The sequence below is a fragment of the Emys orbicularis genome, chromosome 7, assembly GCF_028017835.1.
Source record: "Emys orbicularis isolate rEmyOrb1 chromosome 7, rEmyOrb1.hap1, whole genome shotgun sequence".
NCBI lineage: Eukaryota > Metazoa > Chordata > Testudines > Emydidae > Emys > Emys orbicularis.
This window is the reverse complement of record NC_088689.1, coordinates 17,724,235-17,796,323: the sequence shown is the minus strand read 5'-3', so window position 1 is coordinate 17,796,323 and position 72,089 is coordinate 17,724,235.

Sequence of the window (72,089 nt, the reverse complement as noted above, 5' to 3'; positions counted from 1 at the left end):
GTATTATCTAGATCATTCTTTGTCTAACCTGCTCTGAAAAATCTCCAATGATAGAGACTCCACAATGTCCCTAGGCAATTTATTCCAGTGCTTTACCAGTTAGGAAGTTTTTCCTAATGTCCAACCTCCCTTACTGCAATTTAAGTCCATTGCTTCTTGTCCTGTCCTCAGAGATTAAGAAAAGACGGTTACTTACCTTCTGTAACTGTTGTTCTTCGAGATGTGTTGTTCACGTCCATTCCACATTAGGTGTACGCGCGCCGCGTGCACGAACGTCGGAAACTTTTTCCCTCAGCGGCTCCCGTCGGGCCCGCAGGGTCTCCCTTCCCGCCAGAGCGGCGCCCCGCCCCAGCGTATATATACCCCTGCTGGCCCGACCCTCCCTCAGTTCCTTCTTGCCGGTGACTCCGACAGAGGGGAAGGAGGGTGGGAAGTGGAATGGACGTGAACAACACATCTCGAAGAACAACAGTTACAGAAGGTAAGTAACCGTCTTTTCTTCTTCGAGTGCTTGTTCACGTCCATTCCACATTAGGTGACTCACAAGCTTACCATTGGAGGAGGGTAGGAGTCAAGGAATAACTGATTGAAGCACCGCCCTGCCGACCATCGCGTCATCTCTGGTCTGATGGTGGATCGCGTAGTGGGCTGTGAAGGTATGAACCGACGACCAGGTGGCTGCCTTGCAGATCTCCTGAAGCGGGACCTGCGCCAAGAAGGCCGTCGAGGACGCTTGGGCTCTAGTAGAGTGAGCCCGGATCGGAGGTGCAGGCACGTTGGCGAGCTCGTAGCACGTGCGTATGCAAAGCACGATCCACGCCGACAGGTGTTGCGTTGAAATAGGCTGGCCCTTCACCCGTTCCGCAATGGCCACGAATAGCTGAGTCGATTTGCGGAAAGGCCTGGTACGGTCCAGATAGAAAGCCAACGCCCGCCGCACATCGAGGGTATGCAGGCTACGATGGCGAGGGTCCGTATGGGGCTTGGGGAAGAACACCGGCAAACAGATGTCCTGCCCCATGTGAAAACTTGTGACCACCTTAGGGAGGAACTTAGGGTGAGGCCTAAGTTGCACCTTATCCTTATAAAAAACAGTATAAGGAGGTTCTGAGGTGAGGGCCCTCAGCTCCGACACCCTCCTAGCCGAGGTGACAGCCACGAGGAACGCGACCTTCCATGAAAGGTGCATGAGGGAGCAAGAGGCCAGGGGTTCAAAGGGGGGCCCCATGAGTTTAGTGAGGACCAGGTTGAGGTCCCACGGGGGTATAGGTGGGCGAGTGTAGGGGAACATCCTACCCAGCCCCTTGAGGAATCGGACCACTGTGGGGTTGGAAAACACGGACAGCCCCAATTCCCCCGGGTGAAACGCCGATATGGCGGCTAGATGCACTTTAATAGAAGCGGGGGCCAGGCCCTGGCGCCTAAGGCTCAGCACGTAATCCAGGATCATCGGTATCGAGGCCCGCAAGGGCTGGACGCGCCGAGACTCACACCAGAGGGAGAAGCGCTTCCACTTGGCCAAGTAGGTTGCCCTTGTGGAGGGTTTCCTACTACCCAGGAGGATTTGCTGGACCTCCTGGGAGCATCTGTGCTCCGCCTCATTTAGCCAGAGAGCAGCCATGCCGTGAGATGCAGCGATGGCAGGGCCGGGTGGAGTAGGCGACCTCGATCTTGTGTTATGAGGTCGTGATGGAGGGGGAGGGTTATCGGAGAGGCCACGGACAGCTCTAAGAGAGTTGTGAACCAGTGTTGACGTGGCCATGCCGGGGCGATGAGAATGACCTTCGCCCTGTCCCTGCGGGTCTTTAGAAGGACCCTGTGGATGAGTGGGAACGGGGGGAAGGCATACCGCAGGCTCCCGCCCCACGGGATTGCAAAGGCGTCCGCCAGAGAGCCCGGACTGCGGTTCTGGAAGGAGCAAAACTGTGGGCCTGGCTGTTGTCCATGGTGGCAAACAGATCCACCTGGGGAAACCCCCACCTCAGGAAGATTGAACGGAGGATGTCCCGCCTCAGCCTCCACTCGTGTGTGAGGTAGGACCGGCTGAGACGGTCCGCCAATCCGTTCTGGACCCCGGGGAGATATGCAGCCTGGAGGTGTACTGAATGGGCTATGCAGAAGTCCCAGAGGAGGAGCGCCTCGCGACAGAGGGAAGAGGACCGGGACCCGCCCTGCTTGTTTATGTAAAACATAGCGGTAGTGTTGTCCGTCAGAACTGACATGCCGTGCCCTCTTATGGTGGCGTGAAAGGTCTGGCAGGCGAGGCGAACCGCCCTCAGCTCCTTCAGGTTGATGTGAAGCGACTGTTCCTCCCTGGACCACAAGCCCTGAGTGCGTAGGTCCCCTAGGTGCGCCCCCCAACCCAGGTCCGACGCGTCTGTCACCAACGTCAGAACTGGTTGTGGGGCGGCGAACGGGACCCCCGCACAGACCTGCTGTTGGTCGAGCCACCAACAGAGGGCGTTCGATACCGGAGCCGGGATCGTGACAACCATGTCTAATGGGTCGCTGTTGGGGCGATATACTTGGGCCAACCACAGCTGCAGAGGCCGGAGCCGGAGGCGGGCATGTCCAACCACGTGGGTGCATGCCGCCATGTGCCCCAAGAGCTGTAAGCAACGTCTGGCCGTGGTCGTGGGGAATCTCTGGATGGAGGTCACGGCCTCCTGGATTGCCCGGAAACGCGACACGGGAAGGCTCGCCCTCGCCGCCACCGAGTCCAGGACTGCCCCTATGAACTCCAGTCTCTGTGTGGGGACTAGTGAGGACTTGGGCACATTGACCAACAGGCCGAGATCGCGGAACACTTGTAGCGCCAAAGTCACGTGGGCGTGAACCTCTGCCTCTGACCGGCCCGCTAGGAGCCAGTCGTCTAGGTATGGGTAGACGCGCATCCGTCGCTTCCGAAGGAAGGCCGCCACCACGGACATGCATTTCGTGAAGACACGTGGGGCCGTTGCCAGGCCGAAGGGCAAGACCGCAAACTGAAAATGGCGCTGCTGGATAGTGAAGCGCAGGAACCGCCGGTGGGCCGGGCGGATAGCGATGTGAAAGTACGCGTCTTTCATATCGAGGGCAGCGTACCAATCCCCCGGATCCAGGGAAGGAATGATGGTACCGAGGGAGACCATACGGAAACGTGGTTTTTGCAAGTACTTGTTCAGCTTGCGAAGGTCCAGGATAGGACGGAGGCCCCCTTTTGCCTTGGGAATGAGGAAGTATCTGGAATAGAACCCTTTTCCTCTGAGGTCTGGAGGAACCTCTTCCACCGCCCCTACAGCGAGGAGGGTCCGTACCTCCTGCATAAGGAGTTGCTCGTGAGAGGGGTCCCTGAAGAGGGACGGGGGGGGTGGGTGGGAGGGGGGGGGCGAGGAAAACTGGAGGGCATATCCTGACTCTACCGTGCGGCGCACCCAATGATCTGATGTTATATGGGACCAGGCACGGAAAAAACGGGATAGGCGGTCCCTGAAACACAGGGGAGGATCCGGGGAAGAGATCGGTACGCTGTCCTCGATCGCGTCTTCAAAATCCTTGTTTATTGCCCGGCTGCGGCTTGCCGTTGTTATTGCCCTGGCCTTGACCCTGGTTAGGCGTATTGTTGCGCCTATGCCTATTGTCTCTGCCCCGCCTACGGTAAGGCTCGTGCCGAGGGCGAGGCTGGTAATGCCTCTGTGGAGGCTGTGGCTTAAAGGGTTTCCTCTGCGTCACGGGGGTATGCATCCCCAAGGACTTGAGGGTAGCCCGCGAATCTTTGAGGCCATGGAGCCTGGCATCAGTCTGCTCCGAAAACAACCCCGTCCCTTCAAACGGAAGGTCCTGGAGGGTGTTTTGCACCTCTGGAGGAAGACCAGACGCTTGCAACTACGCTGAACGTCTCATCACCACTCCGGACGCGATAGTCCTGGCGGCCGCATCGGCCGAGTCGAGCGAGGCCTGTAATGAAGTCTTGGCCACCGCCTTTCCCTCGTCCACAATGGCCGCAAACTCGGGCTGGGACCCCTGAGGCAGGGCCTCCTTGAACTTGGACACCGACGCCCAGGAGTTAAAGTTATGTCTGTTGAGGATCGCCTGCTGGTTCGCGATCCGCAACTGGAGGCCTCCCGACGAGTAGACCTTCCTGCCGAAGAGGTCTAATCGTTTCGCCTCCTTGGCCTTGGGGGCCGGGGCCTGCTGGCCATGCCGCTCCTTTTCGTTGACAGCCGAAACTACCAGCGAACATGGGGCCGGATGGGAGAAGAGGAAGTCAAACCCCCTGGATGGGGCAAAGTACTTCCTCTCGACGCCCCATGCGGTCGGCGCAGAGGAGGCTGGCGTCTGCCACACAGTCTTATAGTTTGACTGTACGGTCTTTATCAATGGAAGAGCAATCCTGGAGGGACCCTCCGGGCTGAGAATGTCTACCATGGAGTCCTCCTGCTCGACCGTCTCCTCCGCCTGCAACCCCAAGTTGAGGGCCACCCGGCGGAGCAGGTCCTGGTGTGCCCGGTGGTCAATCGGGGGAGGGCCGGACACTGTTGTGCCCGCCACGGCTTCATCTGGTGAGGAGGAGGAGGTCATGGCTTTTTGAGCGTCCTCATCCTCCTGTAAGTCCTCCTCAGCGGGCTGACCCTCCGGGGTGCGTCCCCTGCCCTGGGCCACGGACGGTGCCTGGCTCGGTGCCGAGTCCGCCCTCTCGGCCTCAGGCGGTCTGGAGACCGTAGCCTCCGCACGGGAGGTGGGACGGTACCATGGGGAGCGGGACCGGTCCCCCGAAGGGCCCGACCTCGAAGTTCTGGATGGCGGGCCTTGCTGGTGATAGGCCCACGGGGTCCAGAACGGCCACTGTCCCGGATGGCTCCAGTGCGGTTGCCAAGAGGTCTCGTGCCGTGTAGCGGAATGCCCTCTGCGATCGTACCTCGACCGCCCCGAGCTCACTTCCGATGCCAGCGACGGCAACCTGGAGGGCCACGGCGGTGCCGTGGAGCGGTGCCGATCCGGTGTCGGGGAGCGGTGCCGTCGGGACCGGGACCGTGAGTAGTGCCGTACCGATCTGGATCTGGAACGATACCGTTGACCGCGGGACCGGGAACGGCTGCGGGAGGACGGTCTTGGGGTCCTCGCCGTCGAAGCGCCCCGGTGCCTGCTCGGGCCGGGTTGCTGGGACGGTGCCTCGCTCGCGCCGGGGCCCTTCTGCGTGGAGGCCCATTGCGCGGCGGGAAGCCGGGAGTCCACCGAGGCGGAGCTCGACCGGGACCGGCGCCGGGAGCGGTGCCGAGATGGCGACCGCGATGGGCGCATCATCGCCGGCTTGCCCTTGGAAGGCAGTCTCGGCGGAATGTCTTTGGCGCGGAGTGTGCTGACGGAGGACAATTCAATGAGGTCCTTCGCCGCCTCAAATGTGTCCGGGGTGGAGGGCTGTTCCAACAGTTCCTCCAGCCCCTCCTCTTCACTCGACGCGCTTGTCCCGGGGCTCGACGGGCCTTTCGGCGCCGGAGCCACTGGTACCGGGACCTGTGCCGGGGCCGGCACGGCCTTGGGCGCGCTAGCGGTCTTCGTAGGTGCCGCCTTCTTGTGCGGGGAGCGACCCCGGGCCTTGGGCTGGCTCTTGGGCTTGGCCAGCGAAGCAGACCGGTTCCGGGCGTGATCGCGCCGAGGCGGCACCGCAGGTTTAGTCTGCACCGCTTGCGTTGGGTCGCGGACCAATGCCGGGGCACTTCGCACCGACGCCGACGGTGCCGTGGTAGGGGAGGGCTGTAACGCCATCTCCATGAGGAGCTGTTTCAGGCGAAAGTCTCTCTCTTTTTGAGTCCTGGGCTTGAAAGCCTTACAAATCTTACAGCGCTCCTTCTGGTGAGCTTCTCCCAGGCAACGGAGACACGACTCGTGCGGGTCGCTCACTGGCATGGGCCTGCGGCACGTGGCACAAGCCTTGAAGCCTTGGGCGTGCGGCATGCCCCGCCGCCCAGGGCCGGTGCCGGGGTTGACCAAACCCCTATCACCAAGAGTTTGGTTGGTCTTTGTAACAACTAAAAAACTACTTAACTCTAACACTTACTATAACAAAGAACTGATAACTACTGCTAATGACTATGCTAAGGGACACTCTCGAGTTGAGAGAAGAGCTGTTCCAACGTCGCCCCGGGCGGTAAGAAGGAACTGAGGGAGGGTCGGGCCAGCAGGGGTATATATACGCTGGGGCGGGGCGCCGCTCTGGCGGGAAGGGAGACCCTGTGGGCCCGACGGGAGCCGCTGAGGGAAAACGTTTCCGACGTTCGTGCACGCGGCGCGCGTACACCTAATGTGGAATGGACGTGAACAAGCACTCGAAGAAGAACAAAAATTTTTCTCCCTACTCCTTGTAACAACCTTTCATGTACTTGAAAGATGTTATCTGTTGTATAATGTTGTATCCCACGATCCTATATGTTGCAATAACTCATGAACTAGTGGTCATTCAACTATGCTGTTTTAGGACATTGCATATGCTAATTGCTAATGCATTGCAGTGACAATGGTTGCTGCATACAATCACTCTAAGGCAGAAGGTACTCTAGTGATGTGTGAAAATTGCATAGGCTCACAATGAATCCTGATAATTCTTTCAATTTGCTAATTTAAATTAAAAAAACTTTATTTAAACATTAAAGAATTGTTCTTGGTTTCTGAATGCATTTGGGGGACAAACTTCCCCCATGACACAGTTGTTATAACTTTATTCTTGGCACTTGATGAAGGTTAAGGCACAGGACTGTGAATCAAAAGATCTAGGTTCTATCCCCAGCAATTCTACTAACTTTCTGTGTGACCCCAGGCAAGTTATTTAGCCTTAGAGGGAGCTGAACGTATCACAGGAGGCACTGAGCAGTTGCTCAGAGGTGGGTCTTCTATGGATGACTAAGTTTCCTCAGCTGTAAAATGGAAATAATGGTACCTCCCTACCTCACAGGTACTAACATTTGTGAGCTGATTTGAGATCTTTGGATAGAAGCAGCTATATGATTGCAAATTATTAATAATAGTGATGATGAAAATGCATATTATGGGATAAATTTAACACTATATGTGGAAATGCAAAATATTTCCCATTTACAATGTAAGCAAGTTAGAACTGTAACTGACTCTTAGGCCTGGTCTACACTAGGAGTTTATATCGAATTTAGCGCCGTTACATCGAATTAACCCTGCACCCGTCCACAGCACGAAGCTATTTAGTTCGACATAGAGCTCTTTTAAATTCGACTTCTGTACTCCTCCCCAACGAGAGGAGTAGGGCTAAATTCAAAATGGCAATATCGAATTAGGCTAGGTGTGGATGGAAATCGACGGTAATAGCTCCGGGAGCTATCCCACAGTGCACCACTCTGTTGACGCTCTGGACAGCAGTCCGAGCTCGGATGCTCTGACCAGCCACACAGGAAAAGCCCCGGGAAAATTTGAATTCCTTTTCCTGTCTGGGCAGTTTGAATCTCATTTTCTGTTTGGACAGCGTGGAGAGCTCAGCAGCACTGGCAACGATGCAGAGCTCTCCAGCAGAGATGGCCGTGCAATCTAATAGAAAGAGGGCCCCAGCATGGACTGATCGGGAAGTCTTGGATCTCATCGCTGTGTGGGGCGATGAGTCCGTACTTTCAGAGCTGCGCTCCAAAAGAAGGAATGCAAAGATCTACGAGAAGATCTCTAAAGCCATGGCAGAGAGAGGATACAGCCGGGATGCAACGCAGTGCCGCGTGAAAATCAAGGAGCTGAGACAAGGCTACCAAAAAACCAAAGAGGCAAACCGACGCTCCGGATCCCAGCCCCACACATCACGTTTCTACGAGGCACTGCATTCCATCCTAGGTGCGGCCGCCACCACTACCCCACCAGTGACCGTGGACTCCGAGGATGGGATATTGTCCACGGCCGGTTCCTCGTCGGAAATGTTAGGTGACGGGGAAGATGAGGAAGGAGATGAGGAGGACGAGGCAGTCGACAGCGCTTGCACCGTTGATTTCCCCGACAGCCAGGAGCTCTTCATCACCCTTACCGAGATCCCCTACCAACCGTCCACAGCCCTTACCCCGGACACCGAATCAGGGGAAGGATCAAGCAGTGAGTGCTTTAAACATCTAAACATTTCATTTTAACATAACTGGAATATTTATATTGTTAAGAATGGGCTTTTCAGTCACTCATTTAAACATAGAAACTTTTATTTATAACAAAACAGGAATATTAACTATATTAGCAATTTGTTGTTCATGATTTAGTTGGCGTAGTCAACTATTTACTCCTAACTATGTATAGAAAATCAAATAATGTCCGGATATTCATGATTAGGCCACCACAGGACGCTCCACTCTGTAGTCCCTTATGCTGCACTTAAATGAAAAGACGGTCAATGTGCCCGGGAATGGACAGACAGTCCTCCTGGGATAGCTCGGCATAGCTCTCCTGGAGGTACCGCTCAAGCATGCGCATGAGGTTCCGCGGCAGGGCGATCTTGTTCGGTCCCCCGTGGTAACACACGTTCCCACGCCATGAGTCCATTAGTTAGTCCGGGATCATTGCACGGCACAGCATGGCGGCATACGGCCCTGGCCTCTGCATGGTCTCCCGAAGCATCCTTCCCCTCTCGGTCTCCGAGATCCTCATCAGTGTAATATCACACATGACGCCCTGCTTTAAATTAGGGAGGGGAATGTTAGTTTTGGGACTGCTTTACAGCCACGCGGTGGAGGCGGCAGAGGGGCAGCATACAGGGATCTTTCCCGGGGACAGCCGCGAGGTGGTGGGACAGGGGCAGAGCTCATGCTTCCCTGATTGCTGCCAGCAGAGAGTGGCCTTGCATTCAGTGCGAAAGGAGCCCAGTGCTACTATTACATTTTTAAGCTGCCACAAGTCTACGGCTTACCATGTTTTCCTGCAACAGAAGTAGAGGTGTCCTGCCACGCTTCTCTGATCGCAACTGCAGGACCCCAGGCACTGAAGGCGAGGGCCGAAAATTCGACCTTGTCCTGAGTGCGCATGTGAAAGATCCATTGCATGGTGTTGTTCACAGAGAAAGACTATGTTCTTTGTTAGCAACTTCATTTATCTGTCTCAGGAATTTACTCCCTTTTTCCCATTCCCACAGACACATCTGCGAGTGTCTCCCAACCCAGTCTGGCATCACACTCCCAGAGGCTAGCGCAGATTAGGAGAAGGAAGAGGAAGACGCGTGAAGACATGTTTTATGAACTTATGGACTGCTCACGAGAGCAGGCAGCCCAGACGACACAGTGGAGGGAGAACTTGTCACAAATGCACAGAGCAGTCATGGAACGGGAGGAGAGGTGGCGCCAGGAGGACCAGCAGGCTACTCAAACCCTGCTTGGACTAATGAGGGAGCAAACAGAGACACTCCGGCGTCTAGTGGATGTTCTGCAAGACCGGAGGCAGGAGGACAGAGCCCTGCTGCTGTCTATCTCTAACCGCTCTCCCCCGCCACCAAGTCCCCCCCCCCTCACCAAAAGTCCAAAGAAGGAGGGGCGGCAAGGGCCGTTAAAACTTTCAGTCGGCCCCTGCACACTGCTGCAGCAATGGAAGGCTCTCGTTCCAAAGTTTGAAAAGTCCTTTCCTACCCATCTCACACTAGCCCACGTCCAAGTTTCCTCCCCCCCCTTTTCATGTGCGGTTCATAATAAAACATCTGTTTCTGTTAAGTACTGTTTCCGAGAGTGTCTTTTAGAGGGAATTCTGTCTGAAGGGGGGGAAGGGGTTTGTTACTTGGACAGGACAGTCACCTCTAGCAGGCTACAGAGGCGGGGGCAGGTCCAGCATCAGGACACATACACAGTACAGTCACCAGGTACCCTGGTCAGTCTGGGAGGCGGTTTTCATGTTCTGGGGTGCGAGGGGGTTGATCTGTGACTTTGTGGCGGGGGAGGGCAGTTAGAGATCTTATGCCGCGGTCCTTATCCTGGATCACAGAGCCACGCAGCAGGGGGTCTGTTACCCTCCGCCCCTTGCCAGAAAGTCACTTGGCCGACACATACACGCAGTCCCGCCCAGGACTGCTGGCAGGCTGCGTTGAAACAACCAATCCAGCACTGCGGAGCCTGTCATTCCCAGAGTTTAGAAGCATCATTTGCATCAAAACACTAAACCCGCCCCCCGCCACAGTCTGCGTCCCCGGTTTAAAACATTCCCGCGAAAACAGTAAGAAAGAGAACCTTGTTCATTAACAAAACGGAACAGATTTTATTTGTTGGGAAGGTGGGGAAGGGGGTATGTAACTTGGAAGGATAGTCAACAGTAACTGGGTAAAGAAACGGGGGCAGGTTCAGCATCTGTGTCCACAAAGTAAACAGTCACTGGAGACCCTGCTCAGTCAGGAACCTGGCTTTCAAAGCCTCCCTGATGCACAGCGCGTCCCGCTGGGATCTTCTAATCGCCCGGCTGTCTGGCTGGACGTAATCAGAAGCCAGGCTATTTGCCTCAACCTCCCACCCCGACATAAAGGTCTCCCCCTTGCTCTCACACAAATTGTGGAGCACACAGCAAGCAGCTATCACAATGGGGATATTGGTCTCGCTGAGATCACAGCGAGTGAGTAGGCTTCTCCATCTCCCCTTGAGACGGCCAAAAGCACACTCCACCACCATTCTGCACTTGCTGAGCCGGTAGTTGAATAGTTCTTTCCCTGAGTCCAGTGCGCCAGTGTAGGGCTTCATGAGCCAGGGCATTAGCGGGTATGCAGGGTCCCCGAGGATGACTGTAGGCATCTCCACATCCCCAACAGTTACTTTGTGGTCCGGGAAGTAAAGACCTTCCTGCAGCCGTCTAAACAGACCAGAGTTCCTGAAAACCCGAGCGTCATGAACCTTGCCAGGCCATCCAACGTTGATATTAGTAAACCGTCCCCGATGGTCCACCAGTGCTTGCAGCACCATGGAAAAGTATCCCTTTCAGTTGATGTACTGGCTGGCCTGGTGGTCCGGTCCCAGGATAGGGATGTGAGTACCATCTATAGCCCCACCGCAGTTTGGGAATCCCAGCTCGGCAAAGCCATCTATGATGAGCTCCACGTTTCCCAGGGTCACTACCTTAGATAGCAGTAGCTTGACGATTGCCTTGGCTACTTGCATGACAGCAACCCCCACGGTAGACTTGCCCACACCAAAGTGGTTAGCGACGGACCGGTAGCTGTCTGGCGTTGCGAGCTTCCAGAGGGCTATGGCCACTCGCTTCTGGACAGTCAGGGCTGCCCGCATCCGGGTGTCCTTTCGCTTCAGGGCAGGGGACAGCAACTCACACAGTTCGAGGAAAGTCCCCTTCCGCATGCGAAAGTTGCGCAGCCACTGGGATTCCTCCCAGACCTGCAGCACTATGCGGTCCCACCAGTCCGTGCTTGTTTCACGGGCCCAGAATCGCCATTCAACAGTATCCACAAGACCCAGTGACAGCGAGATGTCCTGGGCGCTGGGTCTCATGTTCTCTGAGAGGTCGGAGCTAGCGTCCGACTTCATGCCGTCACGGTGGTGCCGTAGCCTCCTCTCATGATTGATCTGCAGTTGCCTCTGGTACAGGTGGAGGAGAAGCTGCGAGGCATTGAGAACTGCCACAACTGCAGCGATGGTCGCAGCGGGATCCATGCTCGCACTGCTGTGGCGTCCGCGCTGTCAGTAATCAGAAAAGCGCGCGAACTGATTTCCCGCCGGCGCTTTCAGGGAGGGAGGGAGGGAGGGCGGGAGTGACGGACGGATGACGACAGGCGCCCAAAAGCACCCTCGACACATTTTTTTACCCAGAAGGCATTTGGGGCTCGACCCAGAATTCCAATGGGCAGCGGGGACTGCGGGAACTGTGGGATAGCTGCCCACAGTGCACCGCTTCCAATGTCGACGCTTGCCCCGTTAGTGTGGACTCACAAAGTCGAATTACTGTCCTTAGTGTGGACACACATGTTCGACTTTGTAATATCGATTCCACATAGTCGAATTAACTAAAATCGAAGTACTCTCGTAGTGTAGACATACCCTTAGGTGCTCACAATTATCACTGCAACATAAATCAACACACATTTTTAAAATTTAAACTCCCTGCCTTTCTGTCACTGTCTCCCCGTGGGTCACAACTGGGAATACCAAATTCAGGACAAACTCCTGAGAAATAGGGCAGAGACACCCCAAAACTGGTGGTTATTCTTCCATAAGATGTACCAAACCTGCAACAAAAGTAAACTTCTGTTTCACCACACTGGCTAACAAGAAGTCAGAAAAGCAGCCTCCTTAGGCATTCCAGTCCTTGTATCACCACCAAAAACACTAAACTTAGAGATGAGTGGTTCTTTAAAACCAATTTCATCAAACAAAAGGGTTCTTCTGACCCCAAAGGACTAGTCACATACCCAGGTCAATATATAACTCAAATCTTATCCAATAAAAACACTGTTGCCAATCCTTTAGTATCTAAAGTCTAAAGGTTATTTATAAAAAGAAAGGAAGAAAGAAAAAGGTGAGAGTTAAAATTGGCTAAAGGAATCAAATACATCCAAGAACTTTGCATTTATTGTATCAGGTTTGTAGCAGTGATAGAATAAACTGCTGGCTTGTTAAGTCTCTGGTTGCTTCCAAATCATTGGAAGGTCCTCAGTCCCTTGGTTAGAATGCTCTCATTAGTACAAGTTTATAGTCCAGAGGTTTGAGCAGGAAAGGGGTAAAATGGAGATGTTTCCAGCGCCTTTTATAGATGTTTTCTGGAAAATCTGCCAGTTTTCAGCAGAAATTTTTTCATTTTTTTGATGAAAAGTCAAAATTTCCCAGAGGTAAAACAATATTCTGATTAAAAAACAACTCTGATTAAATTTAAGATACTAATGCCTCCGTGCATTCCCATATTCTTTGCCTCTGTCTTCAGGACCTACTGTAATTCCTTCCTCATTTCCCACCCCTTGACATATATGCAGATAATGTGGAAAATACTCCCACTGCTGCTAATACAGTGTGTTACCTAGCAGTTAGTGAAAGGAACTTTCAGTTAAAGACTCGGCTTCTCCCTCATTTTTCAAGGTCCCCTCTCTTTGTTACTCCTTCCCTTTGGCAGGCAAAGCCAATTCACTCCAGATTCAAATGCATAGCAAAGATTAGCCACAGCTGCATTCACTGCAAAGAATACATTTAAAATCAAGGGGCAGTTTTAAAGATGAGTAGTATCAACTGAAAACAATAATTCCTCCGTTTTCCAAAGCCCCATGCAGAGATGAAGTTGCACAAACTCCATTTAACATCAGCAGGAGTTGCACAACTGAAGCCTTTTGGATTGCTTTGAAAATGAGAGGGAAAGTGGCAGCTTGGTGAGAGGCTGCAATTATCATCTATGCCTGTAGAACTTCCCTGATTCAGACTTTCAGAAAGGCAGAGAAGCTCAGTAAAATCCATAAAGTTCACTTGACATTTTGGGCGCTGGGGGGAATTTCAAAGATTAGGAACTGTACTTCCAGCTGTAAAAAGGGAAGGCAAGTGGCACTGTGAACAGAAGGAAATCCCATCCGAACAAAAGATTGCTATGGCAACGCGTTCATTCTTTTAGCTTGGCTGTTCCAAGAGACAATTCCTTCATGTTGATCCCTTGGGAGAAAAATGTTGAAAACAAGACTATATTCTACACTTTACTAGTGTATATTACAGTAGTTTTCAGACAAAAATTGTAATTTAAGAGAAAGTATTTCCTTGTATGCTGGGATTTATCCAACCCAGCTTTCCAAGCTTTCATAAGAAAAGATTAAATCCATCACCATACGGGATTGTCCCTCACAGGTGGCGGAGGGCTGCTGACTATACATTTCAGACATTTTTTTCTAAGGGGGAACTTCACTTCACCCCTCCACAAAAATCACGCACAGCACCTGAGCGAGTTACGTGGGGCAGAATTGACCGTCCAAGAGGGCAGCATTTCTGTCCCTCCACAGCCTCTCTCCCAGAAACTGGGCTAATATCCATTGTTCATTCACACTGCTCTTCCTTGCATCCCTTTCCCCCTTCCTGTATTTGCATGTTGTCTATGAAGGCCCTGATCCTACAAAAGGATGCCACAACTAAACCCTTATTCCCTCACAGAGTCTACACATGAGTAGGGGAGTGCTTGCGTGCGCAGATCTTTTCACAGCATCAGTATCTTAGATCATAAACTCTTTGGGTCAGGAAACTTGTATTAAGTGTCTGTAGAGTATTTAGCATGCTGTTGGTGCTATCCAGATAAACAACAATAAATAATCCTTCCTAATTTAAATTCCTGCCTGCTTGCTTTGTCTTCCTGCCTGCCTGCCTTGCCTGTCTTGGCTGCGTGCTTGCTTGCTGTAGGTATATCATCTTCTATCATGCAGCCCACATACTATAACCATATTCATTCAAATACTGACTGCACATTAATATTCACATTTTTCTGTACGTTTAATTTTCTTGGTTTAAAAACATGCTGTCATATAAGGAGAGAATTTTCAGGGTCTTGTAAGTATTTGAGAATGAACGAGTTAAGTTTAAATGTGTCACCGCAGTATTAATGCTGACTCCAAGATATATTATTTCAAATGTGTATGGTCTCCCAATCACAAGGTCACATCCTTAAAGAGCTACAGTTCTGACTAACAGAGCACCGAGTCAGATAATACTGACTGGAAATGTACAGATCCCTTCAAATTGCTAATATCAAGGGACAGGACCTTCTTCCGGCTTTCAAGTCTCGTTAAGTATTCAGTTCAGTAAAAATGTTATGCACAATCAATTTGCATAGTGATCTCACACCGGTGTGAAGTTTAGTCCTGAAAACAGTTTAACTAAAAGAAAACAAACTCTAAATCTTGGTGCTTGGGATTCAGTTATAAAAGATAAAGGATCCTCCATCTTGTCTTTGCAATCTTTCAACTTTCAATGGCTGACACAGGAGTTATAGGTCCAGAGAAATCATTGTCTTATTAAAGTACAGTGAGCCAACTTCTGGCTAGCTGTTGTTTCCATGTGCATTCCATAAAAACTGTGGGCCACGGGGGCTGCCATGCTGCAATTTTTCATTCTGTCCCAGTTGTGACTTAGAAAAACTATTATGCAGGCCCTCTACAATGAGGTGAATTTAGGGTCTGGAGGTATAGTCTGTAACTTTTGGTGCATGCACCCTCTTACCCAGTGAGGTGCCATGCATCCCTGCTTCCAATGCTCCTGGCAGATGTAGTCTGCATACAGGAGCTGTATGTGGGGTTGTGGCTTTTCAGAACACAGATTTAAACTAGTTTTGCAGTATCACTATGTGGGGGCGATTTGATGTAATGAATTTGGTGGAGTGACAACATGAGGCCCCCGTGTTTAAATGTTTAGAGATTTTAAAGAGCAAAACTCTCCTCTCTGATCTGCACTTCAGTCTCTGATTTCTATCAGAACACAGCTCTGAGAGGAGGATGTTGTCCTTATTCACAAGGAAAACCCACGAAAATAGAGCAGGAAGTGGACAGTACATTCAAATATGCTATTTACAAGCTCACTTCTGCTCCACTGAAGTCTTGAGTTTTACTACTGTGTTAGTATATTGGGCCTTCAGTGTTTAATTGAATTGTAAAGATAAAACAGCTGAGAGAATTCAATGTTCTGATGAGCCTTTTTGCTGATAATTTCTTAAGAATGTGCTTGTACTGATAAGCAAATTGCACTGGAAAATTGAAAAGGGTGAGAAAGGCCTAGGGAAAGAGAGAACTCGCAAAGATTAATTAGAGATCCCATAGTTCAATGGGTATCTATATCTTTTAGAACTGGTAGATAAATTAACAGTGGAAAATGGCAAATGTGGCTGACCAGGGCTAGACAGAGACTGATCAAGGAGAAGCAAAGGATGTCAAAGACACATAAAATGCTGTCAGCTGAAAAGGGTTGTGAACTTGCATTCATTATGGGAATTTTTGCAGCACAGGTTCTGACAAATATCCATTGAGTTCAATAGAAACTTAACTGCTAAATTCTACAAGCTGCTTTACTGTGGATCCAGCACTCTATAGCTGTAATTCAGCAGGGCTGGTGCTCCAGGAGAGAAGACACAACATGATGTAAGCCTACGGTAAAGCAAGATATATGCAACTGAGCACAGAGGACAAGACTGAAAATGAACCAAGGACTACATGGTACAGGTCCCAATCCCAAACAACAGAATACATATATAGGGCCAGATTCCACCACTCTCTTTCCCTTTGGAGCAGTACATTATTCCATGAGTAGACCCATGTTGTTAGAGACTGATCAGGGGGAAATTGTGCAGGCTTCACATGTGTGGAGTAGAAAATGGAAAATTACTTAAAAAGTGGGTAACAGCAGAACAGGCAAAACGATGTTAGATCATTTACAAACACACAGACCCAGAACAGCCGGCAGATGAAATGAAATACCCAGTAAGAGGGACTGTTATCTCCTCCTTTTCAAAAGGGAAAGTCCCTGTAATTTAAAGGGAGGCAATTGTGACACGCTTTTAAAAGAAATCAAGGAAGGAAAAAGGAATCTCTAAGAGATATAAGTGAAAGCTCATGGTTCACATACCCTTGATCAAATTATGACAAAGGGAGAAAAGCTGGAATCAAAGGCTGCCATGGGAAGAGGTGCTCCAGTGTCACAAGGCTAAGCAATGGAATGCTGAGCCCTAACATGATAGGACAGGCAGTCAGGTTCCAGTGATATCAGGGGATAGGGGTAAGAAGAGGGTGGAATGGATATAACCCACTGTTTCTCTTCCACACTGATTTTAGAACATGTGGATTTGACCCACCTGCCCAGCCCTAAACATGCCCACAATCCTCTCTTATATGGAGACCCTCCAATCATCACTGATGTCTTATACATGGTGAAGCAGGGCATGAAATCTGTCTCTGCAATTGCCACTATTTTGAACACCAACTGGGGAAATGCTTTGGTTTACTATTTTGGTTTACTACTTTGTACTTTCTACTGTTTTACTACTAATGTAGCTGCATGTGCAGCCTTCAGATTTACCGCTCTAAAAACTTGCTAGAATGTTCAGGCTCTACAAAGCTAAGAGTCTTAGCTTTGTAGAGCCTGAATGTTCTAGCAAGTTTTATAACTTTGTTATTTATCCTTTACTTTGTCCCAGTAGAACTGCTACAGTTGAGGGTCTGTTACCATTTTTATAATAAACCCTTTTGCAGATATTAAAAACTAGGATTCTTTCTGAAACCCCTTAGATCTGTGCCCAGGAGTACATTTTAAAACGGTTTTTCCATTTAAAAAAAATCTTTCTGACTGTGTTAAACTTACAGGAGTGTAAACAAAGAAGAAAAACTACATTATGAGTGCTTGCTTTCTGTATTCCTGGGACTCAGAAAGAGATTGTGTTTCCACAGGCAATTGTGTAGTCATTTTCACCATAATGCTCTTCACCTTTGTTATATTTGGAAATAAATAAATCAATAAATGAAGCGACCAACTTTAAAATGTTTCAAAAATTGCTATTGTACTTGACGTAACTGTTTTTAATTTTAAACTAGTGGAGAAAATTTCCCTAAACTCCATGCTTTGATATTCCTCATGGAAAAGTCAGATAGAATTTAATAGAAAACAATATCCTTTCTGATAGAATCCTATAGGATGAGTTTTAAAAAAAACTCCTCCCCCACCACCTACTAAAGGAAGGAAGTCATTCTCTTTCATATTTTTATAGGTCCATAGAATAAATTTTATATAGTTTTATTTCATTTCTATAGAACTCACCTCTATAGCAAATTAGCCTGAATTTTGTGTCTGGATTCTGCAGCACTATATTGTGGCAGATTGCAAATTCCACCGCAGCTTCATTTAAGATCATCAATTTAACATAACAATTGAGTGTATTATTGATTTTCATCAGAATTTATCAGCATATAGAGGTCTCAAATGACATCAGCGCCCCATTGTGCCAGACACACAAACATTGTAAAACAGTCCCAACCTTCTGAGATTATACTGTAAATAGACAAAACGGGAGAAAGGGAGTGTTATTATACAGATACTGAAGCACAGAGAAATTAAGTGACTTGCCCACTGTCACCCGGGCATTTGTGACGGAGCTAGGAATTGAATCCACTTCTCCAGAGACCCAGTTTCAGCACTTTAAATACACAGCTAACCTTCCTCTCAATCAGCATATATCTTCTATGCCATATTTATTTTTGTATTAAATAGGGTGTATTTTATACTCTTCCCCATATTATCCCTTTTCAATATGTCAAACATTTTTATATTGACAACATCTCATTGCATCACTGCAGTTGCTTGGGGAAGCTGGAGGTTTTGGCATCTGGGCAGGGGACAGTTCAGGCTTTTGACACATGGGGTATGTCTACACTACAGGATTAATTCGAATTTATATAATTCGAATTTAGGAAACCGATTTTATAAATTCGAATGTATTCGGCCACACTAGGCACCATTAATTCGGTGGTTTGCGTCCAAGCTACCATAGTAGCATCGATTTCCAGAGCGTTGCATTGTGGGTAGCTTTTACATAGCTATCCCATAGTTCCCGCAGTCTCCACCCCCCTTGGAATTCTGGGTTGAGACCCCAGTGCATGATGGGGCAAAAAACATTGTCGCAGGTAGTTCTGGGTACAGCCTCCCCCTCCCTCCCTGAAAGCAACGGCAGACAACCATTTCGCGCCTTTTTTCCTGAGTGAACTCTGCAGACTCCATTCTGCATCAAGCATGGATCCCGTTGTGCTCCAGAACGCAGTCTTGAACATTATAAACACCTCGCGCTTTCTCGTGGAGTTTATGCTTACACAGGACCAGAAAAAAGAGGCGAGGAGGAGGAGGCGGCGATTGCAGCGCAGCGACCAGCGTGATGAGGACATGGACACGGACACAGAATTCTCTGAGACCGCGGGCCCCGGTGCTTTGGAGATTATGATGTTAATGGGCCAGGTTATAGGCTTGGAACGCCGATTCTGGGCCCGGGAAACAAGCACAGACTGGTGGGACCGCATAGTGTTGCAGGTGTGGGACGATTCCCAGTGGCTGAGAAACTTTCGCATGCGTAAGGGCACTTTCATGGAACTTTGTGACTTGCTTTCCCCTGCCCTGAAGCACCAGAATACCAAGATGAGAGCAGCCCTCACAGTTGAGAAGCGAGTGGCGATAGCGCTGTGGAAGCTTGCAACGCCAGACAGCTACCGGTCAGTCGGGAATCAATTTGGAGTGGGCAAATCTACTGTGGGGGCTGCTGTGATGCAAGTAGCCAAAGCAATCACGGAGGTGCTGCTACGAAAGGTAGTGACTCTGGGAAATGTGCAGGTCATAGTGGATGGCTTTGCTGCAATGGGATTCCCTAACTGTGGTGGGGCAATAGATGGAACCCATATTCCTATCTTGGCACCGGAGCACCAGGGTACCCAGTACATAAACCGCAAGGGGTACTTCTCAATGGTGCTGCAAGCACTTGTGGATCACAAGGGATGTTTCACCAACATCCATGTGGGCTGGCCGGGAAGGGTTCATGACGCTCGCGTCTTCAGGAACACCAATCTGTTTAAACGGCTGCAGCAAGGGACTTACTTTCCGGACCAGAAAATAACCGTGGGGGATGTTGAAATGCCAATTGTTATTCTTGGGGACCCAGCCTACCCCTTAATGCCATGGCTCATGAAGCCATACACAGGCAGCCTGGACAGGAGTCAGGAGTTGTTCAACTACAGGCTGAGCAAGTGCAGAATGGTGGTAGAATGTGCATTTGGCCGTTTAAAAGGTCGCTGGCGATCCTTATTGACTCGCTCAGACCTCAGCCAAACCAATATCCCCATTGTTATTACTGCTTGCTGTGTGCTTCACAATCTCTGTGAGAGCAAGGGGGAGACCTTTATGGCAGGGTGGGAGGCTGAGGCAAATCGCCTGGCTGCTGATTACTCGCAGCCAGACACCAGGGCGATTAGAAGAGCACACGATGAAGCGCTGCGCATTAGGGAAGCTTTGAAAACCAGTTTCATGACTGGCCAGGCTACAGTGTGAAATTTATGTTTGTTTATCCTTCCTGAAAACCCGCCCCCTTTATTGACTCATTCTCTGTAAGGAACCCACCCTCCCCCTTCCCCCAGCTTGCTTTCAAAGGAAATAAAGTCACCATTGTTTAAAAATCATTTATTCTTTATTAATTGATTATAAAAAGAGGGAGAGAACCTGAGTGGGGTTTGGGAGGAGGATCAGCGGTAAGGAAAAGCCCAGTAAAAAAAGGTTAAGAAAATGGCAGCCTTTTGCTTGGGCTGTCCACTGGGGTGGAATGGGAGGGTGTACGGAGCCTCCCCCCCCCGTGTTCTTACACGTCTGGGTGTGGAGGCTATGGAACATGGTGAGGAGGTAGGGGGGTTATACAGGGGCTGTAGCGGCACAGAACCTGAGTGGGGTTTGGGAGGAGGATCTGCGGGAAGGAAAAGCCCAGTAAAAAAAGGTTAAAAAAATGGCAGCCTTTTGCTTGGGCTGTCCACTGGGGTGGAATGGGAGGGTGTACGGAGCCTCCCCCCCCCGTGTTCTTACACGTCTGGGTGTGGAGGCTATGGAACATGGTGAGGAGGTAGGGGGGTTATACAGGGGCTGTAGCGGCACTCTGTTCTCCAGCAGCCGTTCCTGAAGCTCCACCAGACGCCGGAGCATGTCTGTTTGCTCACGCAGCAGCCCCAGCGTTGCTTCCCGACTCCTCTGATCTTCCTGCCGCCACCTCTCATCTCGAGCGTCTCTCCTCTCCTCACGTTGGTCCCTTCTGTCCTCACGGTCACTGGCTTCTTTCCTATACTTGCAAACCGTCTCCTTCCACTCATTCAGATGAGCTCTTTCATTCCTGGTGGATTGCATGATTTCGGAAAACATCTCTTCTCTCGTCTTTTTTTTACGACGCCTTATCTGGGATAGCCTTCGGGAAGGAGGAGGGAGGCTTGAAACATTTGCACCTGCTGGAGGGAGTGAAAAAAGGAGAGAATTTTTTTAAAAGATACATTTTTCAGAACAATGCTTATACTCTTTCACGGTGTATACTATTCACATTACATAGCACATGTGATTTCTGTGCAAGGTCGCATTTTGCCTCTTAATATTGAGTGCCTGTGGCTTTGCTGCTAGAGATCACAGACGCAGGTCGGGGCAACAGAATTCACCTTGCATGCTGCCATGGTAAGCCACTGTCTTTAGGCTTCTGCGCCCTGCTTTCCCACATACCAAGCAAAGCCCGTTGTGCTGCAGTTTTCCTGTTAGCTTGTTTTCTGCTGCTGAAGGTTAACACCCCCCCCCATCCAATTCTCTGGGATGAGTGCTTTCTCCCTCCCCCCACCGCGTGGCTGGTATCAGGGAAGATCCCTGCAGGAACCAAACTAACACCCCCCCCCCACCCGCCATGAATTCTCTGGGATGAGTGCTTTCTCCCTCCCCCCACCGCGTGGCTGGTATCAGGGAAGATCCCTGCAGGAACCAAACTAACACCCCCCCCCCTCCCACCCGCCATGAATTCTCTGGGATGAGTGCTTTCTCCCTCCCCCCACCGCGTGGCTGGTATCAGGGAAGATCCCTGCAGGAACCAAACTAACACCACCACCACCCCCCACCCGCCATGAATTCTCTGGGATGAGTGCTTTCTCCCTCCCCCCACCGCCTGGCTGGTATCAGGGAAGATCCCTGCTAGCAAAACGCGAAAAGCTCTGGGCCAATCCTCCCCCCCCCCTTTGCACTTGGCTAAATGCAGGGAAGGATTTCTTTTCAGCCACAGGCAAACAGCCCAGTAGGAACGGCCACCTCAGTCCCCTTAATTAAATTCCCTTATTTCAACCAGGTTACCCTAAGCGATATCACTCTCCTGAGGATTACACAGCAAGATAAAGAACGGATGTTGCTTGAATGCCAGCAAACACCGGGACCATACGCTGCCAGGCTCTGTCAGGCAATGATACCAGATTACTTGCTACTAGCATGGCGTGGTCAAGTGTCCTACCATGGAGGACGGAATAAGGCTGCACTGCCCAGAAACCTTGTGGCAAGGCTTTTGGAGTACCTCCAGGAGAGCTTCATGGAGATGTCCCTGGAGGATTTCCGCTCCATCCCCAGACATGTTAACAGACTTTTCCAGTAGCTGTACTGGCTGCGAATGCATCCCAAGTGCTCAGGGCAAATTAATCATTAAAAATGCTTGCTTTTAAACCATGTTTTATATTTTAAAAGGTAAACTCACCTGAGGTCCCTTCCATGGGGTCATGGTCTTGGGTGCTGGCTTGGGAGGCTTGGGAGGGTACTTCAGTCAGGGTGAGAAACAGTTCCTGGCTGTTGGGGAGAACGGAGAGCTGGGTGCTCTCTGCCAGCTCGTCCTCCTCCTCCTCCTCTTCCCCTTCCACGGAATCATCAGGTGTACCTGATGAGATTATCCCCAGCTCGGAATCCACAGTCAGAGGTGGGGTAGTGGTGGCGGCCCCCCCTAGAAATGCATTTAGCTCAGCGTAGAAGCGGCATGTCCGCGGCTCTGACCCGGAGCGACCGTTTGCCTCCTTTGCTTTTTGATAGGCTTGTCTGAGCTCCTTGACTTTCACGCGGCACTGATCTGTGTCCCTATTGTGGCCTCTCTCCATCATGCCCTTGGAAATTTTTTCATAAGTTTTGGCATTTCGTCTTTTCGAACGCAGTTCAGCTAGCACTGAATCCTCTCCCCATATAGAGATCAAATCCAGTACCTCCTGTACGGTCCATGCTGGTGCTCTTTTTCGATTATCAGCCTGCATGGTTACCTGTGCTGATGAGCTCTCTGTGGTCACCTGTGCTCTCCACGCTGTGCAAACAGGAAATGAAATTCAAATGTTCCCGGGGCTTTTCCTGTCCACCTGGCCAGTGCATGCGAGTTCAGATTGCTGGCCAGAGCGGTCACAATGGTGCACTGTGGGATAGCTCCTGGAGGCCAATAACATCGAATTGCGGCCACACTAACGCTAATTCGAATTGACAAATTCGATTTTGGCGCTACTCCGCTCGTCGGGGTGGAGTACAGAAATCGAATTAAAGGGCCCTTTAATTCGAATTAAATGGCTTCGTTGTGTGGACGGGTCAAGCGTTAATTCGAATTAAGGCAGCTAAATCCGAATTAAAGTCGTAGTGTAGACCAGGCCATGGGGATGGGTGGGAGTCAGTGAGGGACTGTATGATACGCACATGAGCTGGATTTTTCTGCTACAATGATCAGCAGTGGAATAGTTAACAATGTTGACATTGAAATTGTCATCTTTCATTTTCAGACTTCACCCAGTGAAATCAATGGGTTTCTTCCAACCCTGCAGGGAAAATGTACAATGAACTCAAACCCTGACTCCAAACACTCACAAACTTTGGGGACAGGCAGTGTCTAAATTTTTTCTATGGTTCCTAACTCAGTAATTGGCAAAACTAGAACACAAAATCCAAATGCCACTGAAAGTTATGAAACCTGGATCCAATTTTTGCAGCTCTGGCTAGTCCCTGGTTTGGATGCTTCTCCAAACCAAAGTGACTGAAGTTTATCAGAATTAACCATTTTGATGCAGAAATCTTGTAAGAACCGACTTTCATAAGACTTCTGTATTTCCTGTCACCATACAGATCAGAAATATGTGAAGAGCAGCTTTTATCATGGTATGCCTGCTTCTGCCCAAATCTGGGTATGGAGATGTGCATGGACACAAAAATGCAGACAAACATAAGCTAACTAGAAATCTTTGCACCTCAAATAAGGTCTGATGTTGGTTTGAATTTTGGGTAAAAGTTCAAGTCACTTTTTATTTTGTCAGGGCCAGGTCAGCTATGCCTACTATCAGCTTACTTAACAGTGTTTATGAGCAGTTAGTAAAGCTTAAAAACAAGTCTTCATTTTAGCATATATATTTAATAAATTTGGGTGGGATTCATTAAATGAAATGTATTTTATATATATTATTATGTATATTATTCTGTCCATCTTCTTGTTCTTTTAATGTTCATGAAGTAAGACTTTCTCAGACTCACAAAACTGAAGGAAAACAAACCATTCAAAGCATAATATAATGAAATGCTGACTCCCCTTCAGCATTACAGCAGGGCATTAGAAGCTCCTGTGCCTTCTGCAGTGGGTGCTGTGTGTGATGTGACAGTGTGGCCTAGCAGATAGAGCACAAGAGACTTGGTTCTAATCCTAGCTCAGCCACTTGTCTGCTGTGTGACCTTGAGCATGTCGCCTCTCTGTTCTTCAGTTTCCCCATTTGTAACAATGGAGATAATGACACTGATCTCCTTTGTAAAGTGCTCTGAGCTCTACTGACGAAAAGCACCATATTCGAGCTGCATGGTATTATTATTATTATTTATTATTTGGAAGAGGTATTGCAGGCTAACTTACTCTTAGAGGATGATACAGTCAAGCCTAGTGCACAGACTTCTGCTGTTGAGCAGCTTGCCACCGCGTTGCTTTATCCATAATGCATGACAGATGTCAGTGTTTACTATCTAACGGGCACATAAGTCAGATAACTGATTAAGGGAAGATACAGTGAACTTGGTGAAGAGTAGAGATACTGCTAAGTAACTTAAACAAGTCATCTGGTCATCTGTTTCTAAAAGTTGATTTTAAAATAATCATAAAACTTCCTTACACAGTTATATTAGACCGGATTAAAAAAAGAAGACAACATGAAAACCTATGCTTCACAATATAAGCCAATCACCAACTGCTGGGGCCTAGGAAGAAATTTTCCCTATGGGATTCTTAGCCCATAATAGTCTGCTATAGGGTTTCTTGCACCTTTGTGAAAAGCATCTGCTTTTGGCAATGTCAAAGACAGGGTACTGGACTAGATGGACTATTGGTCTGGCTTTGATGTTTAAGACTGCATTGTACTGCATTTGATAAGGGAAGCGATAGTATGGCTCTATATGGACTCTCTTATCGGTTTTATAAATTGCTTTAAATAGTTGCTAAGCAACTGGTATTGTAGGTTTGCTCTGTTCTGGTGAGCTATTATTTTCTCTCTCTTCACGGTGGGTCCAATTCTGAGAGTTGCTGAGCATGCTCAAGCCCCACTGAATTCAATAGCAATGGAAAGCTCTCAGGGGGAAATCTCTTTTTCACAGGTAACTTGTATCCATTGCAATACTCCCGCAGAAGCACAAAATTTAATACAAGTCAACCACAAACACATTCTGTTGTGTCTGCTGGGACTTTCAAGCAACGTGGTGAACTGCTTTCAAAAGTATCACAGATTATTGGCTATTTTCATTTCAAGCGGGGCTTGGAGGTATTTGCAAGATTCTGCTCCACACCAAGAGAACTTTATTCCTATCCAAAGTTGTTCTGGTCATTCAGGAATGATTAAGCTATTCTCATGCAGCATCACCCAGTGCTGAGCCTTGTCTTCTCATTGGATAATTTTAGCAGTCATGGGTCCAGGCCAAAAAGTCAGACCTGATTTTTTCCAAAGTTTAGTCATTTTCTAATTCAGGGTTTTCATTTGGTCCAATCTGAAGAAAGGTTCCAGCTGCAAAGTTTGGATCCAGACTTTCACAGAGTTTGTAAGAGCTTTGGTACAGTCCCATCTCCATACATCAGGCCTCTTTAGAGAGTAATTGTACAATCACCACACCTTGCCCTTCACATGGAATTCATGTCTAGTTTAAATATTCTAATCTTCAATATGTCCTAAATTTATATTTTCTCTCTAAGAGAGTGGGGGAAATGTGTTTTAGTAGTCTCCTTGCCGCACAGCAATCCAGGAACTTCAGAATGAATTCTGATAGCAACTCTCCTCTGTAGTTCATTGTCTGGGTATACCGAAAGAAGGACAGGAGACACTTGATATGGATTTTAATCAGGCTGCAACTTTATTATATAAATGCCTGGGACTACCTGGCAGATAAATTGTACAGTGCCTGCAAATCCATGTTTATTCAAATCAGTACCTGGGGCTTCCACCAGCCCCCCCCCCTTCATTTTCCATCCTGCTGTGTGGGAAAAGGGGCTTTCCACACCCAGGGCTTGCATCTTTATAGCCTTCAGAGAGACCTCACATTCCTGGGGGGTGAGTCTGCGCCGCAAAGCTCACCACCGTTCACCTTTTGCAGCAGTTTCTGACCTCATTTCCCCCCACCTCCTCCCCGGCCATAAAGGACAGCTGCCTTCACTCTGCAAGCCCAGATAATGTTCCCCCCATTTTAGGTGCGGTGCAGTGCGGTCAATAGTGGGTTATAGTCTTGGGTAGCTCACCTTTTGTGTGTCCACCTTCAGGTACCTGTGGCCTGATTTTCAAAGGCGCTGAACACCTGTATTTCCCACTGACTTCCATGGGGGCAGGGGTCGCTGAGGATCTCTGGAAATCAGGCCCTAGATATCTAAAAGCAGAGGCCATATCTCAATTTTTGAACCTTAAAGATAAATTATAGAGTAATGATACTTCTCTGCTTCCAAAGGGTGCTGGAAGGATTCAATATTTAATGACTTCCAAGTGTTTTGTAAGTAAAGAACCCAATATAAAAGTTGAGTATTATTAAGAGAAAACACTTAGCATCCAATTTACACCCTAGCACAGTATGCCTTGGGAGAGACCTCTAGTATTTTCCACTCATCATGATGCTTGATGGAACCCTTGATCTCAGCTAGTTTGTCTTCAGATAGAATTTAGAATTTCAAGACCACAGAGCTTCTGTTCTGTTCAATTGTATATCCTAACATTTGGCTTTGCAGGAGCAAAAGAAATTAATCCTCTGTGTCAAATGATTGCTGAAAATGATTATATCCGTTAGAAGGGAATACAGCTTCAGGTCCTGATGTTTGTTTCCCAAATGATGCTACGAGGCGCTAGAGATAAACTGGACAGATTTAAGTACTTCCCACTAAGGGTCTCCAGCTGTTAATTTCATCCATGTCTTCAGCTACACGCTGATGAGTGTTCATCTTGCCATGTGAGTAGGCTGGAGATGGATCGAATTGGACTGCTTATAAAAGGCTGTGCCATGGGCATGCATATTAGGGGCTTAAGTAGAGGTGGCCATTTGTAATCTTGCCACCTGATACAGGCACACTTGTATGCAGCTAGAGTGATAGCCATAAAACTGCACAAAATGCAGCTAGAGTGATAGCCATAAAAAACTTATCATTTGCCAAGTTACCACACACTGTCAGACATAATTCAGTGATTTCCTAGTCTAATATAGGAGGAAAACTGTGGCACTATATCTTAGCCATCACTGTAAGACAATGGTGGCAAACGCTGATTTTAATTATGACCACTGTGCACTTAAAACATTTGAGGTAGCATTGAGGTTCATTGGCAGAGCTGCATGGGGAAGATGGCGCCGTGCCTGCTTCCATTATCCTTGGCTCAAAGTAGTCTATTACTACCTATTCTAATTTGATGAGGAATACATTGACTCAATTTTTTTTTAAAAAGAATTCAATAAACTAAACAAATCTAAAAATATTTGAAAAAATTAACAGCTGCTGTAAATCACCATAGCTCCATTGACTCGAATGGAACTAAACCCCTTTACACCAGTCTGTGCATCACATGGTATTAAATTAAATTATGCAATACTTGATGACTTCCAAGTGTTTTGTAAGTAAAGAACTCAATATAAAAGTTGAGTATTATTAAGAGAATGTTATATGACAGAATTAGAAATAACGTATCATAATACAGATGTGACTTGAAGGGAACTGGATGACTCAGAAAACTTGTTACGGAGCCTTTCACCTGTAGGTTATAAGTTTAATTTCTTCCAGGTTGGTAGGAACTAGATCTGGTAGGAAACTGGAATTTTCTTCCCAAATTGGAATGAAAAGCCAAAATGTCAAAATTTCCCATGGAATGAAAATTCCAAACAAATTCAATTCAGACCCATTGAAACATTTTGTTTCAGTAACATTGATTTGTTTTGTTTAAACTTTTACATTAAAATATAATATACACAAATATACTAATTAATATCTTTTAACATTAAAAGTCTAAACAAAATGACCTGAAACAATAGCATCAAAACATTTTTACCTTATTGAAATAAAACACTTATTTATGAGGCACGACAATAATACAAATAATAACATAATTGTTGGTGTTATATTGTGATGGATGAATAAAAGGCTGCCCCCTGGGAGGCTGTGCATTTTACCAATAACAAGAGGAAACTACATGGTAGCACATGGGAAAGGTTAACTCAGCCATTCATGCACACTCAATCTCTGGGCCCGAATGAGATGTCAATGTGCAATAATAAGAGGTCAGAAGAGCTCCTATTGCAATAATGAAATCTAAAGGCGCTGCAGCTGTGCTATATGTAACAGCAGCAGCAACAGTTCCCAAGTAAGTGCACCCTCCTGAGCCTTGTAAATTGAAAACTGAAAGAAAACTAAAAACCAGTCAAATTGCTGTTCCCCCAACTGAAAGACCACAGGCAAATAAGCCCCCCAAATGTTTCCATATCTATGTATCGCTACAGTATATTAACTTCAATAGAAAGATATCCAACGGGTTGCTCCTTAAGACATTGAACAGTACCAAATGTAGGGATATATTTTCCTTTCAATACATGTGATTAAGCTGTAGTGAGAGTGCTGCTCATAGTCTGACAGATATAAACGTTAAGATTCAAACATTTTTCATATCTAATGTATGTGAGGTTAGTTTTGCCTTGTGTCTCTTTTAAAATCATAATAATGTCATACATTTATAGGTACACTTCATCCAAAGCACTTTCCAAACTAAATATATAGACTATCCCTAAAATGCAGCCATCTCTGGAGTGGAGGGTGGAAGTCAGGAAATAACCAGCCACTGGGGATATCAGGAGAAACTCTGGCCAAAGACATGAGGGCAAAACTTTCTTTGTATTTTTAAAGATGTCATATGCTCACTAATGTTCCTATAGATGACAAATGGGCCATGTGTTTTTAAGGTCTTATCAGAAAAGATTTATGGAAAGCAAAGTATCTGACAGTCAGTTTATCTACTTTGTCCTTTTTTGGATTCCAATATGGGAGTCTAGGTATTTCAAACCTGATGCTAAGATGCCTGGATGACATTCTGAATAATTTGTTAGCATCAAATGGGATATATTTTGAAGTCCATATAGAAGTACTTACAATTATTTTTTTCACATCATTCAAAACTTTTTTCTCTGCTTGGGTCTGATGGGCTTCTTGTTTGGATGGTCTCTCTGGCAGTCTGAAGAGTGACATCCCACATTTGGCTGAGCTGCCAGGATGGGACCTATAGCTGGAACTCTGAATCTTGTATTCACTCTGTTTTTTAAAATGTCAGCTAATCATTTTACATATGATTCCCAAATGTTTAAAACAGGAAAAGGAAACCATTTTGGTGACTGAGTGCCTGTATGAAGATTGTTTTCTGGTTTCAATACACTTTCACTAGCAATTCAAGAATTAATGCAATGAATGTACATATAAGCCTCCTGTTGTGTTTGCTTGAATTTATTCTCTCATTATTGCCAATCTAGGCATTCAAAAATCATGTCTGAGCCCCCACCCCATGCCCCAAATCATTGGATTGGCTTAAAATCATATGATGGGTTTTGAGCCTTTTAGGTTCATATTTACAAGCTTTTCTCTGCAGCCAGGAGGTCTAGAAACTTACTTTTTTCAAATGAAAGCTGAGATTCTCGTATGCCCCTGGAACTGGAGCTTTAGGAAATAACCAATATCAAGAGACTTGCAATAACATGATCAGAGCTGGCAACACTGTCTCTTTTTGTGAAAAGAGGTGACTGGATTACACAGTCTCCAATTAAGCAGACCCCTAGAGTACCAACTTCCGAAGTGCTAAAATGGCAGGGTTTATAAGGCAGATTTTGCAGTATTTATGAAGAGGGTAGAGGAAGGCTGTAATGGAAAAAGAATACAAAAAAATCTAGGGCTGTCGATTAATCGCAGTTAACTCACGCGATTAACAAAAAAAATTAATCATAAAAAATCGCAGATTTAATTGCACTGTTAAACAATCAAATACCAATTGAAATTTAATAAATGTTTTGGATGTTTTTCTACATTTTCATATATATTGATTTCAATTACAACACAGAATACAAAGTGTACAGTACTCACTTTATATTATTTTTATTACAAATATTTGCACTGTAAAAATGATAAAAGAAATAGTATTTTTCAATTCACCTCATACAAGTGCCATAGGGCAATCTCTTTAACATGAAAGTGCAACTTACAAATGTAGATTTTTTTTGGTTACATAACTCAAAAACAAAACAATGTAAAACTTTAGAGCCTACAAGTCCACTCAGTCCTACTTCTTGTTCAGCCAATCGCTAAGAGAAACAAGTTTGTTTACATTTACGGGAGATAATGCTGCCCACTTCTTATTCAAAATGTCACCTGAAAGTGAGAACAAACGTTCGCATGGCACTTTTGTAGCTGGCATTGCATGGTATTTACATGCCAGATGCGCTAAGCATTCATATGCCCCGTCATGCTTTGGCCACTATTCCAGAGGACATACTTCCATGCTGATGGTGCTCGTTAAAAAAATAATGCATTAATTAAACTTGTAACTGAACTTCTTGGGGGAGAATTGTATGTCTCCTGCTGTGTTTTACCTGCATTCTGCCAAATATTTCATGTTATAACAGTCTCAGATGATGACCCAGCACATGTTGTTCATTTTAAGAACACTTTCACTGCAGATTTGACAAAACGCAAAGAAGGTACCAATGTGAAATTTATCCTATAATGTAAACAAACTTGTTTGTCTGAGCAGTTGGCTGAACAAGTAGTAGGACTGAGTGGACTTGTAGGCTCTAAAGTTTTACATTGTTTTATTTTTGAATGCACTTATTTTTTGTACATAATTCTAAATTTGTAAGTTCAACTTTCATGACAAGGAGATTGCACTACAGTACTTGTATTAGGTGAAGTGAAAAATACTATTTATTTTATTTTTACAGTGCAAATATAAAAAAATAAATATAAAGTGAGCACTGTACACTTTGTATTCTGTGTTGTAATTGAAATCAATATATTTGAAAATGTGGAAAACATCCAATAATATTTATATAAATAGTATTCTATTATTGTTTAACAGCACGATTAATTGCAATTAATTTTTTTAATCACTTGACAGCCCTAAAAAAATCCCATCTGGTCCCATTTAGGACAACACCAAAGCTCCCACTGACTTCAATAGGAACAGAATTGGGCACAAAGTGTGCATGTAAACGTAGCTACCTATGGACCAAATTGTGCCATTTATGGAGGGGGAGATATGGATCTGTAACAGTAACCGCAGCACTGAGAGATAGTGAACTCAGAGAGACAAAGTAGGTGAGATAATATAGTTTTTGGACCAAGTTCTGTTGGTGGAAGGTACAAGCTTTTGAGCTTCACAGGTCTGGGGAAGGAAATCAGAGCATCTGAGCTAAATACAAATTGGGATGGATTGTTAAGCATCAGGGGTAATGCATGTTGTAGGCGGCCACTTTAAAAGAAATGGGGAGTTGAGGGGTAGATTGAAGAAGAGCTTTGTGTAGATCGAAAGCTTGTACCTGCCACCAACAGAAGTTCATCCAGCAAAAGATACTGCCTCACCTACCTTGTCTCCCTCGTATCCTGGGATCACCATGGTTACCACAATATGGCAAAACACTGAACTCTGTCATGCAACAGGGGTATTGCACTATGTTTCTTGGCTCCAGTCACATATCATAGGTCAGGGTTACAAAAGTTAATGAGATAACGATAGGGGTCACTATCCACTGACTGCCATGGTTACTGTTACAGAATTATGACAGAGTCTGCACAGGGACAGATTAGTCCTGTGCTCTCCCAGGAGGAGCTCATAGAGAGATTATGCCTCTGGTGGCAGGGCGGATTAGGTGGGAGGCTGTACCAACCTTCAGCATCCGAAAACCTAGCATGAGTTTTGCATGTTAATTTCTGAACCTCAATGCTAGTTTCTGCACTTAATGAACAGATGGAAAATACCCCTGTAAAACATGTGTTTACTGACATTGCAAAATATAGGTTGGTTTATAAGTGCAGCAAGAATTTATTAGAGTGTAAACAGCTTATTTAATATAATACTTTGCAGAAAAACAATTGCAGTCCCACCATAACTCACAGTACTTTCTTAGCGCTGATAAATCACGACCATCATTGTGTACAAAATTATACTACTACTACTACTGAAATTACATGCAAGTATATTTAAAGGTTGAGTCCAGAATGGTTTCTCGCTCAAGGCTCTGGGCTCTCGCAGATCCTGGTCTACCCTTCAACATAGAGGTAGCTCAGCTCTCAACATCACAACATCTACAGCCCACAGCACATGGCTTTCTGTGCTGTTCATCCCTCTCTCTCTAGGGAGTGAGACAATGTCAGAGAACATAGGAAACCTACAAGAAAGAACATGGGCCATTAAGATGAGCATTAATATACACATAATGAATAATATATCTTGAGACTAGTCTCATTACTTTCCAAACTTTTTTTTTCACTTGACTCATTGCTCCTTGCCTGTGAAATTGTACTTATATCACCTACATTGTATCTACTAAATACTATTTTGGCAAGCCAAATGTTAACTCATTTTTGATACTACATTTCTGCTTGATAGAATTTGCTGTAGTAAAAGCCATTTAAATCTGCAGTTTCTCCAGAGCTGTTAGATTTTTTTGATGATCCTGAGCTTAATTTTGAACATCCCCAAAGTTTTAGATGCGACATTCAATGAGTTTAAAGGTGGGGGGGGGAAGGGAGATGAAGTGGTAGTTGAAGAGGTGTGTGGAGTCCAGGGGAGTGGGCATAAGTGACAGGGGAGGCTTGTCAGGTTCAGCACTGCTTTCAGCGTCTAGGACACTTGGATTGCATAGTCCCACATCACAAGTAAGGAGGCTAGCCTGGGTGTTTGTACCTGGAAGTGTGCGTTAGAGACTGAGAGCTAGAAACAGTGACTGGACTCTGCCCAAGTGGCATCCAAAGGCTGGGTCCAATTACAAGTGACTGGTGACTGCCCCCTAAGGCAACTCAGCTAGGTCTGTAGCACTTAGTGTGACCCATGAGTTGTCCCAATGACGCCACTACTTGTGTGCTTAAAGTTAAGCACCTGCTTCAGGGCTTTGCTGGGTGGAGAATTTAAACATCAATTCAAAGGCACAGAAATTGGAAGGAAAGATTGGATGGTAGCCTTTCTGGCTTGTATTCTGAGTGCAACTTTTACCCTAAGTGAATTGAATTTAGTCTTTGCTTAGACCTCAGCTTCCTAAATATTATATTGTTCTTTATAATAAAAGGCCTTGCAGTGTTATGCATAGTGCTATGCAATTTAATATGCATAGACTTGTTCAACCAAGTAAATAAAATTTCAACAGTTTTAGAAAGAAGACTCAGTTACTATGCCTCTGACTGAAGAGACAGTAAGTTACTGGAATGGGGGAGTTACTCCCTGTAAGTTACGCCAAGCTTAGGCTAACCCTAAATAAAGAGTGCAGCTGCATTTTCCAGCTCTGGGAGTACTTGGTTTTACTCACTTAAGAAAACCTCATGAAAATGGGCAAAATTTTAAAGGAAGCCCTTGACACTTTTGTTTATGTTGCCACTGTGATTGTTTGTTTGTTATTGTTGGCATGTCAGATTCAATCTATGCAGGGAGAAAGTAATTTGTTAAAGTATACTCAGTGAATAGAAATCCTAGAAACAGAATCCTAGCTATGGATACAAACATAAGTTGAATATATTGGTACACTGACGTTGCCATTTTATCTTCCATCCCCTGGAGAATATTTTTTAAAAATAAATTTTCCTTATTATTTAGCTAATGTACCTACAAAATATTTCCTTCCTGCTTTTATTTGCACTAAACTGACTTCAAGTTTCTGCCCTCTAAATACTATTTTCTCTTCCTAAATAATAAAATGACCAAATGTATTTTCTTTCCTGCTTTGTCCCTATAAAAATAGAATCACTTTTGTTAGAGACTAAAATTAGCACCTCTTTAAAGTTAAGGGGGAAAAAATTGTTAAAGCACTTATCTCTAAGCAAGATATGATTATTGAGGATTACATAGAAACAATATAAACTAAACCTTTTGTGCATTATCATGCCAAGACATCTAAGGGGCTTTATGATAATATTAAAATTAAAAGTTAATCCACCCAACAACATTAATTAGTTATAATTAAAAGCCAATGAAAATAAATGTTGTTTTTTCATATTTGACTTAAACAGGGCAGAAGGTATGGATATTATTGACACAGAGCAATAATGACAGGGCCCTTGCATGGTATGTAAGGGCTGAATGCTACAGACATAAGATGCTTAGCTTTAAGCACATGAATAGTCTCATTAATTTCAGTCCTTAGGCTCCTGCAAACACTTACGCTCCTGTTAACTTTAAGCACATCTAATGTCTGAATCCTGCTCCCTTTGATGCCAAGGGGAGCTCTGCACTTGAAGTCAATGGAAGCAGGATCAATCTCTAGAAGTCACCACACTAAAGTGATACAGTGAAGATTCTAGGAGACTGTATTAGTGGTTCTCATATGGTAACCAATAGAGCAAGATGCCTCTCTTCAGGTAGGTATCTGGAGTCCAGTCCGTGAATGGCATTTTGTTATCAGACAGCATCAGTACATAATTGTGATAAATAGTCACTTAGATTCTTGGCTGCTTTGCCACAAATACACCTGGGCCAAAACTAGGGTCACATGACTGAATTAACTAATTAGCACCAGTCAGAATTGTGTTGTATTTATCTCATGTATAAATGCATTTAAATGGCAATAGGTGTTTAGAATGACATTTTATGGTTAATGACAATACAAATATACTTATAAAGTTTGTGGAGGATACCAAGCTGGGAGGGGTTGCAAGTGCTTTGGAGGATCGGATTAAAATTCAAAATGATCTGGACAAACTGGAGAAATGGTCTGAAGTAAATAAGATGAAATTCAATAAGGATAAATGCAAAGTACTCACTTAGGAAGGAGCAATCAGTTGCACACATACAAAATGGGAAATGACTGCCTAGGAAGGAGTACTGCAGAAAAGGAGTCATATTGTATCACAAGCTAAATATGAGTCAACAGTCTAACACTGTTGCAAAAAAACCAAACATCATTCTGGGATGTATTAGCAGGAGTGTTGGAAGCAAGACATGAGAAGTAATCCTTCCGCTCTACTCCACACCAATTAGGCCTCAACTGGAGTATTGTGTCCAGTTTTGGGTGCCACATTTCAGGAAAGATATGGACAAATTGGAGAAAGTCCAGAGAAGAGCAACAAAAATGATTAAAGGTCTAGAAAACATGACCTATGAGGGAAGATATTAAAAACTGGGTTTGTTTAGTCTGGAGAAGAGAAGACTGAGAGGGGACATGATAACAGTTTTCAAGTAGATAAAAGGTTGTCACAAGGAAGAGGGAGAAAAAATGTTCTTCTTAACCTCTGAGGTGAGGACAAGAAGCAATGGGCTTAAATTGCAGCAAGGGTGGTTTAGGTTGGACATTAAGAAAAAACTTCTTAACTGTAAGGGTAGTTAAGCCCTGGAATAAATTGCCTAGTGAGGTTGTAGAATCTCCATCATTAGAGATTTTTAAGAACAGGTTAGACAAACACCTGTCAGGAATGGTCTAAATAATACTTAGTCCTGCCATGAGTGCAGGAGACTGAACTAGATGACCTCTTGAGGTCCCTTCCAGTCCTATGATTCTATGAAAGGTGCACATTCAGTTGATAACACTATCAATATATACTGACCATCATCTTGGTCATTATTAGGGATTGAATCTGAGATCTCCACAGCTGGAAGCATGAGCCCATACAGTTGGAGCTAAAGGATGAAGTCCCCTTGCTGTTTTTTCTAGCATGGTCATATCCTTTGTGGATCAGGCACAGAGAGGAACATGTAATATGCATTGAGCCATGGGTTACAAATTGACATTTGGGGTAGATTATGCTACCCTTAATCACATGGAGACCACTTGCTTGAGTACTTGTATAAATAAATTGTCACCAACATGAGTAAGGGTTATAGGACTAGGAATACACTTGGGCTTAATTATTGTTTGTAATATGCATTGAAATACTTAAACTGCACTGTTTACAGTAGTCACCCTAGAAAAAGACCATATGCATGTAAGTGAGGACAGAGTTAGGCCCATGGGTGGTTGTCATGTATATATTTACCAATTCTTTATATTGTCCTGCCAATTGTGCTTAATAATTCCCTAAGCTCTTTAGTCCGTCCTTTCTAGCATCCTTCCCCAGATAAATTCCATTCCTGCTCTGTGCTAATGCTGATTTGCTAGTAAAATTTAAAAGTCAGATTCTCATAGCAGAGATAAATTATTCAGAATAGGCCATCTTTGTTGATTCCTTGCTTACTCATCCTTAACTTCTCATTCCTATCTGAGCTTCCATTAATCTGGAGACCTCTCTCGATGTGTCCTCCTGACAGTTCTTGTTCTTCCGCCTTTCAGAAAGCTTTCATTGATGCAGTCTTTGCCTTGCTCCAATAACACTCTAGACATCATTTTTTTATTCATTTGTTTATTCTGATTACTTCTGTTGACCTAATTTCTTGCAAGCAATTTTGTGGACATTTCTGGAGGATCTCATTGGACAAAATAAGATAGACCTGAACTTTCAGGTTTAAGATTGCTGCTAGTCTTCAAAATGTTTCCCCCTTTATCCATTCCTGTGTTGTCAGATTGGCCCTTGGCTTTGCAGTTTACTAGAAATCTCTTTATTTTTCAGTGCACCTTGACATGTTGCAGTAAACTCTACAGCAGTTTCTGTCTTCATTTCTGTCTTTGGAGCTGATTTGTCTGTGCAGCCACAAAGGGTCTAAGCATGTGTACAGAATGAATGCATTTTGTAAATGTAATATTCATAAAGACAGAGGAACACACATTTCCCTGAGCGGTCTCTCAATATGTACAATGTAGCATGCCTTTCACATATTTGTGTTTTAGATTTTCCATCAACAAGGAATTAATGACCTCAAACAATGTCCTTCAACCACCCATCCATTCTAATCAGTCTTAATTCAAAATCCTGACCAGATAACCCTAAAAATGATAATAATGTAGTTACTCTCACACACTTCGCCAGTGTGAAAATCAGACTGAATACTACAATAGATGTCAATCTTCATCCTACGGCATGTTGTAGGGATAACAAGATGAAACAGAGCAATAGCTTGTAAATTTGATAGGTGTTCTTTGTGGGTCTGGTTTGAATTAAAACCGAAGCCAATGCAGAAACCTGTGATAGAAGCCCCTTCATATAACTGATTTTGATTCTGCATGGAACTGAATGCCCCATGGGAGAGCTTAGGGGAGCTGTGATGACTGGGGTGCTATGGAGGGGTAAAGTGCTGTGTACCCTCAATTTGCACCTCCCGAAAGCTCAGTCTCTGAGTGAAGCATGTAGGCTCATGGTGCCTTACTGAGAAGTCACAGCTCTAGTGGAAAGACAGGGTAAGGCTCATCTTGTCTGAAAAGCAAAACCATTAAGTAGTACATAAGAAAAATTAAAAGCCCCCCAGGCCCTAGTTTGTGTTCCCCTTGAGCAAGTCGATGGATGTTTGCAATGTGGCTGCTGTTTCATATTATTACTTCCTAACACCCAAGCCACGCCAGGCCATTGTTCAGACTGGAAAGGGGTATTCTGTGCTGTTCATGAGGCCCTGGCTGCCAGCGCAATGTGGAGATACTGCAAGCTTTAGGACTGTTACTGGTTTAGTGGGATATGAGCCATTAAACAGAAGTTTTTTAGTACAAATTAAAGTTGCTGTCCCAGGTCCTGAGCTGCATGTGATCTGTACCAGGTGCATGCAGGAGAGGAGGGTGCAAAGGTATCTTTCAGACCAACCTGGTCCTTGGTGTAAGTCAGAATATTTTCAGGAGTGCTCAAACTTACACCTGGATGACAACAGTCTCAAGAGGCCATTTGGGCAACCAGGAAACCACAGAAACATCTGCATATCAAGAGGTCATACCCCTTTGCCACTGGCTTGGAGGGACAATGGCATAAGAGCTGCTGTCACTGGGGGGTTCCCCCACATAGCCAGAGCGGAGACTGGGTTTTATGGGCCACTGTCTACTTTTCAAAGGATAATGGATAATTTCCTGCTCATGCCCAATATTCATTCATTCATTCGCTTCCTCCCCTTCCCCCGCCCTCTTGCATAATATTCATTCATTCATTCATTCTCTTTCTCTTCTTCCCTCTCCCCCCCCACTCTCTCTATGCCCCTTCTCTTATAGAAGGCATTTGCCCACTCTTTTCTACTAGAGCTTGCAGGCAGTTTGGGGGTTCTGTTGAGTCTCCAGCTGCTGACAGATGATCACACAGTAGTAGTTTGCAGGAGTGCTTTTCCCTATGATCGTCTGGCTAAGAGACTGTGGCCATTTCTTTTGGCTCCTGGGTAGAATTTAAGGTGTTTGAATTGACCCATAAAGCTCTCAATGGCTTAACTAAGAAGTGTTGGATCAACTTCAGCCACAGTGTGTATGTAGGTTAATGTTTAGGTGCCAGATGGCTTCTCCAGCTATACATATTTCTCCTTTTCTGGACACAGAAATAGGGGTAAAGAAATCCTCACTCCTTCAGCTCAGCCATTATGTGCAATAGAATTGCAATTTAATGGATAAACTAGATTAGCAGACTTTTTTTCATGATCTATGGTAAGCAGCCTCTCACAAACAGCAAGGAGTGACATAGGATCCCTAAGCTGTCTCAGGTACACTGATGCCCTGGTCTTCTGTAGGTACATATGTACAGGTGTATCTGAGATCTCATCCACATCCCACTGAAGTCAAGAGAAGTACTTCAACTGACATCAGTAGGATTCGGATCAGGCCTCTGATCCATGAGTTTCTGCTTATGCAGATGACTTTCCATTGCTGTTATAGATCCACTAATCTGTTCTCAGAGGAAACAATCAGGGAAAAGAAATAGCTGAGGAATTAGCTTCACATGAAAAGCTGGCACCAGTTTTGATCAATTTTATTGTTTAAGAAAGTACATAAATGTATCATTTCCCCCCAGATGACATATATCCCAGAAACACATTAGCTGTAACAGGTCAGATTAAGTTATTAATAGCTTTATAAAATGGGTAGGCTTGCCACAGTATGAAATCAGTGAAATAGGGACAGTTCTAGCATCTTTAGACGGTTATCTATCATAATGAACAAGATATACTTCAGCACATGTGCTGAAGTATCTTTGATTTAGCACTTCTCTATTTTCATTTGTAATGATGTCAGGGCATTAGTGCCCATATGTTACTGACTACAGAGAAGACATTCCAACAGGAATTGGGTGGTGCTTGAAGAGAGACACAAAAAGAGAGAACTGTGTTTAAGACAGCAGGAAAAAGTAAATTATATCTAGATAAAGGTGAAGGTGTCTCTTTAGAAAGCCAAAGGAAGGAAGACAAAAAGTTAGATATGAAAAGTCCAGTACTAAGGGGTCGTTAAGAATAAGATGCTTTCCTTCTGGATTGACTGAACAGAGTGGGGGTTGTGACAGAGAAAATGGATCCAATGGCCCAGGTGTGGGAAATCATTGACAAAAAGCCTGTGAAATAAATAGAGCTGTATTTATTAACAGACACCCTGGGGCAGCTTCAACTTTTCCCCCATTACTTAATGTAGCAAGCCCTGGTATTAGTATTAATTACCACAGCAATATGTTTGCTAAAGTTTCAAACGTTTTTGAAAAGGTCCCTCTAGGCTTGAGAAAAGCTTCACAAACTCATTGCTGATTTCTTTTTTGATTCAGGACATAAAGCAAACCTGAAAGCTGCCACCAGTTGTATTCGGAGAGTGAGTTCTTTTAGCAAAGAGTGAGAACAGTTTGGGCAAACAAGATCTTCATTTAAGCTTAGAGTAAAGCTGGTGGAATGCTGCAGAAACAACATTCATGTTCACATTCCAAATGCCAGCTCAGGTTAAACATCTGCATGCCTCCTTTTATTCACTATTCACAGATAATCATGCAAATATATTTTTAGTGTGGTTGGGGAATAACTGTTCTTCATGTGAACATGAATATCATTATTTCATAGCTGTCATTTGTCATTCTTCTGCTTAAAAAAGTTTCAGCCATCTAACCAGTTAGCAAAAAGCCTACCGGGTGTTTTAGGTAATCAATTACACATCATGAACAGCATGCAAATTGCTCATCCAAGCTAGTCAGCGAATACAGGTGAAAAAAAATGAAGCATTTGCAGAACTCAGGCTTGGTTCTTGAATGATTAAATGGAAGAAAAAAGAAAAAAGACCAAATTCGCTCAGAACCTTGCAAGATCAGCATCTTATTGTGGAGTAAAATGTATTCCTTTAGGAGAATTTATAGGTAATGTGTAGTTGCACCAAGCTGTGTGCTGGCGAGATTTGATCTCTGGTGGCTAAATCCCTGAAAAACCTCTAGTTTTCCTTCTGTTAAACTCATGTCCTGCTCACTTTACTCTTTCATGATGGTGGAGTTAATCCGATTAAGACACAGGAACGGTTGCTGTTCACACCCTGAGACTGAGTGCTCTAGTGTGATCCCATGCTGAAGCTATAATTTGAAATCAGAAAAACTCCCAGCAGTCAGTTTGTATGTTTTTTTCCTCCTCAGTCAAGTTTACAGAGTATTTACATGCTGTGGAGTACTTATCTGTGGGAACAATCTGGGCATCATCTATATTTCAGTGGTCCTCAACCATTTTTGCCCAAAGTAAACCCTTTAGCTAATCAAGGTCATCTTGGTCATTCACTCACTAAACAGTCTCCATCTTTTTCTTTGTAAATGTGTCTCTGGTGTTTTCTCTTATATGAGTGTTTGTCTCCTCACCGCAGTCCTCGCTTAGTTACTTTTCAGATCTCTGTACAAACAAGTGCAAACAGGCTCATTACAAGGATGATTCCATACCAAAAGCTGTATGAGTATAATGGAGTCTGGTTAGTGTTCTGAATATTGTACTACTCCTTAGTTCTATGTTGCACATCACCCATGCCTGGCCTTTAATTTCACCTCTAGGATTTCCAGACATCTGGAGCACGTTTCTTAAAACGACATTCTCCCATACTTACTCTGTTCTCCTGAGGGTATGAATATCCCAAAATCAGAGCCGGCTTGCTCTGCTGGTGCCTATTGAAGTCAATGGGTGTCCTACTGATTTCAATGGAGTTTAGATCAGGCCCCTAATTATTCATGCAAAAATCTCCCTGATATCCTTTGAAAGGCTAAGGTTCAGGAAACAGTAATACCATCCCTCCCTCCAAAAATGTACACAAGGCAGAACATTCTTTAGGTGAACATTCAAATTGCTTTTTGTACTGCAGCTGGGTTTTTTCAGCTCTATTATTTTTTCCCCTTTCTTGTCATTATAATGATATTTACTTGCCTTTTTTAACTTTCTGCCCACTATGTATTTATCAATTTAATCTTCCCTTTCCCTCCTCACTAACAGTTTGGTCATGCTTATCTGGTAGAAACTTGATTTAATTCAGTTCCTTAGCAGGGGCCACAGGGAAATAGAATAAGTGCTCTTCATTAGCCTCGCCTTTAATGATTTTTGTAACTATGCTTTTTTAAGCTAGAAACAAAGTCAGCTCTCAGCTGTGTTCATTGTGGGGATGTTTAGAATCTGATCAGCCTCTCATGATCTGATACACTTCCAACATTCTTAAATCAGACAAAGCAGCATAACTTGCAGACTGCAGCTTTGCTCAAGCTTTTTTTTTTTTTTTTAAAGCGAGAAAGGGGTAGATGGAAATTTATTAAACACTGTAGCAAGCTGTTGTATTAATTTAGATGGACTATATGGGCTGAAGGTGTTAACATAACCCAGTCACTGTCCAACATTAAACAATATTAAGCAAGGTTCAAATGAGGTTTGGTATACAGAGACCTCAGCCTGGATAATAAAATGGCAAACACACCATTAAAAATCCTTTTATTGGTGTGCTTGCCATGTTAAGTATTAAGTAAGGTTTTTATTTTAACATTTCTTTTCCCTTTAGCTGGAGGAAGTGTTTAGAAGGGAAAAAAACCTTGTGTGACAGTCTCTTAAATGGTGATAACAGTGCCATGGGGGAAAAGAGAAGAAGTTAGCTGAAGTGGGCTGGAGCTGTTGTTGTTGCTGAAGTCCTTTCCCATTTAATCTCAGGTGGTGTCTGGGAGCCAGTAGAGGTGGCAGTGTCATCTGGCTTCCTCTCTCTGGCCCGATCTGTTCAGGACATCTCTCAGAATTAGGACGAAAAAGGTCCAAGGTCCCAGGAGACTGTGGGAGTGGTAGCCCTGATGGTGAAGTTCACTCTAGTAGCCCCCATCTTTTTTCATATTTCCCCCCAAACACCCACAAAGGAACCCAAAAGAGGAAATGATGAATGGAATGACCCATCCCCTCATTATTTCATTCACCAATTAGGTCTAGTTTGTGACAAACCAATTTTGGTTCATTAATTTCCAGATTCATATTTTCTTGTTTACCAAGCATGATTTTAACACAGTCCTTGAGATATACCAGCAGGCCTCTATGTTTGGACTAATTCAGTCTGTCTCCCTTTCGTACCTTTTCTCATCAACATTTGTTGTCCTAGCTTATTGTAACATCTTATGAACTTACACTAATTTTTTTTTTTACAGTTGAACTCACAATTAGCGTAAATTTGTAGGCCCAATTATCACAACAAGCCCCATGCTGGATTTGCTTTCTTTGAACTTTGAATCTGAATTATTATCCACCTACCATTATATCACAATCAGCTATAATAACAATGCTTAACTTCATTGCAGCCTTGATTACACAGCCACAGGCAAGTATAAATTTGCTAATGTCTGGAGATAATATAATCAGATAGCTCAGAGGGCATATTATTTGTGGTACCTGACCTAGTTCTTTGGTATTTTTCTTAAAGGTAGCACAAAACTCTCCAGTATGCCAAATAATCCCAAACTTTCTTTACCTTGTCTATTTATATGTTTTTGTACGTGGCAATTGTGAAAAGGGGCCAGTCTATTTGATAACGGAGATCAGTGGGCACAGCCCACCCAGACCACAAAAGGCCAGCCCCCTCAATTGAAGAAAGGCCACTAAGCACAGAAATCAACAGATTATGGGGGATAAAGAATGAAAAAAGGATGGGGGTGCAGATCACTAAGTGTCCCCCTCTGGATCCCGAGCAGAGAAGTCCAGGCAACACCCATTGCTCTGAGGAGTCCAAGGTGTCGATGGACACCATCAAAGGAACCTCTGCCAGGATACGTGAACAGACAAGGGACCAAAAAAAGGCTACACAGATTCAGAAATCCCCACCTCCCCCCATTCAACTTCCTCCTCCTGTGCCAGGAGAAGGTTGAAGGTCTCAGGACTTTATGGGGCTTGTCATAATATGTCCTTACCAGAGCACCTCCTTCTGGCACTGAGTGGTACAGAAACCATTCAACTTTAGTTTCCCAGCTGGTGTTCTGCTCTCCAGCTAGGTCTTTTGCAGTTCTACCCCTTCCAGGGCTAGTTTGCTACAAAACATTGAGTGTATGGTCCAAAACAAATGTCCCAGCACAAAGTCCATTTATCATTCCACTACAAGTAGTCATTAAGATCCCAAGATATCTCATCCCTCGACACACCCCATACCATATTCCAGCATCTTCTAGGTGCACTCGAGCATTTTTAAAAAAAGTCTCAAGACAACAGATCATTCTATAGCCTCATTATCACAAATGGCATCATGGTTTCAGCTGAAATTTTCCAAAAATATTCAGCCTGAGGCAGAGTCCTGGCATAGAAAATTTCAGCCCAAACAGTTAAAGTTTGGCAAAGTTATAAGCCACTGATCACAGGATCTTATAGTGGGAAGTGTGGGGAAAACTTAATAATAGACCACACTACCAGCCACACCTATAATTTAAACAGAGTGGGCATAATGCTAACTGTTTGTACTATCTCACATTTTCCCAGTAGCAGAGTTGCTTCTAGCACATCCAGGTCCCTCCAGATCCGTTTTGTTGGGCTCTCCTGTGTAATGATTCCATTTCTCCCTAATTCTCAAAATTAAAATCATAAATAGTTTGTATTTCATTGTACATAAAACAATAAGGCAAGTAAAATTAAAAAGTGATCAGATTGCAAGGGCTGTACCCCCATGGTTCCACCATCAATAGGATGTAAAGTCCGTGGGAGACTTCCCACAAAATGTACTTGCCAGATGGCAAAACAAAATCTATTTTTAAGAATGTATGAAGTTATAAAACAGTTCAGTAAAAATACTATTCAGATTAACTGATAATATTTTATGGTGTTTTTTAAACAAATAACTAATTAAAGGCTCCGATGTAAATGCTTTCCATTCATCCAAAATAAAGATCAACAAGAGGGCTGAGAATGGGGCATAGAGGCAGCTTGAGGGATTTGGAAAGGAAGGAAGGAGAGAGGCGAGAAACCATGCAGAGGCCATATGGTTGGGGAGTAGAGGGGGAATGCAGAGGTAAATGTGTGTCGATATCCAAGTGGCAGCTGCTAAGGGTAGATGTGCTTGGAGTAGCCCCCAGTCAAGGAAGTGGCAGGTAAGGCAAGAGGAGACTCTATAGCCTTTGGAAAACACTGATTGTCACCATATGGGTATCTCAACAGGCAGCCTATTTAAAGGTGGCCCCAGGAAGCTGCTCCAAAAAGTTCTGATTGGGCCTAGGAAGGTCAAGCCTCAAGGCTGTCTTCATTCTCTGTGTGATACAGCTTGCTTATTCACGTTTGGTCTGGAGAAAGGACGGTTCATCTTATGGTGCCTCCTCATAAAGACCCTGATCATCCTGGGTCATCCAGCCTGCCTGCCAACATAGGTTTTGGAGCTCACACAAGCCAGCCTTACGCAGCAGTGCCAATCCCAAAACAGTCAGAGAGGAGGGAACATGTGCTAGTGCTCAGAGCACAGAACTGGAATTGGGAGTTTGGAGGTCTCTCCTGGTTCTGCCAATGACTTGCTGTGTGACCTAGGGCAAGTCACTTAATCTGTAAATTGGGGATTATAATACTTAGCTACCTCATGGGTGTGTTAGGAGGCTAAATTGTTGGGCTATGAAAGCCTCACCTGGGAGGTGTTCTAGAAGGGCTAAGTGTTCTGTGCTGTATGAAAATGCACACAATAGGATTAGACTCGAGAGCAAAGGCATCAGACTCTTAGGCCTGGTCTACACTGGGGGGGGGAGGGTCGATGTAAGATACGCAACTTCAGCTATGGGAATACCGTAGCTGAAGTCGACGTATCTTATTCCAATTTACCTCCCATCCTCACGGCACGGGATCGACGGCCATGGCTCCCCCGTCACTCTGCTACCGTCGCTCGCTCTGGTGGAGTTCCGGAGTTGACGGGGAGCGTGTTCGGGGATTGATATATCGCGTCTCAATGAGATGCGATATATCGATCCCTGATAAATCAGTCGCTACCCACCGATATGGCGGGTAGTCTGGACGTACCCTTAAAAACAACCTTAAAAGGGAGGCAACAGATCTATGCTTTCCTGCCCTCATATCATAGTCAGAAGCATTGTATACAGTGCTCCATCACTTTAATCATCATTGCTTTAGGAATACCCTGACATAAATAGTCTGTCTTCACTAATTGTTTTCAAAGAGAGAGATGTTAGACTCAAACTCATCTAATGCAAGAGGCTTTCACAGAATAAATCAGTCTGGCTGTCTGGTTGGCTGGCGATCAACTCAATCTGCTAACCATCTCCAAAGATTTTTTTTTTAAATTTCTATAAAGTGACTTGTGTCAGCAGCACAGCTTGCCACTGCTGACCTCTCTGGGTCAGGGAATTATAAGTAGCAATAGAAGCAGATTTTTCTTGCTGGGAAAAAAGTCAAGGGGATTAATAGAAAATATACCTTATTCCTGTAATTTTTGTCAAATTCAGTGGGGTGAGTAAAAGTGTGTCATACCAAGTGAGATGACTTGGTCATTCTTATATCAATTTATGGTGATACACGTTGTAAGCCCCACAGTAGTTGCCAGAGGTTGTAAATACTGGTAACCTGGGAGATAGAGTGGACAAGTCTTCTAGTCTTCATAGGTGACACTCAACTCTGCTGTTTCTTTAGGTCTTGACCCCTTTACTCACTCCAGCACACTTCATCCCTGTATGACATTTCCTCCACCTCTGCTCCTGAGCTGCTGAACAGCCCTGGAGGAAGAATATCAGAGACAGAGCACACTTTATGCACTACAGATTTGTCCTCTCTTCCTTCAATTCTGCCATCTTCCTTGCCAACCAGTCTTACTAATCCATCCCTGTTGTGTCTAACAGTCACAACCCCCAGTCTCTTCCCTCTCAGTTTCTGTGTCTCTTCCCCAGCTTCCTCGCTCCTAGCATAGGATCTTGATAGTTCCTTCAAACATAAGACTGACAAGATCTGATGTGATCTTTCCCTCTCTCCTGCCCCATCATTCTCCCCTTCTCCCATCCTTTCCTCCATCTATCCAGTATCTGGCCCTGAGGTTACTTGCCTACTCTCTACTTCCACTCTCTCTGCCAGCCACCTCAACCCAATATTCTCCAGATTTTTGAGTTTTCACCTCCTTTGTCACTGATCTTCACTCTTACTTATTTTGCTTACTTTTCTGTCCCTATTTCCCTTACCCGAAATAAGCAAACAGAAAATAACAAACCAGTAACTACTTTGTCTGTTCTCCGGCCACCACACTTAAAACTCACTTAAAATCACTACCAGTGTCTCAAAGCAATCAGCTGTGCACAGATCCTGCTCGACTACACCACTGTGACGGGTTCGGTCACAGAGACCCCTTTGGGACTGTCAGCTGACATGCTGGAATTACCTCTGAGCCTCTTTTCCCTGTCAGTTTGGGACTCCAGAACCCTGCCTTGTTGAGCCAGACATGCTAGTCTGCTGCAACACAGACCCAGGTCTGGTCCATGCCCCCAAAGCTGCAGACTTTAACCAAAAACTGCTCAGCAGGTCACCTATCTCCAGCACCCAAACACCCAGTTCCCAATGGGATCCAAACCCCAAATAAATCCATTTTACTCTGTATAAAGCTTATACAGGGTAAACTCATAAATTGTCCGCCCTCTATAAAACTGATAGAGAGATATGCACAGCTGTTTGCTCCCCCAGGTATTAATCACTTACTCTGGGTTAATTAATAAACAAAAGTGATTTTATTAAGTATAAAAAGTAGGATTTAAGTGGTTTCGAGTAATAACAGACAGAACAAAGTAAGTTACTAAGTAAAATAAAACAAAACATGCAAGTCTAAGCCTAATACCATTAAGAAACTGAATACAGGTAAATCTCACCCTCAGAGATGTTCCAATAAGCTTCTTTCACAGACTAGACTCCTCCTTAGTCTGGGCCCAATCCTTTCCCTGGTACAGTTCTTGTTAGTTCCAGCTCAGGTGGTAACTTGGGGATTTCCAATGACTGGCAGCCCCTTTGTTCTGTTCCACCCCCTTTTATGGCTTTGGCACAAGGCGGGAATCTTTTGTCTCTCTGGGTCCTCACCCCTCCTTCTAAATGGAAAAGCTCCAGTTTAAGATGGATTCCAATACCAGATGACATGGTCACACGTCCTGTGAGACCCCAAGCCTCCATTCTTTCTGGCCTGACTCATGAACACAGGAAGGCTTAGAAGTAAACAGAGCCATTTACAACCAATTGTCCTGGTTAATGGGAGCCATCAAGATTCCAAGCCATTATTGATGGCCCACACTTTGCATAGTTACAATAGGACTTCAGAGTAATACTTCATATTTCTAGCTTCAGATACAAGAATGACACATTCATACAAATAGGATGAACACACTCAGTATATTATAAACTTTGTAACGATACCTTACAAGAGACCTTTTGCATAAAGCATATTCCAGTTATGCTTATGAGTGTAAATATAATGTATTTTCATAAACATATGGAGTGCAACGTCACCGGGTGAGCAGCCAATGGGATGGGTGGAGAAGGGGAAGGATGAGGAAAGCCCACTATGTGAAGTCCCAGGGGGCAGGGGGAAGTGAGAGAAGTAAAGGGTCTAGATGGAGGGGCTGGAAGGTTTTATGTGCATTACACACATTTTAGGTTATGTTTCTTTGCCTTTTTCTCTCACTTTTCCAAGTGTTAAATATCCTAAAATTCATCCAAATGTAGATATGAACCTCTGGCAACCCCCAAAGCCAGGTATGTTTGGAGAAGTCTTTCTGACAAATTTCTTCTTGTGCTGGTGTAACCCACACACTTCTTGGGTGTGGTGTTCTGTCCCATTTACTGGCATCAAGACCACTTAGAAAGAGAGATTAATGAGTTTGCTCTACAGCCTTAGCTAACAGCCAGTTGGCTTTGAGCTCATGCGATAGTGGCTCATGCATTTAGTTCCAGAGGTTCCCAGGTTTGATCCCACCCGCCGATGATTGGGGTCTGTCAGTGTTACAAGTGCGGGGCTTGTCTGGGATTTCAACTGGGAAGTCTCTGAAGCTCAGGATGCACTTCCTCAGCTAGGGGAAGAATGTAACCCACACACCTCCTGGGTGTGGTGTTCTGTCCCAGCTAGTGGCACCGAGACCACTTAGAAAGAGAGATTAATGAGTTTGCTCTACAGCCTTAGCTAACAGCCAGTTGGCTCTTAGCTCATGCGATAGTGGCTTATGCATTTAGCTCCAGAGGTCCCCAGTTCAATCCTGCCTGCCGATGACCGGGGTCTGTCAGCATTACACTGGCAACTTCCAACAAATAGCCTGATTTTCAGAGGTGCTGAGCAGGTACCTGCAGCTCACTGACCACAAGTCCAGTGGCTTCAATAGGACCTGCAGATACCCAGCACTTCTGAAATCATCCCACTTATTTAGGTGTGTAAATATGGATTTAGATGTCTAACTTTAGCCACCTAAACCCATGTTTGAAAATTTTAGTTTTAACCTCTCTGGGCCAAATTTAGAGGCTCATAGACTCATAGACTTTAAGGTCAGAAGGGACCATTATGATCATCTAGTCTGACCTCCCGCATGATGCAGGCCACAAAATCTGACCCACCCACTCCTGGAATAATTCTCTCCCTTGACTCAGCTGTTGAAGTCCCCAAATCATGATTTAAAGACTTCAAGTCGCAGAGAATCCTCCAGCAAGCGAACCCTGCCCCATGCTGCGGAGGAAGGCGAAAAACCTCCAGGGCCTCTGCCAATCTACCCTGGAGGAAAATTCCTTCCCGACCCCAAATATGGCGATCAGCAGAACCCCGAGCATGCGGGCAAGATTCTCCAGCCAGACCCACATTGACCATTGATACTAATTACCAGCGATGGCACGTTATTGACTTATTGACTAAAATCACGTTATGCCATCAAACCATCCCCTCCATAAACTTATCAAGCTTAATCTTAAAGCCAGAGAGGTCTTTCACCCCCACCGTTTCCCTCTGAAGGCTATTCCAGAACTTCACCCCTCTGACGGTTAGAAACCGTCGTCTAATTTCAAGCCTAAACTTCCCGACGGCCAGTTTATATCCATTTGTTCTCGTGTCCACATTAGTACTAAGCTGAAATAATTCCTCTCCCTCCCTGGTATTTATCCCTCTGATATATTTAAAGAGAGCAATCATATCCCCCCTCAGCCTCCTTTTGGTTAGGGTAAACAAACCGAGCTCCTCGAGTCTCCTTTCATACGACAGGTTTTCCATTCCTCTGATCATCCTACTGGCCCTTCTCTGTACCCGTTCCAGTTTGAGTTCATCCTTTTTAAACATGGGAGACCAGAACTGCACACAGTACTCCAAATGAGGTCTCACCAGTGCCTTGTATAATGGAAGCAGCACCTCCTTATCCCTACTAGAAATACCTCGCCTAATGCATCCCAAGACCGCATTAGCTGTTTTCACGGCCACGTCACATTGCCGACTCATAGTCATCCTGCAATCAACCAGGACTCCGAGGTCCTTCTCCTCCTCCGTCACTTCCAACCGATGCGTCCCCAGCTTATAACTAAAATTCTTGTTAGTCATCCCTAAATGCATCACCTTACACTTCTCACTATTACATTTCATCCTATTACTATTACTCCAGTTTACAAGGTCATCCAAGTCTCCCTGCAGGATATCCCGATCCTTCTCCGAATTGGCAATACCTCCCAACTTTGTGTCATCCGCAAACTTTATCAGTCCACTTCTACATTCGGTTCCGAGGTCAGTAATAAATAGATTAAATAAAATCAGACCCAAAACCGAACCTTGAGGAACTCCACTGGTAACCTCCCTCCAACCTGACAGTTCACCTTTCAGTACGAACCGCTGCAGTCTCCCCTTTAACCAGTTCTTTATCCACCTTTGGATTTTCATATCAATCCCCATCTTTTCCAATTTAACCAATAATTCCTCATGCGGTACCGTATCAAACGCTTTACTGAAATCGAGGTATCTTAGATTCACCGCATTTCCTTTATCTAAAAAAATCTGTTACTTTCTCAAAGAAGGAGATCAGGTTGGTTTGGCACGATCTGCCTTTCGTAAAACCATGTTGTAATTTGTCCCAATTGCCATTGACCTCAAGGTCCTTAACCACTTTCTCCTTCAAAATTTTTTCCAAGACCTTGCATATTACAGATGTTAAACTAACAGGCCTGTAGTTACCCGGGTCACTTTTTTTCCCCTTCTTGAAAATAGGAACCACATTAGCTATTCTCCAGTCCAACGGTACCACCCCCGAGTTTACAGATTCATTAAAAATTATTGCTAACGGGCTTGCAATTTCTCACGCCAGTTCCTTTAATATTCTCAGATGAAGATCATCCGGTCTGCCCGATTTAGTCCCATTAAGCTGTTCGAGTTTGGCTTCTACCTCGGATACTGTAATGTCAACCCCCCCTCCTTTATTCCCCTCTGTTACGCTGCCTCTATTCCTAAACCCTTCATTAGCCTCATTAAAGACTGACGCAAAATATTCGTTTAGACATTGTGCCATGCCTAGATTATCCTTAATCTCCACTCCATCTACAGTCTTCAGCAGTCCCACTTCTTCTTTCTTTGTTTTCTTCCTATTTATATGGCTATAAAACCTCTTATTATTGGTTTTAATTCCGCTCGCAAGATCCAACTCTACACGGCTTTTGGCCTTTCTCACTCCATCTCTACATGCTCTGACCTCAATAAGGTAGGTTTCTTTGCTGATCCCTCCCCTCTTCCACTCTTTGTACGCTTTCTGTTTTTTCTTAATCACCCCTCTGAGATGCTCGTTCATCCAGCTCGGTCTAAATCTCCTGCCTACGATCCGTTTTCCCTTTCTCGGGATACAGGCCTCCGACAGCTCCTGCAACTTCAACTTGAAATAATCCCAGGCGCCTTCCGCCTTTAGATCCATAAATATGTTAGTCCAATCCACTTCCCTAATTAGTCGCCTTAATTTATTAAAGTTAGCCCTTTTGAAATCGTAAACCCTAGTCTCTGATTTAATTCTGTTAATCCTTCCATTTAGTTTAAACCGAATTAGCTCATGATCACTCGAGCCAAGGTTGTCTCCTACAACCATTTCCTCAACGAGGTCCTCACTACTCACCAAAACCAAATCTAAAATGGCATCCCCCCTCGTCGGTTCAGTAACTACTTGATGAAGGAATTCATCAGCTATCACGTCTAGGAAAATCTGAGCCCTATTATTGTTACTAGCATTTGTTCCCCAATCTATATCCGGGAAGTTAAAGTCTCCCATGATTACACAGTTCCTATTAGTATTTACTTCCCTAAAAACATTAAAGAGTTCTTAAAGGCAAACCTGAGGGAGTCTAATCTGGTGTAATTTGCATCTTCTTAAAGCCAGCTCAGTCATTCTACCTTTAATTCACATCCACTTACTAATGGGAAATTTACACCCTTTTGCACATCTCTGAATTAGGATCACCAAGTTTATGAGGGGCCATTGAATTAATATGGTGAGAGGTCAGATGTGTATCAAGGAAAGCAACTAACAGGATTGAGTAAAAGCTGAGTAAGGACTTAAACCCAAATTTCAAGGGATATTAGGAGCCTAAATACCCTTGAGAATCTGGGCCTTCAAGAATAGGTCCCAAAATACCTGGCTAGAAGCAGCAGGATTAAGATTGAAACTATTTCCCACACTCCATTCATATCTCCTGTGGTTCACTGCTCTACCGTGTCCATTTTTTCCCCTAGAGATTGTGCTGCTCTCCCATTCTTGGCAAAATCTGAGCTAATAATTTTATTCTACTACTAATGAATTAGAATTGAACCATTGAGGCCGTACAATATGCAGCCCTGTTAATCCCAAATGAATTGATTACGACCAGCATTATTAAAAAGAATAATGCCAAATCAATTAGTAATGCTAGAAAACTTAAAATATTGTCCTTTTGTTGTTCCTTTACCACATATTAATGATTTGACTTCATCTTTCAGCCTGACTTCTTGTGCAGTCTATCTTCTGTGCCCTTCTGTTTCCTTGTATAAGTGGTTTGCTACCTAAACCTTCAGAAGAGCTGCAACACTGAACATTTTCCCTCTCTGTTTTTGTGCTTTGCCTTTTAATTTGGTCTAAATCAATCAAAAGGAACTTTACTGTGTCTTCACAGTTCTGTGATGCTCCCCCTGGGATGCTGTGGCTGTACACTTACTCAGATCAGTGTCTGAAAACAATGAATTAGAAAATTCAGCTATTTTCTATACAAAATTATTTTTCTGCAAAAGAAATGTCAATATTGATCTTAGAAAAACATTGTATTTTCATCGAATTATTGGATCTTTTTGAGTGAAAATGACTCATTTTCTCTCAAATATTACTATTTTTCAGAGTTTTATTTATAATGTTTTTGTTTACAATGTAAAAACAAATAAAATTGCAGGATGAATAGAGATTCTGCTCCAGTTATGCACATAAACTAAGACCAAGAAATTCATCTCAACTCTTGAAGACCACAGGAACTTCTTGGGACTGATAGAATACTAGAAATTAATTCTATATTAAATCAGTTTACTGCAGGAAATTATTATACATGGCACCCTCTAAGATCATAGTGCATAAAATATATAAGAAAAATTCAACCACAACTGGTTAATTACAAAGTACTTGGGGAACATTCAAATAGGACGTCCTCAGTGGTTTTATGAAAAATCATTAATATTATTGCATCATAAATCATAAAAATACATGATTTAAGAAGATGAATTTTTGTACCATATAGGGCTGGTTGAAAGTTATAGAATGTAAAGATTTTGTCATTTTAAAAAATGGCCCTTTAACTAAAAAGAAAACATTTTGTGAAAAATTATGGATGTCATTGAAATTCTCCATTTTTTGCAAAAAAAAAAGTCCTATTTTTAATTTAATGTTTTTATTGAAATAATTTTCAAAATTATTATTGCAATGTTTCATTTACTGAAAACAATGTTTTCTCACTCTTTCTTCCAGTAAATGAAGAGCATTTCAACAATTTTGTAAACTAGCTTGATAAGCATTTCAATAAAACTTTGGTTAAAAACTTGCAAAAAAATAATGAAAATGGGTCCATTCTGAGCTTTGCACAATAGAAAAAAAATCAATTTTTTTCCTCAAATTCCTCTCTTTTGTCCATCTCTGGCAACATGGAAAACAAAGTTAAATAACATATTGTAACTGATTTTGAATGTGTTCACAAAATTGGATCAAGTTCTAAGTGAAGTTATGGGGGGAGAGGAGGAGAGATTTTTTAATGAGATTCTCTAGTTCTTTAGCTACCATAATGGACTAGTTATGGCCCAAATAAAACATTAATCCCTCATGTATATAGACATGGGGTTGGGGGAAGCCTCTTTTTATTTCAAACCTATCCAGAACAGTGTTTGAAAAACTTGCTGGTGTGTAACTTCAACCCAGAGGACTGGCTCTTGTAGGTCAGAGAGCCTCTAATGTGAAAAACAAACACAAAAAACCTTGGGAGCCCTTTTTCCTGCATCATTAGCTCTTTTTCTAGTAGTAGTGGAATGATAAATTATAGCGTCTGTGAGCTGCCAAGTCCATTGCTCTAGTTGCAGACCCAAAATCATTGTAGATTATCGTATCACTGTCTAGTAGGTCTGTATAACGCAGTCTTTTGGGGTTACTTCAATAAGACTTTCAATAAAGTAGGTTTTCAGTCAAATCTTGCCAGAGCAGCTCTAGAATAGTGTAATTATAGATAGTGCTGTGAGGACTAGGAGAAAGAAATGTTGCCCAATCCTGTCAAGTGCTGAGGACCACCATAAAATCAGTAGATTTCAGTTTTCAGACTGTCTCAGAAGGGACTCAGCAACTCAAAGGCAAAGGCCCTTGATGACTATGGCTGCAATATAATATGTCCTGACCACATCATGTTGTAAACTAGAGACAGGCTAAGGCTTTTTCTTCAGCTGAACACCTGAGGAGTTCTCTAGATACATTTAAAAATAATTATTTCATCTCATAAAGAAACTACTGCCTGATTTTCTTGTTCGCCTACCTTCAAATCAGAGAAAGAAAGAAAAATTTGCTGGCTTTGCTTTCTGTGCAAACCTGTTTGAAAGTATAGTGCCAGATGTTTTCCCAAACCGGGCCTGCTTCTGCCAATAAAAAATACACTCGGCCCATCCCTGTACAGAACTCAGCATGGGTGGACCCCAGCATCTGCAGAGAGCTTTATCGGAGTCATTGGGGTTCATATGGTGCAGGAATCAGCTTATAGGGAGCACCTGGCAGGATCAAGACCTAAACTCTGATTCCCACCTAATTTAAACAAATCTCATAATCTGAATACCTCATTCTTTGGGTGAATTCCTACATTCATGGAGCTCCATATGTTTGTCACCCTTGAACTACCAATCAGATGCAAATCATTCAGATAAAGCCAGAAGTCACATGAGTTCAAACTACAGGGCTGGCTTTCTTTTTAAGTAGCCTTTGTTTTGTCTATGCAAATTACAGTATTTAGGGCTGAGATTTTCAAAGCTGCTCCAAGGATTTGGAGGTTCAATTGCCATTGTACAGAACTGTGTCAGAATTCCATAGGCAGCTTATTTCAGCCGAGAAGTCTGTTCGACTCTACCTGCATTTGTACCTGCAATTTTGTGTCACTTTTTTCCTAAATATTTTTAGACAAAGCAATAAAAATGCAGCAGATAAAAATTCTTCATTAAGAAAATATAAGGAATAATACTGCTGGCCTCATGAATAATACCGTTACTCAGTGATAAAACAGCTTAAAGATGGGATATGTTATAATAGAGCTATTAATTTTTCTGCTATTTTATTCACTGTGGCACTTAGAAATTTGAATATGGGAAGGTTGCCACAGCTGAGATAATGACCCCTCTTCTAATTACTTAAATTACTCTGGGAGCAGGATTAGAGAGCTACCCATTGGGTCATTCTGATTTGTTTTCACTTCCTCTGTAGCTATTCTGAATGGGAGCTTTCTTATGGGTATGAAAGTGCAATAAAGAATTCTGTGTGCTTCATTAATATGTGCAGCAAAGCAGTGTAAGAGCTGGTGGCTGCTAATACCAAGAAGGGCAGATGCTGGCGGCTATTATGTCACACGGTTGCACAGAGTAATGAAACCCATTAATCAGTCCTCATGGCTTTGGGGAGCACTAGGAAAGAATTTGTTGACCTTGTGAGCACAGCTAAAGCTTTTTTAAAATGTTTTATATATTTATCATATAAGTAATTAAGATCTGTCCCTATTGTATTACAATAGCAATTATAATAATGTACTGACATTATAGTGTTTGGTTGTTTTGTTCTGGTTTTTCTGCACTCCAATATGACAAGAGGCAAGTGTTGCTGGGGCTGGTTTGATTCAGTATTCCTGATAAGACATGGATTAAGATAAAGGGCCATAGACTCCTGTGATTGGGTCTAGGCTATTGCACTGAGGGGAAAGAGAGTTATAGAATTGTCAGTTAAAAACTGAGGCAAACAAGTATCCTCCATAGCATCCAGCACTGCTAGTAATAAAGTTCCACCTTACAATGACCATTTTGGGTTTGTTTCTCAAATGGCTGATTCTAAATGTTTGCAAATTTAGAGCCAACGTCTATGTTCTGTTACACAACTGCAACGCCTACTCATCTCAGAGGGAGCTGCACTCGTGAATCAGAACAGAATTTGGCAATCCTTTTTCAGATGGAAATATATATTTGAATATTTCTGTGCTTGGATGTGATTTTAAACCAAATATAGTAGATGTTTTCAATAGTGAGAAGGACACAGTCTTCAGAACAGAACAGACCATCCAAGGGGGGGAGGGATAGCTCAGTGGTTTGCACATTGGCCTGCTAAACCCAGCGTTGTGAGTTCAATTCTTGAGAAGGCCATTTGGGGCAAAAATCTGTCCGGAGATTGGTCCTGCTTTGAGCAGGGGGTTGGACTAGATGACCTCCTGAGGTCCCTTCCAACCCTGATATTTTATTATTCTAAGTAAGCTGCTTTGAGATGGTGTGGCAGGACTTTGTGGCTCCAGTAATGTGGGGTTCTACAGAAAATCCACATGGCCCTTGCATATAAACTTGTGACATTGAATATCTGTAAGTCCTGTGGCCTCAACCTCTAGAGGGTAAGGAACTTTCTGATCTCATCTATTGGTGAACAGGAGGAAGTATGGCTACAGCAAGAGTTTTATTTGCAAAAGCTTTCCACCCAGAATTCCTGAAGTGGCACTTTTGGAGTCACCATAACTGTAGATAAACTCCGAATTGGTTGAGTAGTTAAATTGAATTGCAAGAGAAGAAAAGGGCTCCTACCTTATGGCAAGGAGTACAACCTAGGTGGTAAGAACTCCACTCAAGGGTCCTATAAGTACTAGTTCCCCTCCACTGAGGAGCCTGTGCAATTGGGATGACTTAGCAATGCAGAGGCACCTCTTTGCTGAAACTACAGAGGATAGCCAAAGAGTGGAGGGAACTCTGGTGAGGTCTTTCTTACCCCGTCACTAAATAAAGCTGAAATCACTATAGTGGTGAAACCAGGGCAGGACTAGGCAACACTTACCAAGAGACTGGAGTCAGGCCTGCCTGAGTGTACCTACATTACCCACTGACACCAAACTGTGAGTGGGGTTTAGTGGATGGGAAAGGGACAAGTGATGCAGTAAAGGGACATTTGCCTACTGGACATTCACACCAGTGGGTGGGGAACTGAGCTAATGGATTCTTGCCAACATTACCATGGGCATAGTATTTTATTTATCATTCATTTGGATAGACTGTTGCTGTATTTTCCCAAGCTGATGTTCCCTTCCCCCCAATAATGTTTTCTTTGTTTCATACACAGTGCTTGCAAGTGGGGAAGTATTGTCTATTAAAGGTGCACAGGGAAGGTATTTATTGATTTTGGAAACTCTGGGTGGGGGGTGTGTATTAGTTTTCAAAGGGACCTCTAATTGAATCTGGACCTCGTTGCTGCCACCAACAACGGGCAGAAGGGTCACATATGTGTATATCTGAGAACAAACTATACCTATCATCCATCCAATTCTTGGTCAAGGACTAACCTTGTTTTGTTGTGTTTCCCTTGTAAGTATTGCACCTTGACAATGAAAAGAGAGCAAGCAAGCAAAAGGGTACTCTTTAAGATAATAGATCTTCTCCCAACAGTGCATGTTATTGAGCTATGTTACCATTACATTAAACATGAACACCAACAAGAGAACACACACACACACACACACACACACACGAAAGATGAAACTATACAATGGCTGCCATTAACATACTTAGCATTTGCCAAGAGATACCAAAAAGTAGCCAAAGTTATTTCCTCATCTGTGTTTAGGAAAAGCTCTGACATCACAGCTGTTGGTAAACACTGAGTTTTTAGTGATTGCACATGGAGATCTATTTAGTCATATACCATGTAAGACATTTCTAAAATGTCTTCATAAAGAAGCTTAAGTACAGCAATATTTGTCCTGAAGCACAGGTGGAGTAAAGAATACTCTAAACTAGGCTCTGCACTTCAGACTAGCTGAACAATAAGTCTCCTGGATTTATTGCCTTGTTATTATGGAGCCTGGACCCAAATATATGATGACTTAGCTTTTGTAAGAGTTGATTGGTTTTCACACTTTCCTCCTTCAGCAACAGCTTTTATATCCTTAACAATGCTCCTTGACCCATTTTTCTGCCTGTTATATTTATCCTGCACTTCCCAATGATTCCATCCCATGATCCATCAATGAATTTATTTTCAGCATAGTCCAAAGTGTGAATTAGGTTTTAAAAATCTTAATGATTAGTGATAGTAGGGTCATTCCTGCTGTTCCAAGTTAGTTGATTAGTCAGGGATGTGTCAGATCTACCATTAAAAACCTTGTTTTGTCAAGAATTTAAAAACCCTTAATAATGCATTTGAGATTGGAACAGTGTACATATTCTCTGTTTAATGTGGGTTGATAAATATACATTTGCAGTTTTAAAGGGTTTTTCATGGCTATGTATTTCAATAGTGGCTTTGTCCATCATGTGGACTTGTAAATAGCTAAACCTGACACTGATTTGAAAACTAAATATGGCATTATATTACTTTTACATAATACTTCCATGAAAAACTTTGAAAGGATTTGGGGCACTGGGACAATTCACACATGTATTTTGATCTGCTGGGCTCTAATATGGAAGGGCAGCCCAAGGTTTTCTGGATCCGTAAGCAAGAAGCCTACAACTAAAGCTGCTTGGGAATTTTTCTATGAAACATTTTTATCATCAAAAATGCTGATTCATCAAAACCAAAATGTTTTGCAAACAAGGGTCAGTCTGACAAATTTCCTGACTAGAAAATTGTTTAAAACTGTCCCATTTTGACATTTTCCAAATGAAAACATTTCTCATTCAAAAAGACATTACAGTTTGCACACACAAAAATTTTTAATGGTCAGAATCTAAATGAAATGTAGTGATTGACCCAAGCCAAATATTTTTTCAGATTCATGGTTTGTGAACATTTTCAAGATTTTGACTTTTCATCCCAATTCAGGATGGGAACATTTTTCAAAATTTCAAAACATTCCACTGGATAGGAAAACGGTTTCCCACCCACCTCTACTTACAAGAAGCTCCAGGTTTACCATCAGTTAAGTAATTGGTGGATCTTCATCCATTTTCTTCCTCCACCTCTGCCTGGCATGACCCCCTGCTGCCCTGGCCTTTTCTGCTTCCCTGCCTGCCAACTACCTGTGGCCTGATTTTCAGCTATGCTGAGGACTGACAAATCCCATTGGCTTCACTGGAAGTGTAGGGGCTCAGCAATTCTTACAAACAGGCCACTGATAGCATGGCAAGTCCTGCCCACACACCTGTTTGTGCCACTGGTCAGTAAATGGGAAATTAATTATTATATCCACGCTTAATAATTCTATTGCTTGTTTTATTTATGATTTATTATTCTCTTTATTGTTACAGCACCATAAAGACAAAGGGGCCTGCTTCTCCTGTGTAAATTAGGAGTAACTTCACTGATGTCAATAGAGTGACACTGGCATAAGTGAGAAGAGAATCAGGCCCAATGTTCCTGCTCCAAACAGCCTGTTATGGAAGAAACCAAAGCCAATCCATTGATAGGCCAATGTGAAGCTCATCTTTCCGAGTAAAGCAAGAGCTTTTTCTGATGGCTCAGATATTTTTCTGGCATCAGTAGACAGTTATTCCTCTCTTTATACCTATCCATATTCCAGCAAGGAGTTCTCCATATAGCCTGAGATAGTACTTAACTATTAGAGTTTTTACACTTCTTAATGGAGAAGTAACTGTTGTTGGCTGGTGTTGAAAGAATTAGGGTAAAATACTCTGAATTTAATACTTGAGTAATTAAAGTCAGAATTTGCTTCAGATAGAACCATACTCCTGCAAATCAATATGGGAAATGCTTTGGGATGTTTTTGGGCATTATATAAATATCTCTTTGTAAAATGTCACTATATGAAATGCACAGGGAAAGTGATGCTGCAGCTTCCTATTATGCTCAGTCTTAGTGCAGTCAAAATGTATTACCTCTGAGGAAAGAAACAAGATTACAGCAAGATTAAAGCCCTAATATATCAAACCACTTAAACACTTGCATAACTTTAAGCAGGTGATTAGTCCCACTTATTTCAGTGGGGCTGTTCACATGCTTAAGATAATATACATGCTTAAATGTTTTGCTGGATCAAGGCCTAAGACAACTGGCATCTTCCTTTATCCATGTGAAGGAAAACTGGGCCAGTTAAGTTATATTTAAAATACATCCATTCAGACTTTTAAATCAATTAAAATGTTGATTCAGCTCCAATTTAAACTTTTAGTTGCCATTTGTAATGTTTTAATTAAATTACAGTTCTTGGGAGCTCTTAATATGACAAATTACATTAAAGACAAAGCTCCTATTGACTTGAAGATGTATTAAGGAATTTTCCCACAAAGAGAGAACTAAGTGTGATGCATGCCCCTTCCTGTGTTGTAACTTGCCAGTCTAAATATTCCAGAAGTGACTGAATATAAAAATTCACTGTTCCTACATTATTAAAACAAAATTGTACTCCCCCCCCCCATATTAGCAAATATCTTCATTTCATCTTCTAGAAAGGATCTTATGTTTCTCTCTGAAATTTTCTCACTGTCCTAAAAGAGAACCCAATCAGCTGTAGCAAATGCTAAAGAATGAAAGAGGAGGGACACATTTAACAGAGGGCCCCACCCTTACATTACCATAAATCTGGGCAAGGACCTATAATTTGTGAACAGCATCACAGTGCTATTTGAATGAGGAACAATATGATCTTGTCTTATTATAGCCATTTCAGAGTCACAAAATCAGTCATTAATTAAATCATAGCGTGCCAGTTAACATCAGAAATACGAGCCTCTGATAGCTCTGTTACTAAAATTCTAAGTAGGGGATAACTTGAAAATTCATCCATTAAAATATTTGCTGTGCAGATACTATGGTGAAGCTCAGAGGAACAAGGCAAAGTGACCTAGATTGTTCTATAACCATGAGACCTATGTTCCTAATTTAAAAGCCACTGGGCCTGATTCTTCTTTCACATATGCTACTTTTACACTAGTGCAATTCCATTGACTTCACTGGACTTACTCCTGACTTACACATTAGAGAACAGAACAAGGCCTAAAATTTTAGGACATCTCTATATGTGAAAAAACTGAAGGTACCAAGCACACTCACAGGTGGTGAATGGGGGAGTGTCCACATGTGGACAGCTCCGCACAATGAATAAGGAGACATTGACCTAAGACTGTGCATGGGGCTGATAACTTCATCACGTAAAATTAACTTACCACAGAAACAACCCCCTGTAGCCATATCTGTAGGCAGCAGTCTAGAACAAGAGATCAATTTCATGTGACGAATGTGACGGGCATTGGTCAAACCTGTAAGGAAGCCCATGTCCTAAAATGTCCCTTGCTCAAGGCCAGATCAGAAATGAAATGAAAATCAGATTTTGGAATGTGAGAACAAAGTACAAAATTACTAAAACTGCTCAAATAATTAAAGAAATTGATAGATACCATCTTGAGGTCCTTGGAATCAGTGAGTGTAAATGAACATGTTCAACCAAACTACACTTTAGAGAAACTAATTAGACCATGAAACTGTTATAGCCATGAAACTGTTATAGCAATTCTAATGTTGAATGAAGCAAAGCAGGCACTGACTGAGTGGGAATCAGTCAATGAAAGAATCATTAGCGCTCAATTTTTCATTCAATTCTTTAAATTAAGAGTCATACAATACTATGCACCAACCAATGAAAAGCGAGATGAGGAAAAAGATGCTTTTTATGATTTGTTACAGGATGTGTTAGCCAAGGTCCCAAAACATGATATCATAGTGCCTATGGACGATTTTAAACACAAAAGTTGGCAGTAACAATGATGGGTTGGATAAAATTACAAGCAAGTGCAACAGGGGTTTGGACATGAATAAAACGATGAATGATTAGTGGAAAATTGCAGTGTGAACAACATAATGATAGGTGGAACAATATTTCCTCATAAAGAAATCCATAAATTGGCCTGGAACTCCCAAGAGAGTCTGACAAGGAACTAGATAGATCACTTCTGCATTTCAAATAAGTTCCGCAGCTTGTTGGCAGCAGGTGAGCAGACTTGGGCTTTATATAATCTTTATATTGGTAAATGGAAGATTAAGTAAAAGAATGAAGAAGCACCAAACAGTACACAATTAAAAGATCTAGAGATAAAAAGTCATTTTCTGCTTGAACTAAAAGAACAGGTTCAGTGTTCTAATGGGCTCAACTGAAAAACAAAACAAAACAGGACATTATTACATTATTACTCTGTGGGAAAACTATCTAGAAAGTGCAAAACCAGTCCTAATAAAAAAATCTAAAAAGCAAGAACGGATTAGCAATGCTACTTGGTCAGCATTGGAAAAGAGAAGAAATGTAAAGCAAAAACTCATGAATACTAAGATATGAAGAGACAATTAAGTGGCAAGAAGAATACAGAGCTCTCAACAGAGAGGGGGAAAAGTGCTAGAAGAGATAAAAGAGCATATAATGATAGAAAATATCAAGAGGCTGAAGATGCTAGCTGAAGACATGACTTTACAACCTTGTATAAGACAGTCAAACAGCTAATAGGAAACTTTAACAGTATTGGAGGCCCTATTAAAAATGCAAATGGAAAGAATCTTACTACAGAAGAAGAAGAATAAAGAAAAAGATGGGCAGAACATTTTCAAGCTATTTTAAATAGACCAAGACGATGCAAACTCCTAGAGCTACATGAAGAAGACCTACCAGCAGAGCTTGCTGTTGATTTAGGAGATACTACAATGGAAGAAGTTAGAAAAGCCAGGAGTAAGCTCCAAAATAGGAAAGCAGCTAGAGAGGATAATGTTAGTGGAAACATGCTTAGAGCAGGTGATGAAACAGCCCTCCAGACTGTGCTTTTGGATAGAATATGGAATGAAGAAAAGAACCCAGCCCAGTGGAAGAGAGACCTCTTAGTAAAATTGCCAAGGAAGGGTGACCAACTGCAATAAGTGGAGATGAATCACATTATTCTCAGGGCCTGGGAAAAATCATGTGCAACACTATCTTGGAATGTATCGAGAAACAAATAAATCCCTAACTTAGTGAGGAACAAGTATGTTTTAGACCACTGAGATCATGTGCAGACAATACTGTTGTTCTCAGACATTATAGAACAAAGTATGGCATGGCAAGCACCTCTTTTGATAAATTTCATAGATTTACAGAAGGCTTTTGACACAGAGACAGTCTTTGGAAACTTATGGCATACTATGGAATACCAGCAAAAATAATTAGACTCATCAAGGATCTATATGATAATACCAAATATGCAGTCAGAGATAGAGACAACATCAGCCAGTGGTTTGCAATGAAAACTGGAGTAAGGAAAGGGTGTATTATGTCCCCACTGTTGTTTGCACTGGTTATTGACAGTGCAATGAGGAAAGTAACTGTAGAAAGCAACCGAGGAATTTTATGGACAAATGATGAAGTACAATTGGATTACCTTGTTTTTGCTATGATAATTGCCCTGCTTAATTCAACACATCACTTAATGGAAGAAAAAAACCCAACTTTTGACAGACAAAGAAAAACAAGTTGGTTTGTTCATCAACAAGAGGAAGAAAAATATATGGCTATCAATGTCCCCAAAGCAATCATCAGAGTAGATGGAGAAATATTAGAAATCAGTCAGTCATTTTACCTATCTAGGGAGTGAGATGTGCAATGATGGAGACACCATGCTAGATGTCAAGCAAAGAACATCAAAAGCAGCAAACAACTTTCATATATTTGAAAAGAATTGGAAAAGTAGCATGACTGTCACTGACACAAACATTTTTAACACCAGCATCATGTCTGACCTCCTTTGTGGAGCAGAATCATGGAAATCTAAAAAAAGAAATGGATAAGAATATCACCTCTTTCCAAAGTAAATGCCTGCAAAAGAATTCGAGAGTTCACTGGAAAGAGTTTCTTGCAACATCAGCATTTTTAAGTAGAGCAATCCAACCTTAAAGCATCAAACTTGGTAAGATGATGACGATGGACATATTTAGGACATACTTTAAGGATAACACCAGCATGACTTCCACGTCAACTAATAATATGGACACCACCGGGGAAGAGAAAAAGAGGGCAAACTAGAGAAACATTACACAGAACAATACAGAAAGAAGCCTCATCAATCAACATGACTCTCAGGCCTGGTCTACACTAGGAGTTTATGTCGAATTTAGCACCGTTACATCGAATTAACTCTGCACCCGTCCACACCATGAAGCTATTTAGTTCGACATAGAGGTCTCTTAAATTCGACTTCTGTACTCCTCCCCAACGAGGGGAGTAGCGCTAAATTCGACATGGCCATGTCGAATTAGGCTAGGTGTGGATGGAAATTGACGGTAATAGCTCCGGGAGCTATCCCACAGTGCACCACTCTGTTGACGCTCTGGACAGCAGTCTGAGCTCGGATGCTCTGACCAGCCACACAGGAAAAGCCCCGGGAAAATTTGAATTCCTTTTCCTGTCTGGGCAGTTTGAATCTCATTTCCTGTTTGGACATCGTGGCGAGCTCAGCAGCACTGGCAACGATGCAGAGCTCTCCAGCAGAGATGGCCATGCAATCTCAGAATAGAAAGAGGGCCCCAGCATGGACTGATCGGGAAGTCTTGGATCTGATCGCTGTGTGGGGCGATGAGTCCGTGCTTTCCGAGCTGCGATCGAAAAGACGGAATGCAAAGATCTACGAGAAGATCTCTAAAGCCATGGCAGAGAGAGGATACAGCCGGGATGCAACGCAGTGCCGCGTGAAAATCAAGGAGCTGAGACAAGGCTACCAGAAGACCAAAGAGGCAAACGGACGCTCCGGATCCCAGCCCCAGACATCCCGTTTCTACGAGGCACTGCATTCCATCCTAGGTGCGGCCGCCACCACTACCCCACCACTGACCGTGGAGTCTGAGGATGGGATATTGTCCACGGCCGCTTCCTCGGACATGTTAGCGGACGGGGAAGATGAGGAAGGAGATGAGGAGGACGAGGCAGTCGACAGCGCTTACAACGCTGATTTCCCCGACAGCCAGGATCTCTTCATCACCCTTACAGAGATCCCCTACCAACCGTCCCCAGGCGTTAACCCGGACACAGAATCAGGGGAAGGATCAGTCAGTAAGTGTTTTAAACATGTAAACATTTATTTTTAACAGAACAGGAATATTAACAATAGGTTTTTCATGATTAGTTTGCCCTAGACGCTTCACGTTTCAGTCCTTGGCAGTGCAACTACTGAAAAAAAATCTAACAATGTCCGGTTTAGCATGATTGGTTTGCCCTAGGCGCTCTACTGTTTAGTCCCTGCCAGTGCAGCTACAGTAAAATCCGGTTTATATGTCCGGGGATAGAGCAGAAATCCCCCTGGGACATCTCCACGAAGCTCTCCTGGAGGTAATTGGAAAGCCTTTGCATCAGGTTCCTGGGGAGAGCGGCCTTATTGGGTCCTCCATGGTACGAAACGTTTCCGCGCCAGGAGACAAGCAAGTACTCCGGGATCACTGCCTTGCAGAGCATGGCGGCATACGGCCCTGGTCTTTGCATGCTTTCCCGAAGCATCCTTTCTTTCTCCGTCTCTGAAATCCTCATCAGAGTGATGTCGCTCATGGTGACCTGCTTTGAATTAGGTAGGGGAATGTTAGTATTGGGATTGCTTGCCTGTTCCTTTACAGAACTGTAACCGGCGGTTTACAGCCACGCGGTGGAGGCGGGAGAGGGGCAGCATACAGGGATCTTTCCCTGGGACAGCCGCGAGGGGGTGGGACAGGGGCAGAGTTCATGCTTGCCGGATTGCTGGCAGCAGGGACTGGCATTGCTTTGAACGTGAAAGGAGGCCAGTGCTATTATTAAAGTTTTAAGCAGCCACAAGTCTACGGCTTACCATGTCGGCCTGCTACACAAATTCCGCTGTCCTGCCCCGCTTCTCTGATCTGCACTGCAAGACCCCAGGCACTGAATGCGAAGGCCGAAAATTCGACCTTGTCCTGAGTGCGCATGTGATAGGTGCTGTGCATGGTCTTGTTCACAGAGAAAGACTATGTTCTTTGTTCACAACTAAATTTATCTTTCTGAGGAATTCACTCCCTTTTTCCCATCCCACAGCTGCGACTGTCTCCCGACCTAGCCTGGCATCACACTCCCAGAGGCTAGCGCAGATTAGGCGTAGGAAGAAGAGGACACGGGAGGACATGTTCTCGGAACTTATGGGCTGCTCCCGAGCCCAGGCAGCCCAGCAGACCCAGTGGAGGGAGAACTTGTCCCAAATGCACCAATCACACATGGAACGGGAGGAGAGGTGGTGGCAGGAAGACCAGCAGGCGACTCAAACGCTGCTTGGACTAATGAGGGAGCAAACGGATACGCTCCGGCGCCTTGTGGATGTTCTGCAGGACCGGAGGCAGGAGGACAGAGCCCCGCTGCAGTCTATCTCTAACCGCCCTCCCCCGCCACAAAGTCCCATACCCCCCTCACCCAAAGTCCCAAGAAGGAGGGGTGGCAGAGTCCGTGAAAACTCTCACTCCACCCCTGCAGACTGCTCAAGTACCAGAAGGCTCTCATTCCCCAAAATTCGATAAGTCCTTTCCTTCCCGCCTCACCCAAGCCCCCGTCCCAGTTTCATCCCCCAGTTTCATGTGTACTTGCTAATAAAAAATACGTTTCTGTTAATTACTGTTTCCATCATGTTCTTTTAGAGGAGAGTCTGTCTGAAGGGGGGGACGGGGGTTGGTAATTGGACAGGACAGTCACCTTTACCAGGGTACAAAGGCGGGGGCAGGTTCAGCAGCAGGGCACACACACATTGCAGTCACTAGTTACCCTGGTCAGTCTGGGAGGTGGTTTTCATGTTCTGTGTGTGGGGGGGCTATGTGACTTTGTGGTGGGGGAGGGCGGTTAGAGATCTTATGCAGCGGTCCTTATCCTGGATCACAGAGCCACGCAGCAGGGGATCTGTAACCGTCCTCCCCCTGCCACAAAGTCACATAGCCCCCACACACAGAGTCCCGAACAGGAGGGGTGGCAGGCTCCGTTGAAACAACCAGTCCACCACTGCGGAGCCTGTCATTCCTGGAGTTTAGAAGCGTCCTTTGCATCACTACACTACACCCGCTCCCCACCACAGTCTGCGTCCCAGGTTCAACACTTTACCGAGAAAACAGTAATAAAGAAAACGGTGTTCATTAACAAAATTCAAGTGATTTTATTTTTAAACGTGTGTTGGAAGGGGGGGAACGGGGTGAACGGGGTATGTAACTGGAGAGGATAGTGAACATTTACTGGGTAAAGAAACGGGGGCAGGTTCAGCTTCTCTGTAAACAAACTTAATAGTCACAGGTTACCCTGCTCACTCAGGAACCTAGCTTTCAAAGCCTCCCGGATGCACAGCGCGTCCCGCTGGGCTCTTCTAATCGCCCGGCTATTTGCCTCAACCTCCCACCCCGCCATAAAGGTCTCCTCCTTGCTCTCACACAGATTGTGGAGCACACAGCAAGCTGCAATAACAATGGGGATATTGGTTTCGCTGAGATCACAGCGAGTCAGTAAGGTTCTCCATCTCCCCTTGAGACGTCCAAAAGCACACTCCACCACCATTCTGCACTTGCTCAACCGGTAGTTGAAGAGTTCTTTTTCAGTGTCCAGGGCGCCAGTATAGGGCTTCATGAGCCAGGGCATTAGCGGGTAGGCTGGGTCCCCGAGGATGACTATAGGCATCTCCACATCCCCAAGAGTTATTTTGTGGTCCGGGAAGTAAATACCTTCCTGCAGCCATCTAAACAGACCAGAGTTCCTGAAAACACGAGCGTCATGAACCTTGCCCGGCCATCCGACGTTGATGTTTGTAAAACGTCCCCTATGGTCCACCAGTGCTTGCAGCACCATTGAAAAGTAGCCCTTTCGGTTAATGTACTGGCTGGCCTGGTGGTCCGGTCCCAGGATAGGGATGTGAGTTCCATCTATAGCCCCACCGCAGTTTGGGAATCCCATCGCGGCGAAGCCATCTATGATGACCTGCACGTTTCCCAGGGTCACTGCCTTTGAGAGCAGTAGCTCAACGATTGCGTTGGCTACTTGCATGACAACAACCCCCACGGTAGATTTGCCCACGCCAAAGTGGTTCGCGACTGACCGGTAGCTGTCCGGCGTTGCAAGCTTCCAGAGGGCTATGGCCACTCGCTTCTGGACACTCAGGGCTGCTCGCATCCGGGTGTCATTGCGCTTCAGGGCAGGGGACAGCAGCTCACAAAGTTCCATGAAAGTCCCCTTCCACATGCGAAAGTTTCGCAGCCACTGTGATTCATCCCAGACCTGCAGCACTATGCGGTCCCACCAGTCCGTGCTTGTTTCCCGGGCCCAGAATCGCCGTTCCACAACATCAACATGACCCATTGCCACCATGATGTCCTCGGCACGGGGTCCCGTGCTTTGTGACAGGTCTGTGCCACTCTCAGACTTCAGGTCCTCACCGCGTTGCCGTAGCCTCCTCGCCCGATTTCTCAGCATCTGCCACTGGGAAAGGTGGATGATAAGGTGCGAGGTGTTGACAACGGCCATAACTGTAGCGATGGTCGCAGCGGGCTCCATGCTCGCAGTGCTGTGGCGTCCGCGCTGTCACTGACCAGAAAAGTGCGCGAACTGATTTCCCGGCGGCGCTTTCAGGGAGGGAGGGCGGGAGTGATGTTTGGATGACGACAGTTACCCAAAAGCACCCTCGACACATTTTTTTCCCCAGAAGGCATTGGGGGCTTGACCCAGAATTCCAATGGGCAGCGGGAACTGTGGGATAGCTGCCCACAGTGCACCGCTTCCAATGTCGACGCTTGCCCCGTTGGTGTGGATTCACAAAGTCGAATTACTGTCCTTAGTGTGGACACACACGTTCGACTTTGTAATATCGATTCCACATATTCGATTTAAGTAAAATCGAACTACTCTCGTAGTGTAGACATACCCTCAGATGCCTTACCAAGCAAGCACAAGACTGAAATAAATGGCGGAAACTTATGGATGCCTTATGCATCGGAGGATAAAGAAAAAAAATGTGAAAAGCTCCTCTGTGTGGTGAACCTCTTCTATAGTCAGAAGGGATCTCATCTCATGTAATATGTGCAGAATTTGAGAAATATAATACGCTTATAAAATATTAAAATCATAGCCATCTCAGGCAGTTATTGACAAATGTTTATTTTACTTTTACTCTCGGGTATTTCTTTGAACCCACTGTATTTTTCTAGTTTCTATACCAGCCATTCTGAATCTACAAGTGCCGTCTCTGAAAGTGACTAATAAAATGCTCATAAAGATGAGGGACCCAGTTCTGCCCTCACTTATACTACTTTTACACTGGTCTAACTTCATTGACTTGAATGGAGTTACTTTTGATTTACAGTGGTGTAAATTAGAAAGGAATTGGCCCCCAAAGGTGACACAATAATCTAAAGAGTTCCTTTACCTTTTGTATGATGTACAATCAAATGTCATCCTCATAAATATTTATAAAATCATTAACAGACAAATCATATTTGAGCCTTAATTGTTTAAGAACATTAAAACCCCACCTTAATAGAAGTCATGCAACTTCTGAATTCTCTTGGTATACTAGCTTCCAAACTCTGCTCTTTAAAAACCTGATGGCAATAATGGGTTTTCCATCATGGGGTTACAGGGGTTAGCAAATGTAATTTTCCAGGCCCATCCAAAATATCATTAATTATGTTCCCTGCATACAAAGTGATTTGAATCATCAGATTCACCATTTGTTTAACCTATAAGGGAGGTGATTGTGACACCCAACTTTTAAAAAAAATTGTTCTTTGGGACAACTTCGGGAAGTGTTTTTAAGGAATTAAACTGGAACAATATAGAAATGGATTGGGAAGATATACATAAAACCAAAATGGGAGTTAATACCCTATCAAACTAATTTGATGATGATTATTATGAACCACATTCTGCCTTATACTGAACCCATAACAATGTTGCTGGGGCCAGTCCTTTATCTGGTGTAAACAGATGTAGCTCCACTGAAGTCAATTTATAGCAGATGAGGATCTGCTCCCTGAAAGCCAGTGTACACAGTGTTAGTTTAAGTCCTGCCTGTCTATTTTCATGTGGACTAGATGGAAAGAAGCTGTGCTATGGATGCTTTGTTTAATTTGGACCTGTGGTTAAAGGAAGCCATGCTGTGACTTTTGTTTTCCTGTGGCTAAGATTAGAAGTTTTGTTCTCTTTTTTTGGGACCTGATTTAGAGGGGCTGTGACTCCCAAACTGGTGGTCCCATTAGAGTGAGCCAGAGTAGCACACAGCTTTCTCCCCCTTTCTGTGTTGGCTCTGCAGTACTAAGAGGAATGAAATGTAGCAAACACTTACTTTAGTCAGTAGTGACAGGTTTCAGAGTGGTAGCCTTGTTAGTCTGTATCAGCAAAAACAACAAAGAGTCCTTGTGGCACCTTAGAGACTAACAAATTTATTTGGGCATAAGCTTTCGTGGGCTACAGCCCACTTCATCAGATGCATGGAGTGAAAAATACAGGAGCAGGTATAATTACATGAAAGGATGGGGGTACTTTCCCAAGTGTGAGGTCAGTCTAACGCGATAAATCAATTAAGAGCAGGATACCAAGGGAGGAAAAATAACCATTGAAGTGGTATGAGAGTGGCCCATTACAGACAGTTGACAAGAAGATGTGAGTAACAGTAGGGAGAAAGTAGTATTGGGAAAATTAGGTTTAGTTTTTGTAATGACCCAACCACTCCCAGTCTTTATTCAGGCCTAATCTGATGGTATCCAGTTTGCAAATTAATTCCAGTTCTGCAGCTTCACGTTGGAACCAGTAGGAGAACACTTCAGTCTCTCTGGTCACTCAATATCAGACCTAAAAGTGGCAATTCTTCAACAACAAAACTTCAAAAACAGACTCCAATGTGAAGCTGCAGAACTGGAATTAATTTGCAAACTGGATACCACCAGATTAGGCTTGATAATAAATAAATAAAATAAGACAGCTAAAACGCTGCAGACTATCAGCCATAATTACTTTAACGGAACAGCTCCAATAAAGTGTGCACTAGCTGGGAGTGTATAATTTAGCTGTACGGGATTGTCTACATTTGGAAATTTCCCAAAATAATTAGCTATTGGTAAATTTCCAAACATACAATCCAAAAAGGATTAAATTTATAACAAGAGTGTCCAGACAGGCTCTTATACTAAAATAACTATTCCAGAAAATTATTACGGAATAGCTATTTTGGTCAGTTTCTAAGTGTAGACAAGCCCTTATTACATTGTGTGGCTCTTCTATTATTAAGAAGAAGCAGGGCCGGCTCCAGGCACCAGGCACCCAAGCACGTGCTTGGGGCGGCACCTGGTAAGGGGCGGCGGGAGGAGCGTGGCTCGGCATTGGGGGGCGCCCGGCAGCGCTCGGCGGGGGGGCAGCGCTCGGCGGGGGAGGGCTCCGGGGGGCGGCGCTCGGCGGGGGGGCAGCGCGGGGCTCGCGCTGGGGGGGGGGGGGGTTCCGGCGGCGCTCGGCACGGGGGGCAGGCTCCGGCGCGCGGCAGTCGGCGGGAGCGGGCTCCGGCACGCGGCGCTCGGCGGGGGGGGCGGCGCGGGCGCGGCGCTGGAAGGGGGGTTCCCGCGGCGCTCGGCAGTGGGCGGGGGCGGGCTCCTGCGGCGCGGCGCTCGGCGGGGGGGGGGGGCGGCGCGGGGCTCGCGCTGGGGGGGTTCCGGCGGCGCTTGGCACGGGGGGCGGGCTCCAGCGCTCGGCGGGGGGGGGCGGCTCGGCGCTCGGCTGGGGGGGGGTTCCGACGGCGCTCGGCGCAGGGGGGGGGGGGGCTCCGGCGCGCGGCGCTCGGCGGGGGGGCGGCACGGGGGGCAGCGCTCGGGGGGGGGGTTCCTCCGGCGCTCGGCTGGGGGGGGCTCGGGGTCCGGCGCTTTTTTTTGCTGCTTGGGGCAGCAAAAAAGCTAGAGCCGGCCCTGAGAAGAAGCATCAGGCAATAAACATCCCATCCTTCAGGCATTTCAAATCTGTTACAGATTGGGCATTCAAATATTAATACATCTTGCAAAATTATTAGTGTTTGAGGAGAATACACCTACAGCAA